This window comes from Scyliorhinus canicula, chromosome 2 (assembly GCF_902713615.1).
Source record: "Scyliorhinus canicula chromosome 2, sScyCan1.1, whole genome shotgun sequence".
NCBI classification, from domain to species: domain Eukaryota; kingdom Metazoa; phylum Chordata; class Chondrichthyes; order Carcharhiniformes; family Scyliorhinidae; genus Scyliorhinus; species Scyliorhinus canicula.
Window position 1 is genome coordinate 68,887,345 of NC_052147.1, and position 72,089 is coordinate 68,959,433.

General features: G+C 46.0%; 1 protein-coding gene across 2 annotated transcripts; it reads left to right on the top strand.

The window, feature by feature from the left end:
• Positions 1–43,349: 43,349 nt before the first annotated feature.
• lrfn5a (leucine rich repeat and fibronectin type III domain containing 5a) lies at positions 43,350–57,536 on the top strand. Of its 2 annotated transcripts, XM_038780367.1 has the most exons (4): positions 43,350–44,458; positions 44,619–44,692; positions 52,918–54,328; positions 55,074–57,536. In XM_038780367.1, the coding sequence occupies exons 3-4, from the start codon at positions 52,938–52,940 to the stop codon at positions 56,005–56,007; spliced, it is 2,325 nt and encodes a 774-aa protein (XP_038636295.1). In that variant the 5' UTR covers positions 43,350–44,458; positions 44,619–44,692; positions 52,918–52,937; the 3' UTR covers positions 56,008–57,536. The 2 variants fall into 2 exon arrangements, with proteins under 2 accessions (XP_038636295.1, XP_038636288.1); XM_038780360.1 differs by lacking the exon at positions 44,619–44,692 and having other exon boundaries at positions 43,352–44,458.
• The last annotated feature ends 14,553 nt before the right edge of the window (positions 57,537–72,089 follow it).

Here is a 72,089-nt window from a genome sequence, read left to right on the forward strand (position 1 = left end):
TCGCCAACACTAAGGGCATTCAAATGGTCATTGAATAAACATATGGATGTTAAGGGAATAGTGTAGATGGGCTTTAGAGTGGTTTCACAGGTCGGCGTAAATTGAGGAACGAAGGGCCTGTACTGCGCTATAATGTTCTATAGTTCTATGTTCTATGAACCAGCTTGAGATCGAGCCCTCCTAGCTGAACTATTGCATAATGAGTCAAACTCAGAAAATCAGTGATGAGGGAAATAATTTAATAGTTCAGGTCAATCACCTTTTGTTGGAACGGAAAAAAATAGATGCAGCATGTTGTGGGCAAATACAGAGACAGGGAAATGTTGGGGAATGAAATGGGGGTGTTGGGGAGAAGTTCTGTAGTGTGAAAGACAGGTGTGATCTTGGTGGTTTCTGGGGGCGCGATTCTCCACCCCCCACGCCGGGTGGGAGAATCGCGGTTGGGCCAGGCGAATCACGTCATGCCGCCCTGGCACCCCCCGCGATTCTCCCCCCCCCCAAAATGGCTTGTCGCATTTTGCGGCAACCAGCGATTCTCTGGCCCGGATGGCCTGCCGAACCTGACCGGTTCACACCGGCGTGAACCACACCTGGTCGCTGCCGGCGTGAACAGCGCGCAACCGCTGTGTGTGGGGCCTGTGGGGGGTGGAGGGAGGATCGAGCACCACGGGCGTGCTCAGGAGGTGTCTGGTCTGCGATCGGTGCCCACCGATCGTCGGGCCAGCGTCTCTAAAAGGCGCACTCTTTTCCCTCCGCCGCCCCGCAAGATCAAGCCACCATGTCTTGCGGGGCAGCGGAGGGGAAGACGGCAACCGCGCATGCGTGGCTGACGTCACTTAGGCGCCGCCGGCTGCGTCATTCCCGGCGCGCCGCTTTGACGCAAGCGTCAAGGCCCGGCGCGCAAAATTCACGCGCCGCCGCTCCTAGCCCCCTGGGGAGGGGAGAATAGGGGGCGAGGAGCAGCCTCCGATGCCAGAGTGAAACACTCCGGGTTTCACTCCGGCGTCGGCTGTTTATCTTCCTTTGGGAGAATTGCGCCCTGGGTGTTTACGGAATCACAGAATTGTTACGGTGCAGAAGGAGGCCATTTATCCCATAAAGTCTGCACTGACTCTCCAAACGAACATCATGACTTGGCGCCATTCACCGGCCCTTTTCCGACACCTCTGCAGATCGTTTCTATTCAATTGATCATCTAATGCCCTCTTGAATGCCTTGATTAAACCTGCCTCCACCGAACTTCCCGGCAGTGCTTTCCAGACCCAAATCTCACTGTGTGAAGAAGATTTTCTCGTATCACATCTGCTTCTTTTGCAAACACTTTAAATCTGTGCCCTCTCATTCTGGATCCTTTTACAAGTGGAAAGCCTCTTTCAGCCCCTTCATGATTTTGAACGCGTCTATCAAACCTCCTCCTCGCCTTCTCCCCAAGTGGAACAGTCCCAACTTCTCTTATCTATCCTCAAGAACTGAAGTTTCTCATCCCTAGAATCATTCTTCTGCACTGTCTCCAATGCATTCACATCCTTCATATGGTGTGGCACCCAGAACTGAACACAATGGGCGGGATTCTCCCCTACCCGGCGGGGCGGGGGGTCCCAGCGTAGGGGAGTGGCGCCAACCACTCCGGCGTCGGGCCTCCCCAAAGGTGCGGAATTCCCCGCACCTTTGGGGGCTAGGCCCGCGCCGGAGCGGTTGGCACCACGTTGACTGGCGCGAAAACCGTCACCAGCGGCCTTTCAGGCCCGGCGCCGGGGCTGGCCGAAAGGCCTTCGCCGGTTCGCGCATGTGCCCGTGGTGACGTCAGCGACAGCTGCCGCTAACATCACCACCAGTGCATGCGCGCTGGGGGATTCTCTTCTGCCTCCGCCATGCCTCACGCCCCCCCCCCCCCCCCCCCCCAGGACCCCGGGGGCCCGCTCGCACCGCTGATCCTGCCGCCACCAGAGGTGGTTCAAACCTCGGCGGCGGGAGAGGCCTCCCAGCGGCGGGACTTTGGCCAATCGCGGGCCGGAGAATCGCCGCAGGGGGCTCGCCACCCCGGGTGGCGGAGAATTTCTGCCACGGCGGGGGCGGGATCTTCGGCGGCCCCGGGCAAGTCTCCGACACTGCGGGGGGTCGGAGAATTTCGCCCAATATTACAGCTGAGGTCGAACTAATGTCTTGTATAAATTCAGCATAACCGCCTTGCTCTTGTATCCTATGCCCTTATTAGTAAAGCCTGGAGTATATGCTTTGTTTACTGCTCTCTCCACCTGCCCAAAAACCTTCAATGATTTATGTTCATACGCACCCAGGCCTCTCTGCTGCTGTATCCTCTTCAGATATTTACCCCTTATTTTAGAATGAGTGGAATTTTTTTTAAGTGTTGTTTCAGGCGGGAAAAGGGAAAGGTAGCTCGTCAGCTGCCTTGCCAGGTTTCCCCCTCTGTATTTTTAAACATAGAAACTAAAAGGAAATAGGTGGGTCCCACAACATCTTGCTGAAGAACCCGCTCCGCCAGAAACCTCGGTTCCTCGTGAAAAGAAATAAAAGCAGAAACTCCCTATAGACCATCCCCCAATGGACCCCCTCCCTTCACCACGGAATCACCTCCAATAACGTACATGGAAATCAGCCTCCCCCCCCCCCCCCCCCACCACCACCACCACCACCACCCCCCCCCCCCCCCCCCCCCCCGCCCCCCACCCCACCCTCCGGCAACACACGGAATCCGGAATCCTCCCCAAACAGACAGGGAATCTCTCTCTCTCACAGGGAACATGCCCCTCAACCCTGAACATCACCAATGGATATTCCGCACCACCCCCCAACCCCCAGCATTACCTGGGCACTGCCTCCTAGGCACTGCTAGGGTACAGCCTGTCATGACCCTCTCCCCACTGGGGGCTGTACTCAACTGTGCTCCCTTAGCAGCTCCTGTTTGTCAAGACCTTTATAAATGTCACATATATAATAATAATAAACATCACTTATTATTACAAGTAGGCTTCAATGAAGTTACTGTGAAAAGTCCACATTCCGGCACCTGTTTGGAGAGGCTGGTACCGGAATTGAACCCGCACTGCTGGCATTGTTCTGCATTATAAGCCAGCTGTTTAGCACTCTGTGCTAAACCAGCCCTATGCGGGATGGGCGGGGGGGAGTTTGCTACAGAGGGAGCTAATGTGGCCGAGAAGCCCGCTAACTGGGTGCCAATGGGGCTCATGATCTTTCATAGCAGAAACCCCATTAGATATTTTGTCAGCTGCTGTGGGAGGCCACACATCTTAGAGTAATAAATTGATGCACGATCAATTGGACGAGAGTTGAATACAACTGAGGCTTTACTACTCTAAGATGTGTAGCCTCCCACAGCAGCTGGCGAAATGGCTGCTGTACGGAGGACACACATATTTATACTCCACCTACTGGGCGGAGCCAGCAGGCAGGGACTACCGCTGTACCTGTAGTACAGGGTCTTACCGTACATCACCTAATATATGTGCAACAGTGGTTTACCACAATCAGTTGCAAGAGGCAGGGACAATCTCAACATGAAATCTTGGACACGTAAAAGTCATTTTGGGACTCCTGTTAGATTCTCCACCCACTCCAGCCTTCCTGTCTGCCAAAAACATAGGTGTAAAATCCCTGCCCCCTCCCCATTCATTGTCTCTCTTACTTCTATGGATGTTTTTATCATAAAGAAATTAATATACAAACATATGTTATTTAATATAGAGTTTAGCAACAATTCACTTTCTTTGTAGCAACTTTGGCCATTTCTGTTTGTTATTTTACGCAGAATTGCAGTTTGGATATGTTATTTAATCTCTCCTGCTTTACACCCAATCACAAATCTTGGGTGAGATTCTCCAGTCCGCCGCCGCGTTGTCCTGGGCGGCACACCCTCGCCGGCAGCGGGATTCTCCGTTCCCGCCACCTTCCAATGGGATTTCCCATTGTGGCCCTCCCCCCACGCAATCCACCAGGAAACCCATGGGTGTGTGTGCCCTGCCGGCAGAACGGAGTTTCTAACCAGCGGAGAATCCCGCCCAACTTCTCTTTGGTTCTCCCCCCACCCCATACCACTTATCTGCATCTTTACTTGCTCAAAAGATGCTACATCTCCAATCTTGTCCACTTCTGATGAAACGTCAGTGGATTGTTAACTCCGATTCTCTCTCCACAGTGACTGCCAGGCATGCTGAGTGCCTCTCTTTTTTGATTCCAGGTTTTGAGCATCTGCAGAATTTTGCACTTGCATAGTTAATAATCTAATAAAAAAGGAACATTTATCGACCACAACAGGATCGAATTCAATGTTTGGTTTAAAAAGGAGAAAATTAACACAATTACTAAAATTCTATATTTTGGTACAGTTAACTTTAACAGGATGAGACAGATAAGAGCAAACTGCTTGAAATTATTGATTGAACTATAGTGGGAAGTGTTCAAAAACAAATTTAGCTAAATGTAGGATCAGTATATACTCCTACGGGGAATAAACTCTACTTATCAAATAAAACAGCTATGGCCAACAAAAGGAGTGGAAGATGATTGTTACAGACAGGAGAGAGACAGGCAAACAGTACTTATTACCTCTCACCATCAGTCGGTAAGTAGAAGGTGTTTTGAATTATTTGAAAATATGCTGCAGTGGTGTGTTTTCCCAAACCCACAGTTTGGGTGATTCAATTTACTAGTAACCCACAGAAAACCTACGTTATGATTAATTCAGAAGGTTAGAATATTTCACATTCAAATCCCAGGAGAGTTTTGGTTTCCCCGCCACTGCGCAAACACACACAGATCAAAGTGCAGGATAGAAAAATGAGTTTTACAACTATGGATAGCAACATGATAAGAACCACATTTTAATAAGGTCACAGGGGGCTGGATTCTGTGATTCTGGGGCGATGTCCCCACGCTGGTGTGTGAACGGTGGTACTTTACGCCAGAAAAACTGGCGCAAAACGGCAAATGATTGCCCATTTTGCTGGGGCTAGCAGGGCGGCAGTGTCAAGCAGCAGCTCTTGCCGGGTCCTTGGCTGCACATGGGCAAGGTGGTGGCCACTCACGGACCCGGCCTGCGAAATAGTCCCCCCCCCTTTGGCCGGCTTGCATGCCCCGGACCACCCCGCCCCCAACCCCGAATAATGTCCCCCCCGGCTCGCGCATCGGCCCTCCCCCAAACTGTGGCGGTGCAGGACTAAGTCCACAGCTGCCAGGTTGAGTTCCTGAGGGTGAGACCACATACTACCCACGCCGTCGGGAACTCAGCCGGTCGGGGGCAGAGCATCAGGGGGTAGGCCTCAGGCAATGTCCTGAGGCCGTCGATACGTGGCATGGCATAGTCCTAGAGGACACCGCTTTGGAAGGGGCAGAGCATCACGAAAGCTGCGCCACCCCCGATTTGGAGGAACTTGGATTCTCCGGCCCTACGCTGAACGTGATTTCGGCGTCGGTGACCGGAGAATCCAACCCAGGGAGTCCACACCAAGTAAGAATAAAGAACTTTGGTTAATTTACAGTTACGTTATATACAATGCCCAATATATCCCGACCAGGGCTCTCCACGATTGGTGCCTTACCAGCCAACCTGCTATACCTGGCTGAAAGGAGTTTCCCAACCCCACAGTGGGGGAGCTCGCATGTCACAAGAACTAAGGCAATTTAATCATTCCCACCCCGTAAGACCCATGTGGAATATGACATTCCTTCCTCCCAAAGTATGAAGACACCCTCGATGGCCGACAAGGAGGAGAAAGTGCAGCAGGTGGAGAACGCGGACCCTCTTCAGCTCCAGTGAAACGTTGAGTCCCCAAAGCGCTTAATCAGGCGACATATACGTCGAAGGGGAATGTCGTCTTGGCAGGAACGCCGTCGACGAATCTGCATCGTAGACCTCAGACATCTGCGTTTCCATATCCACTTTTGAATGTCAGCGATGACACAGACTGGAGGCATCACAGCAAACTGTTCAGCAATGGATTTGGAGGATCCAAGATTTTTCTGATGAATCTCATGAAGGACCAACCGTCGCGAGTGAACATGATCCTAATTTCATTGCATCAGTTGCCTCAGGATCCGAACTTGGTGAGAGACTGGTTCCATTTGACGGTCGCCAATCTCAAAGAGCCAGCGAGCACCGTCGGTGAAGTTACGAATGAACACTGCATTGTCAAATGCAAAGTGTCGGAAAGGTCAACATCAAACTGCACAATGCCCTTGCAATTCCTGGTTATGATGTCCCTTTGCGCTGATGTTTGGGAGAAGTAAACTAAGTCAGGTATGAAGCCGACGCCCCATGAGCATCTCAGCAGGGGCCAACCCAGTTACTGCATGCGGCGTGGTCCTGTACGAGAACAAAAAACATGCCAGCCTGGTGTCCATCGAGTCCGAAGTCTGCTTCTTTAGCCCCCACTTAACCATATGTACGGCCCTCTTTGTCAAGCCATTTGATGTTGGATAGTATGGGGCAGTGCAGTCATGCTGAATCTTTTTTCCCTCATGAAAGCGACTAATTCTTCACTCGTGAAAGAGGCCCAGTTATCTGTTACGCACACCTCCGGGATTCCATGGGTCAAAAAATAAATGCGCAATCAGTCGCCTGGGAGGTAACTGTCGCCATCATGTGGACCTCCAGCCACTTGGAGTGGGTGTCCACCAGGATAAAGAACATTGAATCCTGGAATGGATCAGCGAAATCGGTGTGCACCTGAGCCCTAGGGCACTCCGTCCACTCCCAAGGGTGTAGGGTTGCTGCCACTGAAGCCTCTGGTGCTCTTGACAGATGGAGCACAGCTGAGCCAAAGTCTCTGATTCATGTCCAAACCTTGAAAGTAAAGCAGATTAATCCTCATTGCCAGTTTAATAAGGGCATGGAGGGGGGTGGGGGGGCTACACCGAGTAAGAATAAAGAACTATGGTTTAATTACAGTTACGTTAAATACAACTCACGGTAGATCCCTACCAGGTCTCTTGACGGTTGGTGCCTTAATGGCTGACCTTTTATACATAGCTGAATGGAGTTCCAGCGCCCCTCAGTGTGGGAGCTCATACTCCATGAGAAGCACAGGGAAGATAATCATTCCCAACCCATAGGTCCCGCAGGGGATATTACAAAAATGAAAGTGTGCTTAAGCAAATGTAAGGTGTAAAATACGGATGAGAACCAAGAGTAATACAGAAGGTTCAGAGGGGAGGTGAAAAAGCATATTAGAGTAGCAAAGAGAGATTATGAGACAGGCAGTCAACATGTAGGGGAACCCTAAAGTCATCTATAGACATATAAATAGTAAAAGGATGGCAAAAGGAAAAGGAGGAGTGAGGCTGATTAGGGACCAAAAAGGGAATTTACACATGAAGGCTGGGGGCATGTCGGAGGTATTAAATGAACACTCTCCATCCGTCTTTATCAAGGAGCTAGATGCTATCCAGGACATAGTGACAAATAAGGAAACTGTGTCCCTGGAATGGTTAAAAATTGATGCCGAGGAAATATTGAGTAGACTGTCAGTACTTAAATTTGACAAGGGACCAGGACTGGATGAGATGCTTCCAAGGATATTGAAGGAAGTGAGAATGGAAATTGCAGGGGTGCAGGCCATAATCTTCCAGTTGTCTCTCAGGAGAGGTGCTGGGGACTGGAGAATTGCACATGTTACACCATTCTTCAAAAGAAGTTGTAAGACTAGCTCCAGCAATTACAGACCAGTCGGTTTAAAATCAGCGGTGGACAAGCTTCTAAAAGCAATTATTCAGGATAGAATTAGTAGTAACATAGAAAAATGTGGATTGATTAGGGAGAGCCAGAATGGATTTCTGAAGAGGAAATTGTGTTGAACCAACTTGCTGGTGTTTTGATGAGGATTATGCTGTTGATGTGGATCCAAAAGTGGCTGAATAATAGGAAGCAGAGAGTGATGATCAATGGATACTTTGCAGGCTGGAGGAAGGTTCATTGTGGTGTTGCACGGGGCAGTATTGGCACCCTCCCTGATATATATTGATGATCTAGATCCTGGTGTGCAGTGGCCAATTTCAAAGTTTGCAGATTATACAAAACTTTGAAATATTGTAAACTGTGAACAGGACAATGTAGAACTTCAAAAGGACATAGAAAAGTTGTGGAGTGGGCAGATAAAGTTCAATGCAGTGAAGTGTGAGGTGATGCATTTTGGTAGGAAGAAAATGGGAAGATACTATAAAATCAGTGGTAAAGGAGCAGAGGGACCTGGGTATATACGTGCATAAATCATTGAAAGTGGTAGGCCAGGTGGACGGAGCAATTAATAAAGCATGGAGTACCCTGAGCTTTACTAGAGCCAGCAGTACACATAAAGAATAGGGGCATAGCATCCAAGAGTAAGGAGGGTATGCTGAACTTATATAAGATGCTAGTTAGACATCAACTAGAAACTTGTGTACTATTCTGGGCACCACACTATAGGAAGGATGTGAACGCACTGGGGAGGGTGCAGATGAGGTTTATAAGAAAGGTTCCATGGGTGAGAAACTTCAGTTATGAGGATAGATTGGAGAGATTGTGACTGTTCTTTTGAAAAGAAGAAGGCCAAGAGGAAATTTGATAGAGGTGTTCAAAATCAGAAGGGGGCTGGAAGGAACAGATAGGGAAAATCTGTTCACGCTCGTAAAAGAATCGAGAAGGAAGGGGCACAGATTTAAAGTGATTTGCAAAACAAGCAAATGTGATCTGAGAAAAAATGTTTTCCCACAAATGATTCAGGTCTGGAATGCACTGCTTGGAGGCAGGTTCAATCGAGGCATTCAAGTGGGTAGTAGATGATTATTTGAATAGAAACAGTGTGCAGATAAACAAGGGAAAAGGCACTAAGTCATGTTACTCGTTTGGAGAGGCGGTGCAGACACAATGGACCAAATGGCCTGCTTCTGTGCTGTAACAATTCTGTGATTCTGTGAATTACTTTGTGTCAGTTTGCGCAGAAGCAGATAATGGACCTGACATTACAGGGAAATTAACAATGAATGAAGCCTGGAACCCTCGAATGTTAACATAAACCAGGAAACAGTATTAGAACGACTATTGGTGTTAAAGACTGATATTTTCCTCCACGGGGTGTTAACATAAGTAACTGAGAAAATTGCAGCTGCCTTAGCCATAATTTTCCAAAATTTTCTCAATTCAGGAATTATGCATTCATCCATCTTTCACTCCGAACAGCTGGATGCGCCAATGCCAACTCTGAAGTTGGGCACCAGCCAACAACTCCTCATAAAACATGGAAAAATAATAGGTGGCACATTTACCAATCAGATGGAAAACCCAAGAATGCATTACTTCCCTTTATGAAGGGAGCACAATCCCATGGCAGATCAATAAACAGCCCGCTATCTTTACTAATTAACTCAATTCCCATATGTAACAAGATATGGTCTAACCAAATGAGACATTTTCCTCTTCTGTCATTTCCCACATGACTTTAGCTTTCTGATCAAGAATGACCTGCCCTGCCAAAGAGTAACGTGCAAAAAAATGCATAGCTGCATAGAAACCTTGGTGTATGTATCTTCAAGTTATCTGCTAGATAGCATTTATTCAGCATTAGTTGCCTACCCCTAATTGCCTTTGAGGGGCTAGTTAGGAGTCAACCACATTGCCGTGGATCTGGAGTCACATGTAGGCAGACCAGGTAAGGACAGCAGATTTCCTTTCCCTAAAGGATATTAGTGAAGCAGATGGGTTTTTACGACAATCGACAATGGTTTCATGGTCATCATTAGGCTTTTAATTCCAGATTTTCATTGACTTCAAATTGCATTATCTGCAGTGGTGGGATTCCATCCTGGGCCCCGATTGAAGTACGCTGGGTTTACTAGTCCAGTGACAATACCACAATGCCACCCCCTCCCCGCATGGTTTGAGCCAAATCTCATCAGGTGCTGTGCTGTGCTGCCTGCGCTGGCTTTGAAATGGGAACTCAGCTCGCTAGGTCTTTGAGATCAAGAACTCTCTGGCAAGCCAAAATAAGGATGGATTTGACACAGCCGTGCTCACTGAGTGCAAGCACTGCTTACTACCAATAAATAGAATGCTTGGATAACATAATTACAGGATCAGTACATGTTGAGACAAGAACATACCACATCATAGTGATTAAATTATTGTGCAAGAAATACGTAGAATCAAACAATCAAAGAGTTCAAAGGGAGGGCCAAGTTGGAACAGTTCTCAGGGGCAGTTGGAAATCTATACAGTAGGCGGCCAAAATTGATTACCTTGGAGTGTAGAGAAAGCACATTGTATATGTAAATAGTCATTACGCTACTGGTGCCTTTGTAATACATTTATATTCAATAATAAAGTGGTTGGCATAACATTGTGGGCCGAATGGCCTACACGGTGCTGAACTGTTCTATGTTAATACATTCTACCTTGAACTGCAATGACTCACCTATCAAAAGCCATAGATTCCTTATGAAAGACCATTCAGCCCATCTTAATTCATCAACCCTTTAATATCCTACCATTCTCCCAATGCTTTGGGAAAGTGGGCAGCATAATCAAAGATCCCTTCCACCCGGGTTATTCTCTCTTCCAACCTCTTCCATCGGGCAGGAGATACAAAAGTCTGAGAACACGCACCAACGGGTTCAAAACCAGCTTTGTTCCCGGCTGTTGTCAGACTTCTTAATTGTCTTCTCATGGATTGAACTGACCTCTCCATGCATCTGCTCTGCTGTGTGGCACTACACTCCGTAAGCTTCACCCGGTCTGTATCTATGTATTTGCATTGCATATTTATTGTATGTCCTATGTTTTTTCATGGATGGAACAATCTGTCTGGCCGGGATTCTGCAGTCAATGATGCCAGAATCACGTTCGGCAATCAGCCGGAGAATCAAAGTTCGCGCTGAAATCAGGTGCGACGCCGCTTTCGCGATGCTCCGCCCCCTTCAAAGCAGCAAATCGGCAGCCTCAGAACTTTGCTTGAGGCCCTCCTCTCGATGCTCCATCCCCGACTGGCTGAGTTCCCGACGGCGTGGGTCTCTTATGGTATTACTTGTCGGGAACTCGGTGTGGCAGCTGCGGACTCAGTCCAGCGCCACCACAGTCTGGGGAGGGCCGATCTGCGGGCAGGGGGTACTTTGGGAGGGGCTGGGGGCACTGTTGGGCGGTGGTCTGGGGGGTCACAGCCGGCCAAAGGGGGGCGCTATTTGTCAGGCCGGGTCTGCACTCGGCCGGCGCCATGTTGCAGATCGCGGCCGCTGCAGTCCGCCGCCCAGCAATTTTCTGGCCCTATCGGCAGCTAGAGCGGGCTCTCTATGCTGCCTGCATGCTAGCCCCCAGCCAAACAGAGGATTGGTGGCCATTTAGCGCTGCATGTTCGGTCATAAAACACCATCGTTCCCATGCCAGCCTCAGGACATAGCCTGAAAATCGGAGAATCCAGCTCAATACGTTTCACTGTACCTCGGTACACATGACAACAAATCAAATCCAATGCTGTATCCAAATGGTTTTTAAATGACTTCTGGTATTGTTACATATATTAATCATGTTTTACCTTCAGAAGGGTTTCCTGGTTGTTGTCCTAAAACTTCCTTTCACTAGTTTAAACCCATGTCCCCCTCGTCTGATAATGGAAATATAAATCAGGAGATATAAAATGGATTGCTGACTCGCTATCACTCATTGCACACTACTGCAAAAGTCAATATCAATGTGGGAAAGTGAGGTCATCTACTTTGGAACCGAGAAAGACAAAATGGAATATGTTTGTAATGGTGAGTCCAGGAGCTATGAAGGAACAAAGGGATTTAGGTGTCCATGTATACAAATCACTAAAGCTCATGCACAGGTACTACAAGTAATCAATACATCTAATGCATAGTTGGCATTCATTGCATTTTAAAAGTGTAAAAGAGATATTTCAGTTGTACAGGCCATTGGTTAGACTCTATCTGGAGTACTGTGTTCAGTTTCTGACACAAATGGCCGGATACTCCGATTCTGAGACTAAGTGCTGATGCCGGCATAGAAACGGTGGTGTTTTGCCACCAAAAAAATGTTGTAAAACGGCCTCCGATCCCCCATCTGTTGAGGAACTAACAGGCATGCAGCATAGAGCTCTCGGCTCCAGTTGCGGATCCGGCCGGAGAATTGCCGGGTCCCTGTCCGCGCATGCGCAGAGTGGCGACCTGCAGCGGCTCTGGCACGCAACATGGCGCCAGCCACGCACGGAACCGGCCTGCCAAATAGTGAGCCCCATTGGCCAGGTTCATCCCGGACCACCCCTCACCAGTGCCCCCAGCCCCCGTCAAAGCCCCCCCCCCTTCCCACCCGTGGATCGGCTCCCCCTCCCTGACTGTGGAGGTGCTGGACTTAGTCCGTAGCTGCCACGCTGATTTCCCGAAAATAAATACCACACGCGACCGTCGCCATCGGGAACGCAGCCTATCGGGGGTGGAGCATCAGGGGAGTGCCTCAGGTAACATCCTGAGGCCGTCCCGATGGTGTGTGGTGTATTCCTGGAGTACACCATTTTGGATGGGGCGGAGCATCGCAAAAGCGATGCCGGCCCCGATTTCAGCGCCATCATGGATTCTCCAGCCGATGGCCGAACGTGATTTTGCTGTCGGAGACCAGGAATCCCGCCCAAAGCCTCTTGAAGGATATATTGCCCTTGAAAGGGCCGTAACACAGATTTGCCAAAACTACATCAGAGATTAAAGCATTAAATCATGTGACCAAATTATATACTCTTGGATTGCATTGCTGAGTCTAGAATGCTGAGGGGTGATCTAATCAAAGTGTTTCAATGATAAAAGGTTTCGATAGGCTTTAAAAAAAGGAATTATTTCCTATTGTGGGGGAATCCAGAACAAGAGGGCATGATCTTTTTTTTTAAATTTAGAGTGCTCAATTCATTTTTTCCAATTAAGGTGCAATTTAGCGTGGCCAATCCACCTAACCTGCACTTCTTTGGGCTGTTGGGGTGAAACCCACGCAAACACGGGGAGAATGTGCAAACTCCACATGGACAGTGACCCAGAGTCGGGATTGAACCTGGGACCTCAGCGCTGTGAGGCGACAATGCTAACCACTGCACCACCGTGCTGCCCAGAGGGCATTCTCTTAAATTATTGCAAATCCACACATGCGTATAATCAACAAGCAATTTTTCAAACAAATAGCGTTGAAAATGCAAAATTTGTTCCGTCAAATGTCATGATTACCGAGTCAACTGGAATTTTCAAAACCAAGATAAATTCTTGTCAGTTAAAGGTATCAAGGAGTATGAAACAATAGTAAGTAAACAGAGCTGAGCTGTAGGGCGGCATGTGGCGCAGTGGATAGCACTGGGGCTGAGGATGCGCGTTCATATCCCGGCCCTGGGTCACTGTCCATGTGGAGTTTGCACATTCTCCCCCTGTCTGCGTGGGTTTCACCCCCACAACCCAAAGGTGTGCAGGTTAGGTGGATTGGCCATGCTATATTGCCCCTTAATTGGAAAAAAAATAATTGGGTACTTTAAATCTATTAAAAAAAACAGAGCTGAGCTACATTCCAACATGATCTAATTAAATGGTGTAACAGGTTTAAGAGACTGAATGACCTCCTCCTGTTCCTACATTCACAGTCTTCAGCCAATTGCTTAACCCTTCTCAAGGTTTACCCCAAAAGCCCAATGCTTTCGGAAAACAAATAGCTCTTTAATTAAGATAGAAGATTGTGAGAAGACATTTGTCAGTCATAATGCGAGATACACCATTAGGTTGTCGAGGAACACGTTTCAGAGATGCAGTCAGAAGTGGCCCCCTGTCAGAAATGAACTTACATCAGAACAGGGCCACCTCAGTTTGAAGATTAATTTTTAACACAGGAGCAGTAAAACACTTCCTGAGATATTGACCTTTCAGGTTGCAGCCGGGACAAGCACTCGAAGAGATGAAAGCAAAGAGAAATAAAAATCCAGAGGAGGCCTGATCTTCGGAGAAAGTGCGTTAGCTTGAACCCACTTTGGAGTTATTGCATTTAAAAAAGATGTGTACTGACCTTGCGCTTTGTTATTCATGAAGGCGAGAGTCATAAAGAAAGGTGTACGGTTGCTGGGTTACGGGGATAGGGTAGATACGTGGGCTGGAGTAGGGTGATCTTTGCTCGACACAACATCGAGGGCCAAGGGGCCTGTTCTATGCTGTACTGTTCTATGTTCTAAAGCTGATTTTTTTTCAATTTGTTGATAATGGGCGGGATTCTCTGTGTGAGTCCGCCTCACTACTGCTGCCAACAAAGATGGAGAATTTGGCACTCAGCTAAATCTCCATTCCTTGCAGTGGGAATGGAGAATTCCGCCAGCGTGAAGGAGCGTTGAATCAAAATCAATGTTGCGCATGCTAGGGGTGGAAAAAAATGACTGTTACATTATTGCATTATTGGGTGGATTCCGGATGAAAGGAATGTTCCTTCATTTGGAGGTAAAATGCAGAGGCAAACGAGAAGATATTTTGCTCAGAAAAGAAAATTTGAGGAATGAGATGTGTTCTGGTGTCCATTGCAGCGACCATCAAGGAGTTTTGAGTTTAGGTCATTATAATAAGACAGTAAAGGATCCTTTGGTAAAATCATAATAAGATAAAATCTGTGAACTGTATTAACAAAAATACATGGCCAGATGTCCATTTCTCCAGATGGTCTCATTAAGTTTGGCTGAACTCGAATATTCGTGAATGGTTAGCTAAGTAGGGGGTTCTGTTTTCACAAGCAGAAATGGAGTGTTTGTTTTGACTGATTGAACTCTTTATGAAGTTATGAGTTTTACTTTATTTGAACTGTTTATTTCAGTGCCTGTATGTTTATTTGGATAAATTAGGTGTGAAGTGAGGTAAAACCTCTGTTATTGATACTACAATAGCTCTTTTTGATTGGTGCTTTTAGAGGATTGTAAAAACAGCTTTTCAAAGCATTTTTTAATTGGTGTATTTGAATATATTTCATGACTTGCCACTGTTATCATATGGCTCATTGGTTCGACATTTGGTTTGCGAGAGATAAGTGAGAATAAGATGGAGGGTCAGTGAGCAGGAGAATCGGGGAGGAAAACAGCGAACCAGATGGCTGATGGACGGAAATAAGCAACATGGAGGAAGGAAGGAGTGAGCGAGGAGGGTCAGGAAGCAGGCTAGGTGGTGAGTGGGAGGTCTGAGGGGGAGAGAAGGTGAACATGAGGGAGGTGATAAGCAGGAGGGTTGGTGAATGGGAGAGACGGCCAGTGAGTACAAGATGGCAAGAAGGAGCGAAGGCAAGTGGGCGGAAGATAAGCGGAAAGAATAAGTTGTTAAGTGTTAGTCAGAAGGTTTTGGGGCCAGTTAGATTCAAGGCAGCCAGTTGGTGTTGACTGTAAAAATTACAAGTCAGCAATGCATCCCATCCGACTTCCGGTTGCGGTGATGCAGAGCTAAGCCGCACGTTTGGAAGCTCCCGCTATTTTCGGTCTTTTGGTCTCTTTTAAGGGCCCGTAGCGGTATTGCTTGGACTTTTCCCTGTGTGGGAACACTTCCTCTAAGATTCTCCGCCAGTGCATGGTCTGGACCAGGAGCGGAGCGGTCAAAAAATCGGCTTTGGAGCAGAGAAAGGTGCGAGGCAGGAAAGGCAAGATGGCGGCGGGCGGGGAATCAGCAGCGTGGCAGCAGTGGGCACGGGAGCAGCAGGAGCTGCTTCAGCGTTCCTTCAGGGAGCTGAAGGCAGCGATCCTGGAACCGCTTAAGGCCTCCCTGGATAAGCTCATGGCGACCCAGACGGCTCAGGGTGCGGAGATCCGAGAGCTTCGGCAAAAGGCCTTGGACAGCGAGGACGAACTCCTGGGCCTGGCAGTGAAGGTGGAGTCGCACGAGGCGCTCCACAAGGAGTGGTCAGCGAGGATGGAGGAGATGGAGAACCATGCCCGTCGGATGAACCTGTGGATTCTAGGCCTCCCAGAGGGGCTGGAAGGTTCGGATTTGGGGGCCTATGTGACTATGATGCTGAACTCGCTAATGGGCACGGGGTCGTTCCAGGGACCCTTGGAGCTGGAGGGTGCCCAACGGGTGCTGCTGAGGGAACCCAAGCCAAACGAGGCGCCTCGGGCGGTGCTGGTCCGTTTTCACCGCTTCGTCAACCGTGAGTGTGTGCTGAGATGGGCGAAGGAGGAGAAAAATGAAATGAAATGAAAATCGCTTATTGTCACGAGTAGGCTTCAATGAAGTTACTGTTAAAAGCCCCTAGTCGCCACATTCCGGTGTCTGTCCGGGGAGGCTGGTACGGGAATCGAACCGTGCTGCTGGCCTGCTTGGTCTGCTTTAAAAGCCAGCGATTTAGCCGAGTGAGCTAAACCAAGAGGAGTAGTAAGTGGGAGAATGCGGAGATCAGGATCTACCAGGACTGGAGTGCAGAGGTGGCAAAGAGAAGGGCTGGTTTTAATCGGACGAAGGCAGTGCTCCACAAGAAGGGGGTCAAGTTTGGCCTGTTGCAGCCGGCACGCCTCTTGGTCACTTATAAAGACCGCCAGCTCTACTTTGACTTTCCAGAGGAGGCCTGGGCTTTCGTTCAGGCAGAGACGCTGAACTTGAACTGAGGACTGGGGAACGGTGTACACAGCCCGGAGGCTTTGTCGTCCTTGGTATCCTTTCGCTTTTACCGGTTCTATTTGATTATGTCTTTTTGCTGTTCTGCTTTGTCGCTTTTTTGGGACTGTTATCTGTTTACTTGGGCGTTTTTTTTTTTCTTTCACTGGTTGAGAGTTTGAGAGTGGTTCGCGGTCCTGTTGGGTCATGTGCCCATCTTTTCCCGCGTGTTGGATCGGGGGGGCGGGGCTCGGGATGGAAACGCGGGCTTCTCTCCCGTGCTAGAGGAGCAGTGGGCGGGGCCGGCACTGGGGGGGGGGGGGGGGGGGGCGCGCGGTGGTTGTGTTGCACTGGGGAGGGTCATTGGGATGGCGGGTGCAGCCGGGGTCTGCAGGAGTTGGCTGACTTATGGAAGTACAATGGAAGGGGGTACGCAGCTAGGGGGGGCCCTAGCTTGGGGGGGGGGGGGGGGGGGTGGTACCGGGTTGCTGCTGGAATGGCCGAGAAGGAGCTGGAGCATGTAGAGGGGGTCAGGATGGGGGTCTGTCGCCGTGGGGAACGGGCTCAGCGGGGGGCGCGGGCAGGTGGCAGACTGAGGAGGGGTAATGGCTAGTCGACGGGGGAGGGGAGCAGGTAGCCCCCTTATCCGGCTGATAACCTGGAATGTGAGGGGACTGAATGGCCAGTCAAACGGGCCCGCGTGTTTGCGCACCTGAAGGGGCTGAAGGCGGATGTGGCCATGCTTCAGGAGACGCACCTTAAGGTGGCGGCTCAGGTTAGATTGAGGAGGGCATGGGTAGGCCAAGTGTTTCATTCGGGGCTGGATGCAAAAAATCGGGGGGGGGGGGGGGGGGTGGCGATCCTGGTTGGGAAGAGGGTAACGTTTAAGGTGTCGAATGTGGTGGCAGACAGCGGCGGGAGGTATGTGATGGTAAGCGGCAAGCTGCAGGGGGAGCGGGTGGTGCTGGTCAATGTATACGCCCCGAATTGGGACGATGCGGGTTTCATGCGGCGCATGTTGGGCCGGATTCCAGATTTGGAGGCGGGGGGCCTGATAATGGGGGGGGTTCAACATGGTGCTGGATCCGCCACTGGATCGATCCAGATCCAGGACGGGTAGGAGGCCTGTGGCAGCTAAGGTGTTGAGGGGGTTTATGGACCAGATGGGAGGGGTGGATCCATGGAGGTTTGCGAGGCCGAGGGCCAGGGAATTTTAATACTTCTCCAATGTGCATAAGGCCTATTCCCGGATTGATTTTTTCATTATGAGTAGGGCGCTGATTGCGAGGGTGGAGGATGCTGAGTATTCGGCGATAGCCATTTCTGACCATGCCCCACACTGGGTGGACCTCGAGCTGGGGGAGGAGAGAGACCAGCGCCCGCTTTGGCGCTTGGAGGTGGGGCTGCTGACGGACGAGGAGGTGAGCGGCCGGGTTCGAGGATGTATCGAGAAGTACCGGGAGACCAATGACAATGGGGAGGCCCGAGTGGGGACGGTCTGGGAGGCGCTGAAGGCTGTGCTTAGGGGGCAGTTGATCTCCATTCGAGCCCACAGGGAGAGGAGAGAGCAGAGAGAGAGGGAGAGACTGGTGGGGGAGATGGTGAGGGTGGACAGGAGATACGCGGAGGCTCCGGAGGAAGGAATGTTGTGGGAGCGGCGTAGTCTCCAGGCTGAGTTCGACTTGCTAACCACCAGAAAGGCGTAAGCTCAGTGGAGGAAGGCACAGGGAGCGGTGTATGAATATGGGGAGAAGGCGAGCAGGATGCTGGCACACCAGCTCCGTAAGCGGGATGCGGCCAGGGAGATTGGTGGAGTTAAGGATAGGGGAGGAAATGTGGTGCGCAGGGGGGTAGACATTAATGGAGTCTTCAGGGACTTTTATGAGGAACTGTATCGGTCCGAACCCCCAGCGGAGGAGGGGGGGATGGGGCGCTTTTTGGACCGGCTGAGGTTCCCGAGGGTGGAGGAGGGACAGGTGGAGGGACTGGGGGCACCGGTTGAGCTGGAGGAGCTGGTCAAAGGGATAAGGAGAATGCAGTCGGGGAAGGCGCCGGGGCCGGATGGGTTCCCGGTCGAATTCTATAAGATGTATGCAGACCTGTTGGGCCCCTTGTTGGTTAGGACCTTCAACGAGGCAAGGCAAGAGGGGGCTCTGCCTCCGACGATGTCTCGGGCGCTGATTTCCTTGATCCTTAAGCGGGACAAGGATCCCCTGCAGTGTGGGTCATACTGGCCGATCTCACTCTTAAATGTAGACGCCAAGCTGTTGGCGAAGCTTTTAGCCACGAGGATAGAGGACTGTGTGCCGCAGGTTATCCACGAGGATCAAACGGGGTTCGTGAAGGGGAGGCAGCTGAACACTAACATACGGAGGCTCTTGAATGTTATAATGATGCCGGCAGTAGAAGGGGAGACGGAGATAGTGGTGGCGTTGGACGCGGATAAGGCCTGTGATAGGGTTGAGTGGGGGTACTTGTGGGAGGTGCTGGAAAGGTTCGGGTTTGGGGAGGGGTTTGTCAGGTGGGTGAGGCTGTTATATGAGGCCCCGATGGCGAGCGTGGCCATGAATAGGAGGAGGTCGGAGTATTTTTGATTATACCGAGGGACGAGGCAGGGGTGTCCCTTGTCCCCCCTGCTTTTTGCGCTGGCAATTGAACCCCTGGCCATGGCGCTGAGGGAGTCGAGGAACTGGAGGGGGCTGGTGTGGGGTGGGGAGGAGCACCGAGTGCCGCTCTATGCGGATGACCTATTGTTGTATGTGGCGGACCGGTGGGGGGAATGCCGGAGGTGATGAGGATTCTCCGGGAATTTGGGGATTTCTCGGGGTACAAGCTCAACTTGGGGAAGAGCGAGCTGTTCATTGTACACCCGGGGAACCAGGAGGGGGGGGAATTGGTAGGCTCCCACTAAAGATGGCAGAGAGGGTCTTCAGGTTCTTGGGGGTCCAGGTGGCCAGGAGCTGGGGGGCCTTGCAAAACCTTAATCTCACAAGGCTGGTGGAGCAAATGGAGGAGGAGTTTAAGAGATGGGACATGTTGCCGCTGTCGCTGGCGGGTAGGGTGCAATAAGTCAAGGTGACGGTGCTCCCGAGATTTCTGTTCCTGTTCCAGTGCCTTCCCATCCTTATCCCGAAGGCCTTTTTCAGGTGGGTTAACAGGAGCATTACGGAGTTTGTGTGGGCGCACGGGACCCCGAGGGTGAGAAGGGTGTTCTTGGAGCGGGGCAGGGATGGGGGGGGGCTGGCGCTGCCCAACCTCTGTGGGTATTATTGGGCTGCCAACGCAGCGATGGTGCGTAAGTGGGTAATGGACGGGGAGGGAGCAGCATGGGAGGATGGAGATGGCATCCTGTGTGGGCACGAGCCTGGAGGCGCTGGTAACGGCGCCGCTGCCGCTCCCTCCAACGAGGTATACCACGAGCCCGGTGGTGGCGGCTGCCCTCAAAATTTGGGGGCAATGGAGATGGCACGGGGGGAGGTGGGGGCCTTGATGAGGTCCCCGATACGGGGGAACGACCGGTTTGTCCCGGGGACAACTGATGGCAGGTTCCTGAGTTGGCACAGGGTGGGTGTTAGGAGGTTGAGGGACCTGTTTGCAGACGGGAAGTTTGCGAGCCTGGGTGAGCTGGAAGGGAGGTTCGGGCTCCCCCCGGGGAACACCTTTAGGTACATGCAGGTAAGGGCGTTTGTCAGGCGGCAGGTGGCGGAGTTCCCTCTGCTGCCGCCGCGTGGGGTCCAGGACAGGGTGCTCTCGGGGGTGTGGGTTGGAGAGGGGAGGATCTCGGCAACGTACCAAGTACCCGGGCAGCACGGTAGCATTGTGGATAGCACAATCGCTTCACAGCTCCAGGGTCCCAGGTTCGATTCCGGCTTGGGTCACTGTCTGTGCGGAGTCTGCACATCTTCCCCGTGTGTGCGTGGGTTTCCTCCGGGTGCTCCGGTTTCCTCCCACAGTCCAAAGATGTGCAGTTTAGGTGGATTGGTCATGATAAATTGCCCTTAGTGTCCAAAATTGCCCTTAGTGTTAGGTGGGGTTACTGAGTTATGGGGATAGGGTGGAGGTGTTGACCTTGGGTAGGGGGTAGGTGCTCTTTCCAAGAGCCGGTGCAGACTCGATGGGCCGAATGGCCTCCTTCTGCACTGTAAATTCTATGTAAGTAAGTGATGCAGGAGGTAGACGAGGCCTTGGTGGAGGAGCTGAAGGGTAAATGGGAGGAGGAGCTAGGTGAGGAGATTAAGAAGGGGACGTGGGCGGACGCCCTAGGAAGGGTGAACTCCTCCTCTTCTTGTGCGAGGCTTAGCCTCATACAGTTTAAGGTGCTGCATAGGGCTCACATGACCGGGACAAGGATGAGCTGGTTCTTTGCGAGCGAGGACAGGTGTATTAGGTGCTCAGGGAGCCCAGCAAACCATGCCCATATGTTCTGGACTGAAGACTGACATTCAGCTTTCCGGTTGGACAGATCAGTTTTCACTCCAGATCATGACCATCTTTAAAGAAAACAAATTAGTGGGTGTGGTTTACGGCATCAATGTGGCAGAACGGGGCCTGATAGAGCCGGCAACCAGCTTCAAAGAGATCGGGGCGCCATCTTTAAAGAGTGCCCCAATCAGAACTGCAGGTTTACTCTCTCCCAGCTCCCGGAAAATCATTTTTAAAAATAAATTTAGCGTACCCAATTATTTTTTCCAATTAAGGGGCAATTTAGTGTGGCCAATCCACCTATCCTGCACATCTTTTGGGTTGTGGGGGTGAAACCCATGCAGACACGGGGAGAACGTGCAAACTCCACACGGACAATGACCCAGGGCCGGGATTCGAACCTGTGTCCTCAGCGCCGTGGGCAACAATGCTAACCACTGTGCCACCGAGCTGCCCCCCCCCCCCCCCCCCCACCCCCCGGAAAATCATCAAGCCACCCACCAAACCCAGACAATGATTGAAGCCACCCACCCACACCCCCTCCCTTGGCCCGGACAATCATTGGGGGTTCCTCTCCCACCACCGCAAAACTATCGCCAGGATCTCCATCCCCCAGAGACCGTTCCCCCTCATGCCGTCCTCACTTCATGTTCTCTCCCTCAGCCCACCAGACATAACTGCAAACCCTCCCCCCAACCAATGGGACTACTACAAGGCCTTGGCTCTGTCCCCTTGTAATGCCCTGGCTCAGGTTGGCACTACTATCTGGCACAGGCTAGCAGTGCCACCCCAGGTGGCAGTGCACGGGGGCTGTGCATGCATGTCCCTTTCTCCTATGGGGGCTATCCTTAGCTTTGCACCTCAGAAGGTTCCCTTTAACTGAAAGCCATATATTAAAAAGCTGTTCCAAATCTTGCCGACATGACGCCATGCCGGCGAGGTATGGATATTTAGTGGGAGGGATCATGTGGCGGTTGGGGGGGGGGGGGGGGGGGGGGAGGATGATGGTATTCAAATTTATCAAAATCTATTTAAATGAGGTTCGCGCCCTTTGTGGCCGTGAATCTAGTGACACCATAGGCGAATGGCGGGGAAAATGAGGATACGCGATCTCTCCGGAGAGAATGACATTTCCTGATTCTCTCTGGAATTTCTGACAGCATAGCCGTTCTCTCTGAATGGTCCCGATTGGTGCTAAATGATTGATAGCTGTAAATGACTTAGGGCAGCACGGTAGCACAGTGCTTAGCACAATTGCTTCACAGCTCCAGAGTCCCAGGTTCGATTCCGGCTTGGGTCACTGTCTGTGCGGAGTCTGCACATCCTCCCCGTGTGTGCGTGGGTTTCCTTCGGGTGCTCCAGTTTCCCCCCACAGTCCAAAGATGTGCAGGTTAGGTGGATTGGCCATGATAAATTGCCCTTAGTGTTGGGTGGGGTTACTGGGTTATGGGGATAGGGTGGAGGTGTTGGCCTTGGGTAGGGTGCTTTTTCCAGGAGCCGGTGCAGACTCGATGGGCCGAATGGCCTCCGTCTGCACTGTAAATTCTATGATCTATGATTCTATGATCTAATTGAATGAGAGAGAGAATGAAAGTAACTAGCATAAATGTTATAAAGATTATTATTTGTTGCCAAAAACGGGCAAATAAACTACCACAACCCACATCAGTCAGAATGTAAGGGTGCAGTGTAAAGGGAAAGTAGAGAGGTTATGCTCACTGTGTATTGATCCTGAATTAGATCACACCTGGCATACTTTGTGAATTTCCTAAACTGTTTCTCTTTTATTCATTATTTTTATGTTTTATGTATCATAATATGGTTTTTGAAGAAATAAATTGCAATTAATCCATGGGCGCGATGCCAGAGGTCCGAGCCCTCACCCCCTATGAGGAACGGGCCCTGGAGATCGTGGGGTTCCCTGAGGAGAGAGCAATCACCAACAGCGCGGTTGCCTGCACCATAGAGGTGAGGATCCATTGTTCCTCCATCCAGATGACCTGTCTCAAATGTGTTGTTGATGTCCCAGAAAAATATTCTTCCCTCTCACTGACCGCAGGATCACCATCTGATGAGGTCAAGCCATCTGGAATCGTGCACCTCGGCCCCCCCCCCCAGCCACCAAAGAGACTACCTCAGAGGTGAGCTCCGAGGAGAACACTGAAGATGCATCACAGATTTCACCTGCACATTCCACCCGCGCAGACACATACACACCTCAGTGGGCGATATTAGTATACAGGCTTCGGGGACAGTATTTGGTGAGCAACACACAGCTGCTGATGCACATCAGCTGGAGGCATGAACATCCAAAGGAGACAGAAGATGGAGGTCTACTGGATCCCAGCCAGATGTCGAGCCTCTGGACAAGGTCTTTCCAGAGCTAATGCAGATGATAGGACATAGCCGTGATATTCAGGAGGGGGTTGTCAGCGACATTCCAGCGACTCCAAAGCCGATTGGAGAAGTCCCAAAGGCTTCAGACACATGAGAGGTGCTGGCAATTCATGGCAACCAGAAGCACTACTAGCGTGGAAACCGCAGTGGAAAACCTGGAGAATTACGTCCCCTTCTTGAATGGAGGAGTTCAAGGCATTGCTCAGTCCATGACAACCATGGCTGAGGGTTTGGATGTCATGTTCCATTCGATGAAGGACATATGTCCCAGACAGAGGTGGACATTGCTGAGGCATTTCAAAGCGTGGCCGATTCACTGAGGACCATCACTGAGGGTGTTGACACCATGGTGGAAACAATGGGGAGGCTCCAGGACCGGCAGGGCCAGATGACTCAGAGGCTTCAGGAGCTCATTCCAGCTGCTCCTCTGCCACATGGAGTCATTCAGGGGCCTATTGGCATCCTCAGGAGGAGGAAGCACTGGAGCCCAACCCACGGCTTTCCACCATGGCAGTCTCCGTTCTTTTGAAACCCCCACTCCTGACACCGGCACATCTCAAGGGCATAGGCAGAACACGACCATGGCAACATCTGTGACACCTGTAAGTGGGCCGGGGCACTCTGACTCCAGGTCCTCCAGAGAACATCCGCCAAAGGTAATGAAGGCGACAGGGCACAGAAAGCATCAGTCTGCCTCCACCTCTGATGTGCACAGTGGGGACACATCTAGGCATAGCACTAGACCACGGAAGGTCAAGAAGAGTCAGGAGCACTGCATGGGCACTGGTGTGGTCACTATTCGTAGCTGGGGGCAATGGATATCTGTCACAATAAAATGTTCACCATTAAAACATTTCACACTTGATACATGTGAAGACTGTCACTTTAATCTTCACAGTGGGCCTGCCTGAACACCCAACCCATGTTCCCTCCCCACCCACCTCCTCTCTCTCCCTCCAACATCCCACCCGACACAGTGGTCCAAGATCAAAAGCCCCCAGTGCAGTCTCCATGATGAGGATGGGTGTGAGGGTGATCGCAGCAGAAAGAATGGAGTCAGACTTAATCAGGTCCTGAGGAGCACCACAGCTTTCCTCACAGCAAGTTGTCATCACTCTCCTGTCTTGTCTAATGACCCACTGACAGTGCCAACACAGGCCAATCACCCTGGAATAATGTTACATTGACCCTTGGAGGGGGGAACATGTGTGGCCAGGGAGGGGCTGGTGTGATTGGCAGGGGGGGGGGGGGGGGGGGGGGGAGGAAGAGGATAGGGTGGCAGCATGGGTTACGGGTATATGGGAAATTGGGGGAGGCTTTGAGCTGATGGACACAACCTTGGCCTAGGGGAATCTGGAGAGGATAAGCGCCTCCCTCGTCCTCCTGGCATGTTGGAATCTCGCCGCAGCCTCTTTTCTATCCCCCGGTTCCTCCTCTGATTTGTCCTCCAGCCCCTCCTGATTTGCCTCCTCCTCACAAGATGATGATGCTGCATGTCTCTCCACGTTCTCCAGCATATTGTTCCGAAGCTGTGGCAGTTTGTGGAGGGCACAGCTAGACCATCACAAAGTGTGAGATCCTCTAGATGGTGTACCGTAATAATGTAATAATCTTTAGTGTCACAAGTGGGCTTACAATGCAGTAAAGTTACTGCGAAAAGCCCCTAGTCGCCACATTCCGGCACCTGTTCGGGTGCAGGAGGGAGAATTCAGAATGCCCAAATTACCTAACAGCACGTCTTTCGGGACTTATGGGAGGATACCGGAGCACCCAGAGGAAACCCACACAGACATAAGGAGAAAGTGCAGACTCAGCACAGGCAGTGACCCAAGCCGGGAATCGAACCTGGGACCCTGACACTGTGAAGCATCAATGCTAACCACTGTGCTACTGTGCCACCTGTAGAGTCCCACCAGAGCACTCCAGGCAGGGAAACACATTTTTAGTTGCCCGATGCACTGCTCAGTGACAGCACAGGTGGCAACATGGGTCTCATTATATCGGGTGTCCGTCTTGGTCTTAGGCATCCGTACCGGCGTCATTGACCATGACCTCAGCGGGTGTCCCTTACCGCCAAAAGCCAACCTACTATCCTGCGGTGATCCTCAAGGACACCATGGATCCCTGAGTGCCCCAGGATGTAGCTGCCTTGCATACTCCCAAGGTAGTGGGCACACATGTGCATGATCCTCAGGCAGTGGTCACACATGATCTGAACATTCAGGGAGTGAAACCCCTTCCTGTTCATTTAGGGTACTCCCTGATGCCCCATGGCTCGTGGGCAACATGCATGCCATCGATCGCCCCCTGAACCTGGGGAATCCCGGCTATGGCAGCGAAACCTAAAACCCGGGTATCTTAGTGGGCCTGGTCCAGTATGAAGTTGATGTCATCTGATGCCTGGGCATACAGAGCATCCATCACCTTCCAATTGCACCTATGGGCTGAATATTCGGAAATGCCACACAGATCCATGCTCAAGTCCTGGAATGACCCGATAGCATAGATATTTAGGGTTACAGTGACCATCATGGCCATCAGGAATGGATATCCTTCTCCTTCTCCACGGAGTTGACATGTCCGCAATGACGTAGCACAGGTGTCACACTGTCTCCCTATTGAGACGTAATCTTCTGCAACATTTTCAGTACGTCAGGTGATGGAAGGACCAATGAATCCTGAACATCTTGGCCTGTCACTGACCTCCCCTTCTGACCCAATCCTCAGGCTGATGGACAGCCGTGTGCTCAGGGTGTGAGCGGCCCCTGCACATGTGGTGCTGTCTCCAGTCTGCGTTAACGTTGCTGCCATCTTCAGCGCCTGCCCACCTCGGCTGCGACAAGCACAGCAAGACCAGCCTCCGCGGGATCTACACCAGCAAACAGCCTTTTTCTGGAAGAAATTGGAGAAGGAAAGAAACCGACAATCAGTTAGGGCTTCCATCCCGGACACTCAAATCCCCCAGGCCTCCCCCAGCCTTGCAATGACTGATCCACCTTCCCTCTCAATGCCGTCCAGTGAGCCAGTTGTACTGACAAACCTCACTCTGCACACTCACTCCCAGCCTATCAAGAACCCCTTGACCCCAGACCTCTACCAACATTAGTGAGGCCGTGCTCAGCTGCCCTCTGCTCACTCAGACACTTACCCTTTGCCCGAGAGAGGATCTAGAGTGATGAAGCCCTGCTCTTTAGTGTTTGATTGTTGGTAGCCACCACTGTGGTACTGATGCTCCTCGAGTACAGGCAAACTGTTCAGGCATCAAAGGTTGCTGGACATCCAGTCCATTTATCATCCTCTGAGACATATCACCTGTTTCTTTGGGGAGGCACTTAAGAGTTTAGAAAGTGCTGTCACAACTAACGAGGCTAATCCCCCCTTTGAAATAGTCTTCAGCTGTGAAGCTGGAGGCTGTTCACAGTCAAAAGGGGTGAAATCGACTTTCATGAGAGAAGCTGCAGAATGGATCAGTCCTGGAAGAGTTTGGTAGGACAGACAAGTTGCAGCTGTGGTTGCCCCTGTTATGGGTTCCACAATTTTTAACATGGCAAGTCCCCCCAGCCACCCAAGCAACCCAACCCTCCTGAAGGCTCCCCTTACTCCCCCTTGTTCTCCCCGAGCACTGGGCCAGCAGATCTGATGCCCTTGAGCTGCAAGCCGGTAAATGGAAAGTGCTACTCACCTCCTCACTTCTCCGCAGTAGCCATTGTGCCAGATTAACGTTTTTGAAAATGAATACTGAACGACGCCAACGTGACGACTCACCGGGGAGACAGGTGATTCCTGAGAGGCCGCTGCATTCAACCTCAATCTTGTCAATGAGATTGAAATGAATGCAAATTAGGCTTAATGAGCTTCTCACCATTTTTGGGTGAGATCCAGAACTCGCCATCGGGAGCGGGTCATGTGAATCTCAAAATGGTTCAAGCCCAGAGCGAATCTCAATTTTGGCCTTTCCCGTGATTCAGCCGATGCGCATGGACCCAACGCGGTGGCTTAATCACGGCACATAAGTAATTTTTTAATTCTACTTGTGGCCCAATTCGAATTTCTCAATGTCCAATTGTCTCTCACTATTTTTCCAGTGAATACCATGGATTTAAAGCATATTTCATTGTTTTCCAAGAGTATACATTCCCTTGAGGAATATAAACTCCAATGAGAACATCGGCCCAACTGCAATTAGAGAAGTTTGTGATTTATACTTAGATTAAATAATCGTGTTTTCAAAAGACTAGTAAGCCAAAAGTTTTTATAAATCACCAAATGATGAACAAGAAATTGATAAAGAGAAGTAAAACAAAATACATGAGTAGATTTGAAAGAAATTTAAAAATGGATTGTAAGAGCTTCTACAAGTACAGTACGAGTTTAGCGAAAGAGAAGATGGGTCCCTTTGAGGCAGAGGAATTTATAATGGTGGATAAGGAAATGTCAGGGACGTTAAACGAACATTTTGGCCGGAGTTCTCCGGCCATTGTTGGCGGATGGATTCTCTGGTCCCACCAGCAGCCCACCCACGGGTTTCCCATCGCTGTGGGGTGTCTTCAATGGGAAATCCCATTGACAGGGGCAGGAACAGAAAATCCCGCCACTTGTGAATGGTGCGTCGCTTCCCACTGCTGTGAGAAACATAGCTCAGGACCAGAGAATCTTTTGTATCTTGACTTCACAATAGAAGACACCAACAACATACCAAAAGTAATTTGGGCCCATGGGTCTAATGACAGTGAAGAATTGATAACATTTAAAATTATCAAAGAAAACCTACTGGCTAAATTAATGGGATTAAAATCTAATAAATTCCCTGGACCTGATGCCAAGGTTTTTTAAAAAGGTGGTTGTAAAGATGGTGATGCATTGGTTTTGATCTTCCAGAATTTGCTCTGTTCTCCTATGGATTGCAAATTAGAAAATGTAACCTCGTTGTTGAAAATGGAGAGAGAGAGGAAACAGCCAGCAGTAGGCCAGTTAGCCCAATATATTGAAAATGCGAGACCCTACAAAAAGAAACTGATATCAGGGCACTTGGAAAGTCACAGCATGATTCAGCAGCAGAAAAGAAAATACATTTGATAAATCTATTAGAGCCTTCTGAGGGTGTGGCTGACAGGATAGATCAGGTGGATGCAGGTGTTGGGATTTTCCGAAGGCATTTGATAAGCTCCCATACTTATAAGACTGTGATAACAACATGATTGGAACAATATATTGGCATGAATTGGCTGGCTTAGCTCACAGGGCTAATCGCTGGCTTTTAAAGCAGACCAAGCAGGCCAGCAGCACGGTTCGATTCCTGTACCAGCCTCCCTGGACAGGTGCCGGAATGTAGCGATTAGGGGCTTTTCACAGTAACTTCATTGAAGCCTACCCGTGACAATAAGCGAATTTCATTTGTTAATGAACAGAAAGTAGAAGTAAGCAGATTATTTTCTTGTTGACAGATTGCAATGAATGGAGTGCAACAAAGATCAATGTTTGGGCTTCAGCTATTTCCAGATTAAAATGATAATAAACCCGCATAAAACACTCACTAATTCAACCCAGGCTTGACTGTTGTGTCCAATTTTGGCCACCACACTTTCGGAAGAATGTGAAGACTTTGGAGAGAGTATATAATAGAAATTTAATAGAATCATTCCAATGAGCAGAGTTATGTGGAAAGATTGGAGAAGCTGGGATTATTCTTCTCAGAACGGAGAAGGCCAAGAGGAGATTTGACAGATCTGTTTAAAATCATGGAGGGTTTAGAGTGAGTAAATAAAGAGAACCCGTTTCCAATTGGGGAAGAGTAAATAACCAGAAGGGACTGGCTGAAGATTGAAGGTGATTGGCAAATGAATCGATGGCGAAATTTGATAAACTTTTTATGCTATGAACGGTTAAGATTAGGAATGTGCTGCCTGGTTGAGTGGTTGAAGAAAATTCAGCAGCAGCTATCAAAAAGGAATTTGATAACTACTTGAAAAAGAAAAAAAAATGCGGGGATGTGAGGAAAGAGCCAAAGATGAGATTAACTGGATTTCTGTTTGAAAGACCTGTCACACACTCAATGAGTTTAATGACATCCTTCTGTGTTGTAATATTCTATGGTTCTGTGGTTCTAGGCAGAGTGAAAGCAGTCCCTGGCATATAGTTGTTAAAATATGCTGATTCCTATCAACGCGCATCTAATCTTCAATTAATAGCATGCAAACATCATGCATATTAAAAATGAGCCAATGATCCTCCCGATGAACAATCCAGTAGAAACACTAGGCAGAATCTTCTGTCCTCCCCCATGGTGTTTATTGGTGTTGGGGGGGGGATCATTTCATCAGGTGCGAGGGTGATGGATAGGAGACTCCACCTTGATTAAGTATGCGGCAGGTGGCCCCGAACGGCCAAACTGTAAGAAAAATATTTCCAATTATGGGGCATTTTAGTGTGGCCAATCTACCTACCTTGCACATATTTGAGCTGTGGGATGAGACCCACGCAGACATGGGGAGAATGTGAAAACTCCAGTCGGACAGTGACCCGGGGCTGGGATCGAACCCGGTTCCTCGGCGCCATGAGGCAGCAGTGCTAACCACTGCGCCGCTATGAACAGCCAAACTAATCTGTTTTTTTTCACCTGAAGAAATCGGAGAGGTTTGATTTTTGAAGGTTGTGATATCTTCCAGCATCTCAGATGTTGAAATGAAGATTTGGGCATGGTGTTACTGACAATATGCAAACTGAGAGAGTTGATTGAGGGGGACATCTGTGGGAGATTGCAAATAATGTGGGTGCCATCGATTGTACATGGATCTTGGGAAACCCAACAACCCCGTAAACGTCAGCGCTCCTATTTCACTATGCTGTCAAAGTTGATGAATTCCCCAGCTCTCCTGTAAAGTTGATTCGTCACAACACCAATGCATGTCCACACTGTGCTGTGACCGACACGACAGAGATCAACTTTGGCTACCTAAAATGAGCCCACGTCATGAAATTCATAGTTACAGACACAGCAGTGTTGGAGATGCAATTTGTCATGAAGCTTTTTGATAGAATTGCGCTATGGCTTTGATAGAGTACTTGGATTTACAAAAAGCATTCAATAAGGCATCACATCAAAGGCCAATGCACAAAATAAGAGCTCATGGTGTAGGTGGTAACAGATTAGCATGGATAGCGGGTTGGTTAGCTGCAATGAAAAAGAGTATGGAAAATGGAATTATTTTCGGATTGGCAAGCTGTTATTCATGGAGTGCCACAGGGATCAATGTTACAGGGTGACCAACTGCTCCTCATTTCATGAGAGAATCCTGTATCTTAGTCCATTGTCCAGTGTCCTGGGGTGCATGGTGCTGGCACACTGCCCGCATTCGGATCTGTAAATTCTGGTGATGTGCAAGGCCTCCTCTTTTCATGTTTGCGCACTCTCACAGCTTTGACAGGACCCTCCACATTGCTCTCACTGCTCTGGCAGCCCACCTCTCCCACCCATACAGACTGCAATGGCAGACTGTCCCTTAATTTTCTCCATGAGAGTTGTTCACCCTGCAGTGCTGAAGCCTCAACTATTTACAATCTATATCAATGACCTACTGGAGGGACTGAATGTATGCTTGCTAAATTTGCTGATGACAGAAAGCAATATTTAGAAAGTTCTCTAACGGACTCAGAAAGCTTTGTTATCAAGATCGCACATAGAATCATCAAGGGATGCAGATAGGTTAAGTGAGTGGACAGAAAATTGGCAGAGGGAGGGTGGCATTTTCCAAGGATTCAGCAAAGGCCAGTGGCGGGCGGGAAAAGCAGTATTGAGCTCGCGGACAGCGATGCTGTTTTTTTCCGCTGCATAGCATGGCACTTAGTGCCAAAGAGTGTCATCCATGGTTTCCACACTATCACTAGCGGGTGGCCTCTGATTTGCCCACTCTGTTATCCCTCAGTGCTACAATGATCGGGGCACCACATTTAAAGGCCACCCCAGCGCACACCAGCCACACATCATAGGCTGCCAAAAAGTGACAACGGGCAAGAAATCCACCCCTGGGTTTTTCAACCTCTCCCTAACGAGATGCAGTGCAGACCCATGATGACCTCTACCCGTGCTCAGGAAGAAAACCAACTGGCAAGGTCACTAATCCAGCATGGGTGGCGTTGGCAATGGTCATGAGGAAGAGGGTAGCCATTCAGCAAAGGATGAATGGCTTCCTTTATTCTGTCAGGGTAAATCATTCTCAACTCACAGCATTACAGACCTATCACACATCCACAGGGATCACACTCACTTCCAGCTCAAGGGACCGCATCACTCACTCTCCCACACACATCTTCATCTCCCCTGCGAGTCGTGTCCTCATCACCTCGCTAGTCCCACTCACCATACACATGCCAGGTATCTTTACCATCTGCCCTGGCATGCATCCTGCTTACACTCTCTCCATCTGTTTTCATGCAAGAGAAGCTGGCACACAACAAAAGAGAGAGATCCCAGGCAAGCGGAGGGGTGCCAGGACTCAAGGTCCCCACAGATCCATCCAGCCTCCGTTAATACCTTCTTTTTACCTACGAGCAATAAGAATGATAGTGAGATCATCAGGTCCCATGTTTTATACATTCTCCTCACTGCAGTGTCAAAGAGAGATGTGACAGTTAACTTCTGTCTCCTAGGGACTATTCTTTGCCCATTTCATCATCTAAAGTTGATGGGGAGCACAGTAGCATGGTGGTTAGCATCAATGCTTCACAGCTCCAGGGTCCCAGGTTCGATTCCCGGCTGGGTCACTGTCTGTGTGGAGTCTGCACATCCTCCCCGTGTGTGCGTGGGTTTCCTCCGGGTGCTCCGGTTTCCTCCCACAGTCCAAAGATGTGCGGGTTAGGTGGATTGGCCATGCTAAATTGCCCGTAGTGTCCCATAAAGTAAGGTTAAGGGGGGGTTGTTGGGTTACAGGTATAGGGTGGATACGTGGGTTTGAGTAGGGTGATCATTGCTCGGCACAACATCGAGGGCCGAAGGGCCTGTTCTGTGCTGTACTGTTCTATGTTCTAAAGTTGCCCCTCAAAGGCCACTGACTCATACCTGGCCACCGCACTGATTCCCAATCCTTACTTCACATTCTGTTTTGGCAACGCCACATGCCATCCTTGCCCCACACCACATGACCAAGTAGCCACAGCTTTGGCACCTCCACTGCATCCTGAGCTCTCATCTCAGGTGCAGGGATTGTCCAGACCTTCAGTCCAAGGCCTTGAAAAACTGAAATGAAAATGAAATGATTCTTATATGATCTGCTCTTTCTTTGTATCCTATTGTTTGGGATAGGTGGAATAATATTCTATGGATTTTATTCTCCTTAAATGTTGCCTGTTTCACCTTTGCTCCATCTTGCAACGCTGCACATGCCTCAACATGCAAATGGAATATTCTGTTGTGCCCCTTGGGAATGCTATATGTGCATTGGGAAGCTGTCACGGTGGAAATCTAACTTGAGTGTGAACCTGTCAGGAGCATAAATAGATCCCTTTCTGTCAAGCAGTACATCAAATAAAAACCCATATAAGTCATACCGAGAAGAAGAAATTACCAATGGAATTCTTTAGACTCAGAAACTCCTCACTTCTACCTTTCTCAGCAGCTTGTTCCTCACTTACTCTCAGAACTTTTCAAACTTAAAATGAGCATTGTTGCTCATGAACCTATTTTGAAGTATGCCAATTCTCAGCAGTGTGATCAGTCAAGAGCTAAATCATACATTTTAATGTTTCAAAATGTGCCTAAATGGCTTCTTTCCAATTTTCATGCCACAGAAATGGTCTTTTTCTATTTGTATGAAATGGTGAAGAAGTTAAACGCAATTGGATTCATATTTAGATCCGTTCTTGGGCTACACCCATAATGGAACATTGATTGTAATTTCAATTTGTCTGTTTTCAATGAGCCGTGAAATATACACCTCTCAGCAACAGGCTGACTTAGGGCAGCACGGTAGCACAGTTACTTCACAGCTCCAGTATCCCAGGTTCGATTCCTGGCTTGGATAACTGTCTGTGCGGAGTCTGAACGTTATCCTCATGTCTGTGTGGGTTTCCTCCGGGTGCTACGGTTTCCTCCCACAGTCCAAAGATGTTAGTTGCTAACACTAAATTGCCCTGAGTGTTCAACAAGGTTAGGTGGGGTTACTGGGTTGTTGGGATAGGGTGGAGGTGTGGGTTTACATGGATTGGTCTTTCCGTTGCGGACTCGATGGGCCAAATGGCCTCCTTCTGCACTGTAAATTCTATGTCTATGACGGAATTCTCCCAAGCCCCGACTGATGAGTTCAATGCAGGCATTTGGGTGGGGGGGGGGGGGGGGGGGGGGGGGAGAGAGAGAGAGAGAGGGGGGGGGGGGGGTTGCTGGCCTGCCATGGCAGATCGAGAAACCTGCTAGAGGCCGACATGAACCTTATTTGCATCATATTAATTGAATGCAGACGAAGTTCCAAACCACCCATGCCTGAGTCTCCATGGTGCCAGTGCGAAAATGTTTTGAACAACGGGGCACATCTGAAAAATGCCTGGGGCTGGCTCTGGATTTCAGGATGGAGGCAACCAGTAACTCTGGAACATTTTGGCCAGCAGCCCTGATCTTCCCCCCCTTCCCCTTTCAGGTCCCCTTCTGTTTTATCGACCTCACCCCTTAATCACCTTAACTTGTCCAGGTCCCTGGGAAGCCTCCCATGCCTCCCCCGATTGGCAAGACCCCCTCCAGGCCTGAACCCTGGCAGTGACAATTTGGCACCCTGGTCCTGGGACTCTGGCAGTGCCCTTGGCACCTTTGCAGTACCTACCAGGTGTTCTGACAGTGCCAAGATGCCCAGGTGCCGGGGGGGGGGGGGGGGGGGGGGGTGGCCAGGGCTCTGCCCTGGCCTGTCTCCAATCTCCCGGGGATCACTAATGGTCTGGAAGATACCCCGAGATGCCGTTACGCCTGATCCACATTTGTGTGGACCAGTACTAAATGGTGCCGTGGTGAGATCTCACAGGTCCAGCCGCTGATTCCCAGCACTGGGTAAATCCGGTGTCCGGGTATGTAAATAAACCATTATACTCATTTAAAAATGCAGATCTGGATCTTGCCCTCACTGGGCGAGATGCAGATTGTGCCAGGCGAAGCAAGCCAGGTGACATGCAATTGGCCCGGTGTAGAGTCTGATTTAGGGCTCTCATGCAATTCACCCGTTGCACCTGGATCCACGCCGGGCGCAATGTGGTCGCTGAACCGCACCCTAGGTCGACTGACAGCTGATTGCATTAAATTATAGCTAATAGTTTTAGAGTCATAGAGATCTACAGCATAGAAAAGGCCCTTCGGCCAATCGTGTCTGGACTGGTCAAAAACGACTCTAATCCCATTTTCTAAATTCGGGATCTGCATTTAAAGACAGCATTGCATCATTGACATAGACACTGTTTGGGATATGGAACTGAAAATGATTGAGGTGTCAGATTTCTGACCCTGGATTGAACCAGGAGGTTCAAATTGGAATATTTAATTCAGTGCAAAATAATATACAGAAAGTGAAATAAAGCAATGGAAAGCAGTGGGGTGCAGAGGTCTGGTGATGCCCGGGGCAAATCTTGATTGTATGCCCCAAAGACTCAAGTATAAGGCCTAATATACTGAGAAATATTATGAGAAAGGAAAACATTTTGAATATATAAACACAGACGAAACATGAAATAAACGCTTTATTCGATTTTAATATAAATCAATCAAATTTATTAAGTTATTTTCCCCAAATGATACCTGCTGTCACAAAACACCTGAACTACTTCACTTTTTACATCAGCTGTGAGAAATTATTTTTCAATGCTTATTAAAGCCGGGTTGGTCAGTCGCTCCTGTGATATAGAAGACCTCAGATATGTTTTTATTAATTTCAGTTTTGAAAATGACCTTTCACAGCTTGCGACTGAAAATGCGATTGTAAGCAGTAATCTGTATGAAACACACAGCGTCGGAAAGACATCCCTCCCATACTGCAGTAAAGACTCCAGAGCATCTTTAGGATCAGGGGAAACTCTATTCCCTCCAGCTCGAAGGAGCATCACAAAATCAATAATTTCATCACATAACTGAATTGCAACCACATCATTGTCATAATAATTTGCAAAGTCTGAACATTCCTTTTTTAATTTCTCTCTTTCTTGTTCATCTTCAATCACTACTGAATTCAAGTTCAGAAGAAAAGAAAATCGGTCACTGAGTCTTTGAAGACAGACACTGCGGTCTTCAATTTCAGTTTTTAATCTGTTCACAACCTCTACCATTACTCTATTCATTTCTTCTTGTGCCGTCAGTCCACTATCTCTTGCTGATTCTCCAGGCATTATTCTTCTTCTCCTTGTTCGTGCAATTGGTATTCCCCAATTTTCACAATATTCATTGGCTAAATCTATTGCATTGTGGATAATTTTGTCATTCTTCAAATTCAAGATATGAATAAGTCCTCTCAGATCACAAGAAGCTTCATGGAACCCCATTTTCGGATCCTGCAAACGTTTTGAGACTTTCTCCACTGATGATAAAACTGAGTACCAAAAATTTAATAAAGCTATAAACGGGAACTGTTGAATAGAGTTCAGTAGCGATCCTGCATCAGATTTAGTTTCCCTTGAAAATTCTCCTTCCAGCAGGTGTTGAAGGCTTGCAATAACGTTGTCACACTCTTCGTGGATTACTTGCACAGCATCATGGGTGGAACTCCATCTTGTGTCACACTGTCTTTTCACAGTCCGAGTGACAAATGATTTTAACACTTCCCAACGAGAAGTAGATGAAGAAAAAAAGTAAAGAGTTTTTCTAGAATGCCAAAAAATGTAACAACAACAGGTTGCACCTCACTTGCATGGACACATGCCAAATTGAGGCTGTGGTTCTCGCAGTTCACAAACACAGCTTTTGGGTTAACTTCAAGAATTTTTTGTTGAACACCTCCTCTCACTTCAGCCATAACTGCTGCGTTATTATATGCTTGACCATGACAGTCATTCATGGAAATTTTGTCTTCTTCCAATTTTTCCTGAATTTTATTTACCAGGCTGACTGCATCTTTCTTGTTGACTTGAAAAAATCCAAGAAATGTCTCCTTTATTTCTACTTTTCTGTTTTCATCAATATGAACGTAACGCAGAATTTCAGAAACCTGATCTTCATGGGCAATATCTGGAGTTGAATCCAGCATTATGCAAAAATATTTTGCGTCCTTAATTTCGGAAATTATATTTTTCTTGACAGTTTCACCAAGAAGATTGATTATTTTGTTTTGAATTCTGTTGGACAAGTAGGTGACACTTTTTGGTTTCTCTTTCCCTCTCTGCAAGTGTTTTGCTAAGATGTCATCATATTTGGCCAAAAGTCTGATTGTTGCTAGAAAGTTTCCTGTATTTTCACTGACTGTCTCCCCTGGCTCTGATAACCCAGATATTCCTTCTCCTCGATGTCCACGATAGGCCAGATTCTGTTTTGCCAGAAAGGATATAACCTCGACAATCCATTCAGTTATAGCTTTCCATCTTTTCTTTTCAGCAGACATTTGCTGTTGAAGTTCAGCATCTATCGTAGTTGAATAATGGAGTTGAACTACGAGGTTCAGGTATTCCCTCATGTGAGCTCTATGAGAAGGGCTTTTCTCATGGTCAGGTATTCTTGGATTTAATTTTCTCCAAGTGGAGAAACCGTCTTCCTTTCCAAAGTTTGACACAGACGACAAATGCTCCTTTGAAAACAAAGAGCAAACAAAACAGTAGCATGCTTTCCGATATGGAGAGTATAACAACCATTTTCTCTCCACAATTTCTCCATTTGTGGAAACTTTATCAAACCACTGTTTGGAAAATGATCTCCCATCCTTCTCAGCAAATGGACCACTTTTATTCTGATATTTTTCAGGGCCATGTTGTAATATTGTCATCTTCAAATTATCTGGAATCGGTTTGTTCAAACAGCCAAAATCGCTTCTTTGCAAAAATATGCTAAAATCTTCTTTATTTTCTTTACATGGATCATCATCCTGACAACGAGACTGAGGAGAGAGAGTATTATGTTCTGACCGAGCTGAATCCGTATCAGAAAAATCCTTCTCTGCACCCACATCATCTTTTACTTCTCCAGGTTCTCCTACTTCTTCTTTACTTCTTTTTATCCATGCACCTAATGCCCCTCTTTGATGGGACTCTTCTTCGACTCTGGCCCTCTTTTTTTTCCTGTTCTGTGCTCCACTCGGTTACACAAAATACTCGTAACATTTCATTTTCTATCTCAAAAACCGTAAGACGCATGAGAAAATGGGAAGAAAATGGTAAACAATCGGTCAGTTGCAGACGGACAAACCATATTTAATTTCTTTGTTCCTTCGTATCAAATTATTTCACACTGATTCTCCACTGATAATTTTGTGCAATTTATATCATAGACTTGCAAATTAGTGGTATCTGTATTCGAATATTAGCATGTTAAGGAATAATTGTCTCCTATTCCGAGATTAAATGCCATAGCAGCCCTCTGATCATCCAGGCTTCACTCTTACTACATCCCACGTAAATATTTCATTAAATATCACCAAAAAACCTATAAAAAACGTAGTTGCACCCGTTCTAGAGCTATTCATTGACCTGAGTAGGTAAAAGAACTAATCTAGATGCACAAAAAGCTGAAGAAAAGACGAGTTATGACTCGAGGAAACGCAGGAACGAACAGCCACGTCTGCTTGTTGCTTTTGATGGTTGCACCACGTACATCATGCGCATGCGTGTGGGGGGATGGGCAGAAGCACTATTTTCTCTAGACAGAAAGGGTACACCATGTTAAAGGAATAAAGGGCTAACAACTGCCTCTGCAGTGCGGTGAGCCTCCAAAAATTGATTTATCACCACTGAAATTTTAAAATTACTATCTTATTTCCTTCTCTGATTGAATGCCCCCATCCAATGGATGCCCGGGGCCAACGCACCGTCCCCGTCCCCCCCCCCCCCCCCCCCCCCCCCCCCTGCACGCCACTGATGGAAAGAATGATGAGATTTAGAGAGCAAGAGAAAAAGAACAGAAAAATCTAGCATTGCCGTTGGAGAACTGGTTAACCCAGATGCCTCCAAATATTGTTCCAAACACGGGGCTCGATTTATACACAGAGTATGAAATGTGCACCATTGGTGTGGGTGGTCTCCATTTTGAAAAACACTGTAATTAATATTAAATTAATGTGCCACCGTTTCTTGAATAAGCTAATTGCCAAAGATACCTTTAACTGAAAAACTGATTAACTTTTTGCATTGGATGGAGAAGACAATCAAATTCATTCTGAGCCACTTTGTCGATGGCATCATCATAAGGATCCCACTTTGGACCAGAGATGTGACACCTTTAGTTTCCACACATTATCGACCCACAACTTCTCTCTATCCAACCGTTGTCATGGACACACACAAAAGCTCCTGCAGGGGACTTGATTTTCAGCATGGTTTTGCATTTGAAAATTACCATGAGCTTTAATTTCATTCTGTCAGCTATGCAGGCTGGTATCACCATGAATCCTGTCTTCTCCTGCCCTGTGGATTTCACTAGAACAGTTCTCAAACCTTCCACACACAGTTCAGCTGCTGGGAAAATTGAAATTCATGGGTGTTTCATCCAATTTGCTGATGTGGCATGATAGCTACTCATGTTTTTGTTGCTGTCTGATAATAAACCGCTAGAAACTTGTAATTTTGGCATCAAAGTTTTTTGATAGCTTCTGAATGACCTTGGATTTCTGTAGCAACAATAGAGATTTTCATTTCATTAAGTGGCTCCGTCAATTCGTTATTGCTCTGAATTATTTGCTGGACTCAGGATTTGACTTGGCCCACTTAAATGAGTACATATGCATTGCATTTTTCATAGAATCATAAATCCCTACAGTGCAGAATCGGCCATTAGGCCCATTTAGTTTGCATGATCCACTGAAAGAGCACCCTACCTACCCCAATCCCCCACCCCATCCCCATAACCCCATCTAGGGGCAATTTAGCATGGCCAACCCACCTGATCTGCACATTTTGGGCTCTGGGAAGAAACCAAAGCACCTGGAGGAAACCCACGCAGACACGAGAAGAATGTGCAGACGCCACAGTCACCAGAGGTCTGAATCGAACCCGCATCCCTGGTGTTGTGAGGCAACAGTGCTAACCACTGTGGCACCGTGCCGCCCAATTTAGATGTTGATGTAACTATTCAGATGATTTTAAGGACCCAGTCCAATATATGCCTCTAAAGATCTGGTCACTGTTCTTATGGTGCATTGGACAAAGTCTTCAGGATGGATTCCTCCTTCTGCCGTTTTCGCATCAGCTTTTCACGAACACCTAATTTCCTGACTGAAGCACTGCAGCACAGTCACTGCACAAGTTAACAAATGCTACGATGCTTAGATTGAAACAAGCTTCATCCTTCATTCATTTTCTTTGAAGACATATTTGTCTTCATTGTTATCCAATTGGGGCCTGCTTTGTGTGATCGTGTTTTCAAACTCCATGGATCCTCGCAACACAGCTCGTATCGCCTGCTTTACCCCTTTCATCCTGTTATAAGGTATCGGTAAGTACAAATGCAGGCACAGAGTGAACAATTGAAGATGTCTACTCATACCAGTTGTGGCTGAAAAAGGGGGCTTAACTATACACTGAGCATACACAAAAACACTATTTTGTGATCTTACATGCCAGGTCGACTTATATGCCACAATCTTTAGTGAAAGAAAATTATTTAAATATTTTAATTTTTTAAACTGTCCAACAAAATTAAAATTTAAAGAAGTAACAGTCTGCACTTGTAAATGTTTATTTTCAGTGTTAGAGGAGTTGCTTGGAAGAAATTAAGGTTTAGCACATCATTAGGGGGGCAGCATGGTAGCATGGTGGTTAGCATCAAAAAGTAAGGTTAAGGGGGGGGTTGTTGGGTTACGGGTATAGGGTGGATACGTGGGCTTGAGTAGGGTGATCATTGCTCAGCACAACATTGAGGGCCGAAGGGCCTGTTCTGTACTGTTCTAATTCTAATTCTAATTAACAATTCACTTAAACTTGAATTCACTTAAACATTTGCTGGTATGTTTCGTGGGTATTTAATGGGCAAATATAGCCTATAGCCCATACAAGCACGTCATGTATTTAAGTGAAACTTCTATAGCAGCAGGGAAAATTTCCATGCCCAACCTTTTAAAAATGGTTGCCATAGTATTAATGGCTGTGGGCGTCACTGGCTGCGCCAACATTTATTGCCCATCCCTGACAAAATATAAGAGTCAACCACATTGCTGTGGGTCTGACAGATTTCCTGCCCTACCGGACACATTAGTCATAGCACAGAAAAAAGTATTTCAGCCAACCATTTTTCATAGCTTTAACCTGAGACTGAAGGACATTAAGCTTTAACCTGAGACTGAAGGACATTAGCTACTGCAGGAATTGAACCCATGCCTACTGGAATACTTACATTATAGACCAGCAGTCCAGCCAAGTGAGCTAAACCAGTCCATTAGCCAACACGTACCAGCAAGTGTGGCAAGGGAAACATAATTAAACTTTCAAAGCTGATGAAAAGACTATCAACCACAAACTGTGTTTCTCTTTCCACACGTGCTGTCTGACCTGTTTTCATTTCAGATTTCCACTCTCTGCAGTATTTCCCAGTCGCAGCAGTGACAAATGATATGCTGGAAGAAAGTGAATATTTATTGATTAATTTAAAAATCGTTCTGCAGGAGCAGTTAATGTGTTAACAAAATACCGTTCACCACCAGTAATGTGTTACTTTAAGGTGTAAGGTGTAACGAGAAGTGACAGAAATGAATAACGGTCGCAATATTCACAGAGGCAAAATGCATCACTCAAATGAAGAAATACTCATTCACGAGGAAAACAATGCAAATTATACTCTATTTCCCTATGTGCGGTAAAAGTGCGACTGCTTAATTGTCACTGTGGATACGGTTCTTGTAATATTTACTGATATCATCCATTGAATGGTTTACTATTATTCAAAACCCAAGTAATAATTTGCCTCAATCACCAATGTTTCTGAAAATTACATTGCATTATTGGTCGAAGACAAAGTATCGTGGTTTTCATGCAACATGGAACTCCCAAAGTGTTTTAATATGATGCAACAGCTCCCCCTTCTTACCAGCTAAAGAATGCAGTTTTCAGCATCTTGTGCATTCAAAGGCTGGTGAGTGAAGGAAGCCCTGATCCGGGGTTTGGGCTGCCGAACCTGAGATTATTTGTTTTATTTTCCATTTTTAAAAATATCTTTAGCTCCTAACACTTACCATGTTTCAGAAATATAAATATAGTAACAATGGCAGGGTGTGCAACACTTACGTTTTCTATTTTTTTAAAAATAATTTTTTGCAAATGAACATTAATAAAAATGAAAATCAAGAGATTGAAAATGTATGATTTTGGTAATGATCATTTGAATATTTTTGCATTAAAAAGCATTCCGGTTATATTACTCTCCTATTATCACGATATCAATTTGACAATTACCCTACTTTATGCAAAAGAATTATGCAAAATACATATGTCTTAATGATATAAACATGAGTTATCAGCAAAAATAAAAGATTGAGTACGTAGAAGCGTATAGTTTTAATCTGAACGTCGACTTCTTTCTGTCCTGAAAATCTAGGCCCGCAATCTGACTTCACAAGGTACAGTGCAGAAAATAAATGGAACATTTTAAAGTAATTAATTCAGTTAAATATGCATGTAAGATGCTAACATAAAGTGCATGCCAAACCTTCGCAGCAACATGAATTCATACCATAAGTGTTTTGTTACACTGTAATGTAATAACTAGTTCTTCTAAAGAGGTAATGGCAATTTGCAGACCTAGTAGATTAAACATTTATACGGTAGTGCAGATCGGTTAGCTATTTAGAAAAAAACAAAGTAAACGAAGAAGCAATGAGACTTCTTGCAGAATCAGCGAAGAACTGTAAACCTGTTTCAATGCATGTTGAAGCATTGGGCAAATAGATCAACTCCTCAGATGTGTCATGTCATTCCCGGGTACTAAGCATGATTTTATTTGCATGAGAGCAGTTGGTCAGGTTGGTCACTGCTGAAACAATCCCGTAACAATACAATCTGAGACACAGTCCAGAGTAAATAGCCGTCGAAACATCCATACCAATGTAAAATCATTACAGCCAAGATTGATATTTCAGCGCGATTTTCAAGAAATAAAACAATACTGAGCTAAAATTAGAATAACCTAATGTCCGTCTGTCCATTTCTGTTCACTGAAACAAATTAGCCTTTCAGGTCATTCTAATTAATCTCCAAATGACAGAGACAAGGGATTTTAAAATTAGGCCACGTCAGGAAGTACTGCTTTCTCAATCAGAAAGCACACACTGCACTCATGAAGGGCCAAGGGAAAGAAAAGCAAGTTATGGTGACACAGAGATCCTTTTTTTTCAGGAAGGAAGCATTATGATGTGGCCAGCTCTAGACTTCGAGGCCGACTCCTCCTTGTTCTCTGTTGCAGTTGAAGGTTGTTCAAGTGGCCTCACACAAAGAATGTTATGGATGTGGAAAGCAGCCTATGATCACTTCTATCTTCTTTCAGAATGTTATTCCTTTTAATCATATCTGGACCCAAGTATTTTCAATAGGAAAGCAGGAGTGTCCATTCAGCCTAGCCCCTCAAATGTGTTTAGACTGTCAAATCGTTCGAGGAAAATAGAAAACACTGAAGCGAGTAGAAAAGATGCTCCAAAAGATCTCGCTCCCTCAAGTTAATGAAAGGAGCGGCGGCCTGTTTGCACCCCCCCCCCCCCCCCCCCCCCCCCCCGCGCGAAGGCGGTGTTCCTCTGTCACTCAGGGTGACAATTCGCTCAGCAGAATTCCTTTTTTCTCTCAAAAGGGAGACATGGCAATTTGAATACGTGCCGTTTTTTTTAATTGTAGGACATTCCCCACTGTGACTTTGGTCTTGGCTGATCGTCCCCGGACAACAATGTTTTGTTTTGCCTTTTTTTTTTGCTCCACGGAATCTGAAAAGCAACTGAGCTTGACAGCACTTCTTAAACAAGTTTCCCTGACTGACACGCAGCAGACAGAAGCAGCCTGAACGATCCCTCTGTTCTCTCCGCCTCCTGACCATTTAGGGGCTGTGCTCGCTGCTCAAGAAGGAACCCACCCTTGCAGCGAACTTGATGGGGTGCCACCATCAAGTGGTGCAAAGCCCTGTCTCTGCTGCCTCTTTGATAGCACAGGAGGAGTGTGACATGGTGTACGTGCATCCGAGGCGTGTATTTAGGGGTTGTTTTTTTGTTGTTGTTGGTGTGTTTGTCTGTTTGCACGCAATTAGAATTACATTAGATTTGACGCTCTGTTGGTCAGCGGTCCTGACAAAGCGAGACTGGCCCGGGAGCTTCCATTGAAGTCCATCCGTACGTGAGACAGGAGGGCGAGATAATGTGGCACTCGATCACTCTGAGGATTAACTCAGCGTGGAGGCTGCGCTGGGGGAAGTACGAGGTGCAACGGTGCAATTCTGCCTGCTGAGATCTGATCTGACTTTCCCATCTCAGCCACTTTGGTCGCTCTCACTGCACAGACGTTTGCTCAGCTCATAGAGCAGTTTTTTTTTTCTCTTCCCCCCCCTCTCTCTCTCGCTTGATGCAGAGCGAAAGCTGCTCTCGGCTCCTACTCTTATCGAAAGCGGGAGAGCCACTTCGGCGCTGAATGGACGGAGGGAACACATCTCCGCTGTTCGGGGCGCCCCGGGAAATGTGGGGCTTGAAGTTTAACTGCGAGGATTTGCGCAAACCTCTGCTCTGAAGGTGTTTCTCTGCGCACGGATGGCATTTTGCTCGGGTCTGTTGATTCGGTGGTTTTAAGAAATGGCCCCGTTTTGGAGCAAGGAAGAGCACACCGTGCAGATTCTGTAGGTTTTAACAGCGACTCGAGCAGATGAGAGAGAGAGAGATGATGATGAGTGAGAAGACACACTTACCCTGATCCTGAGCTAACTGGGCAGGGCTGATGTTCGACCTTAAAGGTAACGCTTTGATTTCGGCATTTTGGCCACATCGGTTGAGACGTTTAATTTTATTCCCCCTCATTCGGGGTTCATTGAGCAGTGAATCGTGCTTGTGTGTGTTTGTGTTGCTGTGTTTCAGTGTTCAGTGTCTAATGGCCATCGTGCCTATCTGTTCAAGGTGTCCATGCTGCAATCGCAAGGGAAGATCCACCGTAACGATTGATTAACTTGATTACTGGTACTGTTTGCAAGGTCAGTTGCAGCCTTTCGGGTGCTAGCCCGGGGGTGGGGGAGTTATTGGGACGGAATGCGGCGCAGAGTGTTTTCCGGGCACATCTATGACTGTTAAAGGACTGAAACTGAGCACGCTGAAATCGACGAGCTGAATTCCGCAGGCTGCGATAGGGAAATGTCATTGAGACGCTCCGCTCGACAGATCAGCTTTTACTGACTCTTTGCACTGAAGAATTTGCAAACATGTCCCCCCACCCCTAGAAAAAGCAAGCAGCGATGGACCGCTGCTTGTATCGATACATCACCCCCCCCCCCACACACACACACACACACACACACAGTCCGTGTAAATCGACCCAATTTATAAATACTTCATTATGTCTCACCCCCCACCCCCCCACTAACACACACACACCTCCAGTTGCTGTCAGCAAGTGGCCTGCAGAGACTGAACGTAATCAGTGAATTAAGTAAATTAACTATGCCATAGAGAGGGGGGTGAATCTTATTTTCAAGGCTGAAAAACAGACCAAGTCTGCAGTGCAATTATATGACAATACCCGAAGGTAAGAGTCCCCTGGACATCTCGCTGGTAGAACGAGGTTTAAAAAACCCCAGCTGTCGTTTGCCGTACTGCAATTCTGCTGAGGTCCGGTGTTATTTGGGACATGCGTCTGCTGCACTGATATTACAAAGAGAGACCCGGGGAACACACTTATGTGCAGCCTAGGGTCCCAGTCACTTCATTTTTAAAAAAGACGAGAGAGAGGATTGACATTTCAGTTCAAAATATGGTCCAAGTTTCTCTTATCAGAAAAGCCTCATGTTTATGACTGCACCTCTCCCCCACCTTAAGCGATTTTCCCGATAATGATGTTATCCTCTGTCACGCGGGTCCCCTGTGAATTAATAGTTATTCACATATCAGCAAGGAGTAAATCCTTATAGTCAGAAGTATTAGATGGCCACATTGTGTCAAGGCTATTCATTTTGCTTACCAAACCCTCCTGATTTCTGATATATCCCCCTCCCCCAATACATTGCCTAATTGCTGATTGCTTAGAAGAGTGGGGTGATGACCAAGATGCTTGAGGCTTTTGAGGCACGGTATTGTGTGTTAATTTACCTCTTCTTCTGTGCCCCAGTTTATGATCTTTACGAATATGGTCCAGCAATGCTTGCAGAGGTTAACAAGATCAATTGCTCTAGACTTGCCTCATAAATGATAAATGTCACATTGTAACAACTGAATTATTCAAAGCTCTAATGCTTATTTGGCACTGATGACCAACATTGTGTAGATACAATCCTTTTAAGAAAATAGCTATTTTCTCGCGAAAGATCTGAGGTGATAAGATAAAATATTTTCAGCCCAACGAAACAGACCAAAAACGGCTCATTTAATTTTGAACAGTTGGTTAAGGACTCATCTGCCTTTGATGTCAATACTTAATTGCAGCATTTCAGCATCTTGTATCATTGACATTAACAATTCATGGCAAAACTGCAGCTTGGACTTTGCTGCCTGGTGGTGCTAGAATTGAAGTTATGCCTCCTCTTCGGCAATAGAAAAAGGCAGTGACATCCACGTCAGCTGAATAATTCAGGAGGCTAGAATGAGACAAGACTATTACTGCAGGAAACTTCAAAGGTGACAGTTTATCTATTCAATTGGACATCAGTGCTCAGATCGGCAAAACGTTTGTGGCTTACTCGTGTAAATTAATCCAAAAGGCACAAACAGCAGTATCGTTTGAAAGTGCAACAAAACTAATCTTGATATTATTCAACCCAATGTGTCGGATCGCCTCGTCGTGGCCACAGATTCACTAGTTAACGAATAGGCATCAGTCTGGACTAACCAGTGTCCTTTACAGTTGTGACCTTTTGAATTTTATTAGTCCGTTTGTTACATGTTATGTCCAAGGACAATGCAATATGAATCATTCTGGCCTTTCTGTGGCTAATGCTATTTAAAACTAGGTCTAACATTGAGCAAAATGACAGCCTGGTCTAGATTATCAAATTGCCAGCATAAGTGCTAAATGAATGGAATGCTTCAGCTGCACCCGTCTAGTTACTGCAGCATAAAACATTATTGGAGGGAAAATAGAATTAAATCTCAACAAAAATGTGAACTTGAGCATGCAATATTTGCAGACCTTACCCTTTAGTGTCACACATATATATTCTGTCGCTGCACAAACAGCTAATGCAAACAACTGCTTATCAAACATTTTGCAACCTGCATTCACAAATGGAGAGGGAGTGCTACAACAAATCTATGTGTTCTGGCTGCAGCTTTACCAGCTGGTTTTTCTGAATTTACCATAGCATGAATGATTCTAAGACAATAGGTCATTGCACTTGAAGGCATTTGTTGTGCTGACCTTCTGATGTCTGCATGCCATTCCAACAATTTTTCCCAGTCCGTTTGAGTTCCATTCTCCCTTCTACAGTACAATATCATGGGACATTGCTCCAAATCAGTGTCAAGCCAGAACTTGAAGGAACCTGATCGTAATTAAAATGCTGAATGAGAAACAAGCCTACTTAGCAGTTATGGTTGGGGCGAGCTTTTATATATAGCTGTGCAGTCAATTGGCAACTGAATGCAGGTCACTGGAATTCTGGAAGACTGGTGCAGTGTTATCATAACGTCTTAGTGATGTAAATATCCTGTTACTATAAGTCTCAAATGCTCAACATTATCAATAGCTGTGAACCCCTTGGTGCCTGGATTCCGAAAGACACATTGACTATAGCTGAAAGCTAATTCACATTCTTTCATTTTTGTTCTATCGCCAGTTACTAATCCTTTGAAATGTTTCTGCATTTTAACCTCACTTACTTGTTTTCAAACAATTTGTTGCTTTACAAATCCACTTTTCCTTCTCTTTCTCCTTCCTTCCTACTTCTCCTTCCCATCTGTCTCTCTCCGATCTTGTTTTCTATTTCTATTCTCTCATTGTTTATATTTTTTGCTACTTTCAATCCATTCGGATTTTGCAGGTTTCCAACTGTCTTTTGTTGTTCCTCCTCCTCTTTCCAGATATCATTATTGTGTAAATTCTTTTTCTGCCCATTTGTATTTTCTTCATTTTCCTTTTCTCACTACTGTCATTCAGTCAGTCGATACCTCTTTTGTCCCGAGGCTGATTCAGGGACAATTCTTTAAATAATCTCTGGAATGTTCCAAAAGGCTATGAATGTTAACCCTGCGTGGGAGCTTACCTTAATACATGTTGACATTTACCGAGGTTCAAATACGTTTAAATGCATGTATGGTTAAATTACCCAAGGCATTTCTAAAATACATATAAAATATCTGGCACAAGATTTTTTTTTTAACACCATTAAATGGAAAATATAATCGTTTTCACTGAACTACCAGCTGTTTTGGTTGGTTATAGCCTCAATTTCAATTCAACAAATGAGAAAAGACAGGCTGAATTGAAACCTGATTTAATATCCCACAAGCCTTGGCCCTTGGCATGCAAAGTACTACATAGGAAATAATTGTCAATGCAATCTATCTATGTGACCTACCCAAAATCCTATTCAAAGAGGTGGAGGGGAGACAATGAGCAAGATCCAGTATGCTGGTGGCATAAGGCATTTCTAATCATAAAGTACGTGAAATACGTAGCCTTGAAAATTTTAACAAAATAAGCTGGACTCTAACAATGGAGCAGAAATCTATTGCTGCCATCAGAGCAGAGCTCAGATTTTCTTTTGTGGAGTTTTCACCTTGTAAAGTTACCTTGCTAAATAATGGTAACTCGTAAATCATAGAAACATTCACATGCAAATTATTTTTAAGTAATTAGCCATTGCTGCTCTGTCTTCGAACTTTTAAAATAACGAAAGTCTGTGCAATTGTATCCCCCAAAATAAAACCTCAGTCAAAATTAGGGATTTGGATACATTTAAAAGATCACCAAAAATGTTGATCTCTAGTTACAGACATTAGAAATCGTATTCAGTCAAGGAAACCCCCCCAGAAACTACAGTATATTTATTTAAACAAATGCCAGACATTGGTAACCGAGATCTTAGAAGAATGGAGCACTGCTAAATTTTGACCAGCAAAACTGCCAATTGGTCATGTACATAGACAGAAGAGAGAAGAACTCATAAATTATCAGACTTCATGCCTGTCACCAGTTACTTTTCGGATAAAAAAACTCTGAATCTAAATGATCCAAATTGGGTATCTTGTTCCATTTCAGATTGATGCAGTCAGAAAACAATATTTTGTAAAGTGTTTTCTTGGATCAAAAGCCCAAAAAACACCAGAGAACCTTGAATTGGATCATTGCAGATTCCTTTTCATGGACGTCTGAATTTGACTGCCTGGATAATTCAGGTTGGGAAATCACTGTCCATTTAAATGCTGTGAATGTCTATTTTCATATTTCCAATTGGAAAAGACTAGAGGCTCAATATTTCAGATAAGGATTCTGTTTAGCATATCAGTGTGAGAATCTCTTAAGTAGAACCATTATGGGTTGGAAGGAACCTTTCATATAGTGGCAACATATTTGATGTGAGTGATATTTTCCTCCCCTGACCCAATGTTTCTCAGGTAATTTGATTCAGCATAACAATCCACCATTTTGCAATTACATTCTCATAGGACATTTCTACATTCGTAAAATATAGTGAACAGGAAACCTGATAAATAAATCTAGTTTACTCAATAATTTCATTTTATAAATATGGACTTGCAGCCCCAATGGATGTAGCAAATCCAACATACATGACATTGTCGAATCGTACAAAACATATCTGTGATTAATGCTTAGAATTACCCGGATTGTAATGCATACCACAGCAATATGTCAATGGCATTGCTAGCCAGTAACTGGTGCAGTTGTAGATGATCATGAATTTAATTGATCAAAACCTGAATCTGATTGATCTTCCATTTAAGTTAGTAATTGTCTTTTATATTATAATGACCTACTTTAAAAGTGTGAGCTTGATTTAAACAATAATAAATGTGCGACATGACAATAGGACAGACAGCTTAATACAAAGATTAGAACGACAGATAAATTGATAAGAATTGTTTGGAACAGCATTGAGACTTTCTGACAATTGTTTTCCTCGGTTTTATCTTTCTGCAAGTTCAGTAATTTAATTCATTGTAGTTCAAAAATAACATTGAAAATCCTATTATTTTTGCGTGTGTACTGTATGACCAGTCATATCACAGCAGGATTTGAAAGAGCATTGTAAATTGACAGCCTTAATACTGCTGGTTGTAACTATGCCAGTGGATTTTAAAAAAACAGGCTATGAACATTTTTAACACTGCACCATTAATAGAATTACCATTTTACATTCCAACCCTAGTGAGTTGCCCCCGACGTTGCTACTAAGCAGTCACACAGTGGCATTTTGACTCTACTGTAGCTGCTTCAAAAATGTTTGAAATAATCACATTACTAGTTGGAATGCTGGAGAAGGTATTTGATCATAATGAATATTAATATAGTATTGTGTCGTTGTCTTACCTACACTTCTGTCATTTAGATTGACTGCCATTATAATTCTTCTGCAGCTATGAATGAGACTATTTGTTAAACTGGAGACTTTTAATTACACTATCTGAAGCTCTTAATGACATATTAAGGCCTAAAATTACATTAAACCTAGCCATCCATTTTCCATTTAACATTTTCTACCTCAGAGCAATAATTAGAAATTAGCGGCAAAATCAGTAACAGCTCCTTTCTGAAATGCAGAATTCTGCGAAATGGAGGACACAGGTAAAAATGATTTACAGTCTTTTGTGATATTGTTTGTGAGAGGTAACAATGAACATTCCATTTTCTGGTACGCGCTGAATATATTTATTTTAAGATAATCAGCAGATAATCTTTGTGAACTGACGATACTATTTTTCATTTGCTGCATAATTTACAATTTATATATTATTAATCATCTTGCATATAACATAATCTTACCGGCCGCAGTCCTTGCTTCCTGGGTCAAGTTTTTCGTTCTTACTCTTATGTTAACATCTTACATTGAACTGCCTATCCATCATTTATAATGGCAATTTTTATAACAGTCATAATGAGAAACATTCCACCTAAACAAATGATTTTTACATCGTGCTTTGTTGAGGGACTAATTAAATTGTGAAAGATAATTGTAAAGACAAAATGTCTGACTTTATTTCAGTAATCTCAAACAGTTGGATGGAGATTTTATCCTGATCTGTCCATTTTGAGCATGTGCAGGTTGTGGAATGTCCCAAAGGCATTATTGATACAAACAGAAAGAATTTTCAAATTATTCTCTAAAGGGTTAATCTGTTTCTCTGCTTTTGAGATTTGAAAACAACTGAGAATTTAATTTCTCAAACATTTATTTTGAGCAACTTTCATCCAAAATATTAACAGCTTTTCTATCATGACATTCTCAACCAGGCTGTGAATTAATAGAGTTGCAAACAGCTCTGGTTTCCCTTTACTCCATTTTAATTCTTACAAAAAAATTGTTTATTGGGAACATATTTTCTTTTCCAGTCAAAAAAAATCTTTATCTTCTGAACCATTTTACAGCTGGAGTGATTTTTATAAATTAACGACTAGGAAACTGCGTAAACAATGCATGTTTGAATATTTCATGAGATCATTTATGTTTCTTTATGGAAATTTATGTTTGTTTAAGGTTATATGAATCATCAAACTCACCAGTGAACTAGATGCTTTGCGGCAAAACACAAAAACAGGAACTGCTTGAAAATAGCGAGGGAGCAGTTGGTTGAAATGACTGACGTGCAAGAGAGGTTGATGATGAATTAAGAGTGGAGGCGAGGCTGCAGTGATAGGGAAGGGAGGGGGAATTCGGGCCTCATGTTCCAAAAGGAGTTAAGGATTTCTTGGGTGCTGCCTTCGTGACCCTGGCCCCAGTATTTTTGAATACCAGCAACCCTAAGTTCTGCCTCTTTCAACCCTAAATTCTCTTCAGATCACTTCCCGGCTCAAGTTGAATCCACAACTTCCATCCCTTCTCAGAGCTTGGAAATCCTCAAAATTCTAAAGACTTTATTGTTGGGGCCATCCATTCAAGGGTTAACCCTTAAAGATCCTTGTTCCTGGGATTTTGTTCTCTGAGACACTCAGATGTTTATTCCTGGGATTTCAGAAGCTGGAACTTGCTGAAGTTATCCCAGTATCCTCTCGACAGTGTATACCCAGACCTTTTGGCAGGGCCCCAGGTCTCATGGCTGAATGTTGATAAATCCCTGAAGAAGTTGTACAGACTCAAAACTTCAGCTCTCTGCTTCTCTCTCCACAGATGCTGCCAGACCAGCTGAGCTTTTCCAGCATTTTCTGTTTTCATTACCCTGATAACAATCTTATTCTCACAAAACCTCCAACACACTATGAGCGATGCTATGGGAGATTTGCTCGTGTGCACTTAATATTTTGCTTACCATTCAGATTCCTATCATTATCGCATTTTTAAATTGCATTTGAGAGATAAAAATTGTGATAAGGAACAAATTATTTTTCAGTGGAATGCATCAATTTTCCAATGTACTGTTAGTTTTTATAAGCAACTTAAATTGTGTTGACTTCACAGAACCCAAATGTGTCCTTAAGGGCTCTCAGTTGCGATATGTTTTTCAGAAAGTATGCTTAATAACTGAAAAGATTTCTCTGTTGTATGGAATCTGAATGTGCAGATTTAATCAATATTGCATTATGTTATGAACAATGCACTGTACTTTTTTAACTTTTCACATTATCATCCCACTTTGAGACACTTATTTGACCAAATTCCCTTTACATCTTGCAGTACTAATTGACTGCCAGATGGTGTGGTTGATCTACTTCGAGGTTCCTGTTAAAAATTGATACTGATCCCACAATTAGAGGGTGTACAAAAGCAGGAAAGGGTGCTTTGCTTTCTAATTTTCCTTCATGCATAAATAATTTTTATCAGCATCCCTCAACCAAATCTGCAGACCCACCATTTAGAGTATTCCAGAAGGAAACCTATCTCTGGTTTGTCCATTACCCAGTGGAATGGTACATCAACCATCATACTGCTCAATATTTTTAAAAATCAATGCAATGCACTGAGAGTTATTCAGAACAGTCCCTTTAATTGTCTTTGCTTTTGAAAATGCTTTAGAACAAGTGGACTAAAGTGTTCATAATGAGTGAATGGTTATTGTTTCCTCCATTTATCTTCTCAACATTCTGTTTCCATTCCAGGCTAGTTAACCTGATTTACAATGGAAAAACTTCTTTTTTATCTGCTGTTAATTGGTATGACAGTGAAGGCCCAGGTCTGTCCCAAGCGTTGTGTCTGTCAGAATCTGTCTCCAAACCTTGCAACTCTTTGTGCCAAAAAAGGACTTCTCTTTGTCCCATCGAACATTGACAGAAGGACAGTCGAGCTGCGTTTAGGGGATAATTTCATTACAATCATTAAAAGAAGAGACTTTGCTAACATGACCAGCCTGGTTGACCTTACATTGTCAAGGAATACAATAAATTATGTTGCACCACAAGCATTTGCAGACCTGCGCAATCTGAGGGCCTTACATTTGAACAGCAACAGACTAACCCAGATAACAAATGACATATTTAGTGGGCTTTCAAACCTTCACCATTTAGTAGTCAATAACAATCAACTCCTTGACATTTCCTCTGAAGCTTTTAATGATATTTTATTGTCCCTTGAAGAGTTGGATGTATCCTACAATAATTTAAAATCTATTCCCTGGGAGGCAGTTCAGAAGATGGTCAACTTGCATACATTCAGCATGGACCATAACATGATTGAACAAATTGACGAGGGAACTTTCTCTCACCTTCACAAGTTGACTCGATTGGATATGACATCCAATAAATTGCGGAAGCTACCACCTGATCCTTTATTCACTAGAGCTCAGGTACTAGCCTACTCAGGACTCTTGAACCCACCAAGTTTTACATTAAGTTTTGGAGGGAATCCCTTGCATTGCAACTGTGAGTTACTCTGGCTGCGCCGTCTCTCAAGAGAGGATGATTTGGAGACCTGTGCCTCACCTCCACATCTAACAGGCCGATACTTTTGGTCAATTCCGGAAGAAGAATTTATCTGTGATCAACCACTGATTACTCGCTATACACACGAGCTCAGAGTTTTAGAAGGTCAACGTGCTACGCTGAAGTGCAAGGCCATTGGGGACCCAGCCCCTTCCATCCACTGGACCTCGCCTGAAGGCAAGCTCATTTCAAATTCATCGCGGACAGCTTTGTATAATAATGGAACCTTAGACATCCTCATAACTACTGTCAAAGATACAGGCACGTTCACCTGCATTGCTTCAAATGCTGCTGGAGAAACCACTGCAGTGGTGGAACTTCATATAATCAAACTTCCGCATTTAGTCAACAGCACAAACAACATTCACGAATCCGATCCTGGCTCATCAGACATTTCTACTTCTACTAAATCTGGTTCAAACACTAGCAATAGTGTTAGTGACACCAAGGCCAAACCAGAAAAGAGGGTGGCAGTTGCTGAAACATCATCGTCTTCTGCACTTATTAAATTTAATTTGCAACATAATATCCCTGGCATTCGTATGTTCCAGATTCAGTATAATGGTTCTTATGATGACTCGCTTGTTTACAGGTAAGCTCTTTCACTTGTTATTTGCACACTAGTTTAGTACTTAATCAGTTGGCCATATATTGATTTTGTTTGTGCGTTTTTTTATTATGATGCATTAACAACGGTGAAACCACTGTCACATTACAGCTCCATGTGAGTTTTGGACGGATATGGTCAATTATTAATGCCTTTCCTTTCCTTTGCATGGTAATAAACAAGCAAGTGTAAAGCTCTTATAATGCCATACTGATCCTTAATCCTGTGCTGTAATCTTACCTTATTCTGTGCATGCTGGCACATCACAGTTCATGTTTGCCTGCGAAAGGTTGGATATTGTGCGATAACACTTAAAAAAAGCTGCAAAGAACACTTCAAATTAAGACATCCAAAATCAATCAGACAATGACTTCCTCAGTAATTGATCCATTTGCTTTGTAGTTTGCTTTCATTAGATTTAAAGGTCATTTTTATTTTTGCCCTGGGTAATTATTTTAAAATTTCCCTTTCAGGTTCAAATGCTTTAAACAAAAGTCAGCATTCCGGTAATGTGATTTGTAAGTCTGACAATGAGTTTTTATTTGGGTTTTTACAGTTTGGAAGATGCAGCTATGCCCACAGCTAAGTGTAGTTATTTCTCCCCAAGGCACTTCCAAATGTGTGTGGCTGTAAACTTTCAATTATAGTAACAAAAATGGAGTTCTTTTTGCTGATTAACGAGAATGAATGTTTAAAGGTCCACTAATGAAGTCCATATATTGTCTCTCAGAATGATTCCTTCCACAAGCAAAAGTTTCCTTGTCACTAACCTGGCTGCAGGAACACAGTATGACTTATGTGTCTTAGCAATCTACGATGATGGCATCACCTCCCTCACAGCTACCAGGGTTGTTGGCTGCATACAATTTACCACGGACCAGGATTACGTTCGCTGCCATTTTATGCCATCTCAGTTTCTGGGAGGAACGATGATAATTATAATCGGTGGAATTATCGTGGCCTCTGTGTTGGTCTTCATTATCATACTCATGATTCGATACAAGGTATGCAACAGTAATGACCCACACAAGATAACAAAGGTCAGCAATGTCTACTCGCAGACAAATGGAGCTCATTTACAAATGTGCAGCGGAATATTAGCCCACTCAAATTCTAAAGTCATCATGGGGCAAGAAGAGAACACACAGTATCATAAAGATCCCAAACCACAGCTGTCAGATTCTGACGTGAGCCAGGACTGTGCTACCACTACCTCCATCGTGCCACCTGACTGGACTACAGGTGTTACTGCGTCTCTAAAGCTGAAAAGAAAGGCTGGGCCAAAGTCAAATGTCGAAAGACCAATGGAAGCTTTCACCAATGTTGAGTCACCCAAAAAGAAAAGGGAAAATACTGCAATTTTACAGAAGACCCCTTGTGCTCCAGTTTCTCTGAAAGAGACTCCCACTTTTAGACGAGCACAATCGAAGTCCATTAAATATCTTACTCTGCCAACAGAAACGAGCAGAGCTAAGCGGAGATATTCACTCAATGGAGATTTATCAGAGTATCATTGCTATACTCACTCACAAAAGATTAGCAGCCTGTGGTCAAAAAGGAGCATGTCAATGAATGGGATGTTGTTACAGTTAGAAAACTCTGATGCTGATAGTGGGAAAGCCACCTTTTCAAGTTCTGAGTGGATAATGGAAAGCACCGTGTGACATTTTAACTATGTTAGTGAAGGAACACTGCCTTGTAACAGTTTGGGAATTCTATGCTTGTCTTTCCGTTTGATGGCATTTCCAGCAAGGTGGTAATGGAACTGGCTCATGCACGCAACTCTTCGATAGAAACAACAGGCAGCACCGAAAGACATGAAGGTAAAGCACGATTTAGCACCGGTGCCTTATCCTGCTTTAGGATTGGCTTTCTGGTTCTGGAGTATGGGGATAAATGAGTGAAAATTTTTCACAGAAGCCTTTGACCAAGGAAATATGGTTTCCTGCATCTTAAAGAAACAAAAAAGCCTATTTATGGACTACTTAATAAATTGATATTTTTTAATAATTGAGCTGTAATTTTCTTTTCAGTGACAATGGTAAATGCCTTTTGTTTTCAGGCAAATGCTGTACAGATAAAACAACTTTGTGTTGTTATGTTGTGTACAATAAAGAATTAAATAAGTATATTCGGCCAGTGTTAGTACAATGAATAGCTGTTATATGTGCAATTAGGCAGAGCCTGAAAATTGTGGTTGCCCAGCCAGGACTGGTAGAGGTATTCCATACTGCCAGCTAAGTAATCTAAAATGATTGAACTTCCATAATAAGGGTGCCAGTCCTGTATCAGAAAAAGTAATGGTTGTGGTAATGTAATCTTCGCATTTAAATCAAGTACTCATAGTCTGACTACCACTCAAAGGAGCCATTAAATGAAAATATTGCCAATCAAAGGAGCTGAATTAAGGCCTGCTACTGAAGTGCTTTCAACTGGTTCAAATGTTATTTTTGTGAAATTATCCTGACACAAAAATACATAAGGAAAGTGGTATAAACTAGAATGTGGAAAGGACCTGAGAAGCAGATTTATTTAATTTAATACCAGGCCAAGCATTAAAATAGAAAGACAATATAACAAAGCACATTGCTATAGTGTGATATTTGAAGAACCCAACTGCTAAAAATCATTATTTACCTGGTAGAAATGAGCGAATAGACAGCATTTCAGATTAATGGGCTGGTATGGTCTGAGCTGAAACACAGCCAAACTCGATCACAGTTTTGAGCCATTTAACTACTGGGATAAATTCAATAGTATTATTGGAAACTCTGTGCCAAGATTTCCCTCAAGCGTGGGATTGTACTCTTGTCAGAGAACATGATTACCAATTTTTCAAGAAATCCAAAATCTAAAGCAAGCTGATGAAATCCTGGCTGTGCCCCTAGGCCACATCTAACCAACCCAGTTAACGAAGGTTTCAACTTTGTGTTGTGCTCACTCCTATTATCTGGTAAACATTTTTAGACTCCTTTTAACATATGCAATTTGTAAAAACAGTAAAGCACACATTACATCATGGCTTGACCTAACCTGATGGAAACACTTAAGAGAGTCAGTCCATCCAAGGATTTTACAAGGAGTGTTTTTTTGAAATCTAGCAACAGAGTAACAATGAATCTGGTTTTATTTTATCAGGAAGGCTTACCCAGACCTGTCAAATTCACTCATTTCAATAAAAAAAAGTATAACCTGTTTCTATGTGTTTCGCTCTTTGAAAATAAAGTTTAGATATTTAAATGAGTTTGTAATCTGTCTGAATTTTTGCGTTTCTAAGCTCTTCAGAACATAGAGACGAAGCTGTACAGTGAAATCCTACTTGTAGAACTCGTGTGTATTGAAACTAGCTATATCTGATGATCCCACCAGTCCGACAAATGAATTAATGATTCAAACAGGATGCCTACGAGACCAGCAATCTATAAAGGCCGTCTGTCTCATAGTCGTTTTAGAAAATGCTTTAATTGAGTTCAGCAGTATTTGGGTTTATTCTATTTTTCCTTTGAGTAGTTAATATAGCTTGAGTAGCTTGAGGTATAAATGCTTTCTGCTCAATGACAAAAAGAACACTTGAATGTGGATCATTCTGAGGTAAAATCTCAGAAATGTGCCATCATTACATTGAGTGCATGCAATAATGCGTCCTTCTATTTTATTTTGAAATTGAAGTCCACCCAGGTTTGAAGGAAGAGAATTCAACTCACCTAACGTTTGACATCCTTTCCAAAATAGTTCACTTACTATAATGCTCACATCTTTTTGTTGTTGAGATTCAGATGGCAAGCTGAATGTTAACAAGAAAAATCAGAATATTAGCTTTTCTTTCCTTTTGCATTTTTCAGAAGAGTTCCAGGTTCCCAGCTGAACAAGCTGTTCTATATGCTGACTGAAAATCAGTTTGAAAATACAAAACTTGCCCTTTCACATGCACCTAGCTTAAGTTTAACCTTTATTCTTCACTACTGCATCCAAGCATCTCGCTATATTGTAAACTATTTATCAAAACTGTGGACAAATTCCTATCTTATTATTTGAAAACTCACAATTTTGATTTTGTATTTTCAAAATTTTTCTTTTGATACTAAGAAATGAGTTTGCAGAACTAAAAGCAAATTTCATGTTAGCTTCGATAAGGCAGAATGTTTGATCAGATAAATTGCCAAAGAAATAGGCAACATCTGCCGCACAAAGAATTGATCAACAAGTTATTTTGCTCATGCAAATGCTTTGTGTGATAGAAGCTGTGAAACTAGTCTGCAAAGCACTTGAGCTGATATATAATTTTCCAATTAATATTGTTATATTATGAGAGCATTATGTTTGGCACTGCTTAGTCATTGCTTACATCAAGCACCCTCAGTGTAGGTTTTCTGATGCTAAATGCAGATAATATTTTGGTCTTAATAGCATTCCTTAACCCACAGAAAGCCCTTACCGCCCATTTCTATTGCATCAATGTGATGTATCTTTTTTTCCATATCAGGTATACTAATCTTTGAGTCAGGCTTCCTCCTTCATGCCAATTTGTGAGTAGTTGTGCATTGTAATCTCATGTCAGTTAAGAGCTGGATCAAAACTTGCCTTGTGCACAATTTTTACAGCCAGAGGGAATAGGTATTCATTCCAGAAGTCTGAACTGGATCTGAACCATGAACGATGAAAAGATAGAATATGAATGCACTAGCTGTACCACTGAGTGTGCTATTAAAAATCGCAAGTCAATTGTTTGTCAAGGAGAATAACTGTGGACCATTTGGCCCAAATTAGGACTGGCAGAACAAACGATTTAGGTAGGTTTTTTTTAAATGCTTCTCGTGAAATCTGTGTTTTATCCAACCCAACTGTAATAAACTGTCCTTATAGAGTTGCGTTTTATGATTGACATCCTAACTGTGGGCAGCACGGCGGCACAGTGGTTAGCACAGTTGCTTCACAGTTCCAGGGTCCCAGGTTCAATTCTGGCTTGGGTCACTGTCTGTGCGGAGTCTGTACGTTCTCCCCGTGACTGCGTGGGTTTCCTCCAGGTGCTCCAGTTTTCTCCCACAGTCCAACGATGTGCAGGTTCGGTGGATTTGCCATGATAAATTACCCTTCGTGTCCAAAAAAGGTTAGAACAAAGAACAAAGAAAATTACAGCACAGGAACAGGCCCTTCGGCCCTCCCAGCCTGCGCCGATCCAAATCCTTTATCTAAACCTGCCTCCTATTTACCAAGGTCTACTTCCCTCTGTTCCCGCCCGTTCATATACCTGTCTAGATGCCTCTTAAATGATGCTATCGTGCCCGCCTCTACCACCTCCGCTGGTAAAGCGTTCCAGGCACCCACCACCCTCTGCGTAAAAAACTTTCCACGCACATCTCCCTTAAACTTTCCCCCTCTCACCTTGAAATCGTGACCCCTTGTAACTGTCACCCCCACTCTTGGAAAAAGCTTGTTGCTATCCACCCTGTCCATACCTCTCATAATTTTGTATACCTCAATCAGGTCCCCCCTCAACCTCCGTCTTTCCAATGAAAACAATCCTAATCTACTCAACCTTTCTTCATAGCTAGCACCCTCCATACCAGGCAATATCCTGGTGAACCTCCTCTGCACCCTCTCCAAAGCATCCTCATCCTTCTGGTAATGTGGCGACCAGAACTGCACGCAGTATTCCATATGTGGCCTATCCAAAGTCCTATACAACTGTAACATGACCTGCCTACTCTTGTACTCAATACCCCATCCGATGAAGGCAAGCATGCTGTATGCCTTCTTGACCACTCTTATCAACCTGTGTTGCCACCTTCAGGGTACAATGGACCTGAACTCCTAGATCTCTCTGTACATCAATTTTCCCCAGGACTCTTCCATTGACTATATAGTCCGCTCTTGAATTTGATCTTCCAAAATGCATCACCTCGCATTTGCCTGGATTGAACTCCATCTGCCATTTCTCTGCCCAACTCTCTAATCTATCTATATTTTGTTGTATTCTCTGACAGTCCTCCTCGCTATCTGAAACTCCACCAATCTTAGTATCATCTGCAAACTTGCTAATCAGACCACCTATACCTTCCTCCAGGTCATTTATGTAGATCACAAACAACAGTGGTCCGAGCACGGATCCCTGTGGAACACCACTAGTCACCCTTCTCCATTTTGAGACACTCCCTTCCACCACTACTCTCTGTCTCCTGTTGTCCAGCCAGTTCTTTATCCATCTAGCTAGTACACCCTGAACCACATGCGACTTCACTTTTGCCATCAACCTGCCATGGGAAACCTTATCAAACGCCTTACTAAAGTCCATGTATATGACATCTACAGTCCTTCCCTCATCAATTAACTTTGTCACTTCCTCAAAGAATTCTATTAGGTTTGTAAGACATGACCTTCCTTGCACAAAACCATGCTGCCTATCACTGATAAGTCTATTTTCTTCCAGATGTGAATAGATCCTATCCCTCAGTATCTTCTCCAACAGTTTGCCTACCATTGACGTCAAGCTCACAGGTCTGTAATTCCCTGGATTTTCCCTGCGACCCTTCTTAAACAAAGGGACAACATTAGCAATTCTCCAGTCCTCCGGGACCTCACCCGTGCTCAAGGATGCTGCAAAGATATATGTTAAGGCCCCAGCTATTTCTACCCTTGCTTCCCTCATTAACCTGGGATAGATCCCATCCGGTCCTGGGGACTTGTCCACCTTGATGTCTTTTAGAATACCCAAAACTTCCCCTTTCCGTATGACAACTTTTTATTTTTTTTATTTTTTAAATTTAGATTACCCAATTATTTTTTCTATTAAGGGGCAATTTAGAGTGGCCAATCCATCTACTCTGCACATTTTTGGGTTGTGGGGGCAAAACCCATGCAGACACGGGGAGAATGTGCAAACTCCACACGGACAGTGACCCAGAGCCGGGATCGAACCTGGGACCTCAGCGCCGTGAGGCGGTTGTGCTAACCACTAGGCCACCGTGCTGCCCTTCCGTATGACAACTTGACCTAGAGTATTTAAACATCCATCCCTAGCCTCAACATCCGTCTTGTCCCTCTCCTTTGTGAATACCGATGCAAAGTACTCATTAAGAATCTCACCCATTTCCTCCGAGTCCACTCATAAATTCCCTCTCTTGTCTTTGAGTGGGCCAATCCTTTCCCTAGTTACCCTCTTGTTACGAGATAGGGTGGTGGTGTGGGGATTGGGTGGGTGTGTGGGCTTAGTATGGTGCTCTTTCCAAGGTCTGGTGCAGACTCAATGGGCCGAATAGCCTCCTTCTGCACTGTAAATTCTATTCTATGATTCTATGATTATCTTAACTCAGTTCAGGTCGCATTACAGTAAGTTCTATTATTCAACATTAGTTGAGAAATCTAGAATGCGAACCGGCAGGGCGGGCAACTCCGGTGCGAAGGAGTGGAGTGTACCACTCCGGCGCTGGGCCGCCCCGAAGTGCGGAATCCTCTGCACCTTCAGGGGCTGGGCCGGTGCCGGAGTGATTTGCGCCGCGGCGGCTGGCGCGGGAAGGCCTCCGCCGGCCGGCTCGAATTGGCGTATGCTCAGGAGCGCCAGCGTTTGCTGGCGTCATCCAAGTGCATGCGTAGGGGGGTTCATCGCTTCGGCCATCGCGGACTGTTACAGTGGCCGACGCGGAGGAATAGAGTGCCCCCACGGCACAGGCCCGCCCGCGGATCGATGGGCTCCGATCATGGGCCAGGCCACCTTGGGGCAGCCCCCGGGGCCAAATCCCCCTGCACCACCCCGGGAACCCCAGAGGTTGCCCATGGAGCCAGGTCCCGCCGGTAAGGACCTGTTGTAATTTACGCCGGCGGGACAGGCCGAAAACGGGCGACCACTCGGCCATCACAGGCCAGTGAATCGCCAGGGCGCTGCGGCCAACGGCCTCCGACCAGCGTGCCGCGATTCCCGCCCCCGCCAAATTCCCGGCACTGGAGAATTTGGCAGCCGGCTGGGGTGGGATTCATGCCGCCCCCCGGCGATTCTCCGACCCATCATAGAATGGTTACAGTGCAGAAAGAGGCCATTTGGCCCATTTTGTGAGTGTGAGCCCTCTGAAGGAGCAATTTACCGAGTGGCGCTTCTCTACCTTCTCCTTGTAGCCCTGCATTTTGTTTTCTTTTCAAATCCTCGATTGACCCTGCCTCCACCACACGCTCAGACAGTGCATCCAGACACGAACCACCCGCTTCGCGAAAGCTTTACCTCATGTCACAATTGCTTCTTTTGCCAATTACTTAAAATCTGATGCCCTCTGCTTCTTGTTCCTTTCACGAATAGGTACAGTCTCTCCCCATCTACTCTGCTCAGATTTCTCATGATGTCCAATATCAAATCTCCCCTCAACATTCGCTTTTGCAAGGAAAACACTCACAAGTTCTCCAATCTTTCTACATTCCTGAAATTTGTTCAACCTGGATCCATTCTCGTAAATCTTTGCTGCGCTCTCTCTCTCTCTCCAATGCCCCCACATGCTAACTAAACTGTGATGCATTTTGAAATGTCCTACAGAACAGCAGCTCAGTATTGGAAAGAACACCGGTGTCATTTTCAGCACGGTAGCATGGTGGTTAGCTGCTCCAGGGTCCCAGGTTTGATTCCCGGCTGGGTCACTGTCTGTGCGGAGTCTGCACGTCCTCCCCGTGTGTGCGTGGGTTTCCTCCGGGTGCTACGGTTTCCTCCCACAGTACAAAGATGTGCGGGTTAGGTGGATTGGCCATGCTAAATTGCCCGTAGTGTCCTAAAAAGTAAGGTTAAGGGGGGGGGGGGGGGGGGGTTGTTGGGTTACGGGTATAGGGTGGATGCGTGGGTTGGAGTGGGGTGATCATTGCTCGGCACAACATCGAGGGCCGAAGGGCCTGTTCTGTGCTGTACTGTTCTATGTTCTATGTTCTACATCAAAACAGTTTAGGTGAGCTCCCTATTGCATCTGTACATATTTATAACTGACCACATTGTATTGGCGTTTTCACTGGATGCCAAGTTTAATTTTCCAGACTGTCACCTTCATACGCAGACATGCAGGGCGGGATTCTCTCAGTCCACGCCGGGCCGGAGTATTGCCGGGCCGGGCGCGAATTGCGTGACACCGCCCCGAGGCCGGTCCGCTGATTCGCTCGCGAATGGAGAATCGGCGCCGCTGACATTGGCGCGCAGTTGGTCGGGGGCCGCTTTGCGCGGTCCCACTCCCCAGCGATTCTACGCCCGGGATGGGCCGAGTGGCCACAAAATAATCTGAGTCCCGCCGGCGTCGTCCATGCGTGGTCTTACCCGGCAGGACCTTTCGGTGGCGGCCTGGTCGGGGGGGTAGGGGGGTCCGACCCTGGGGGAGAGGGCCTCCACTGTGGCCTGGCCCGTGATTGGGGCCTACCGTTCGGCAGGCCGGCCTCTCGGACTGGCCACCTCTTTTGATCTGCGCCGGCCCCTGTAGCCCTACACCATGTTGCGTTGGGGGTGGTGCGGAGAAGGAAGCCACCGCGCATGCACGCAATCGCGCCGGTCGCAGCGCGCATGCGCAGACTCACGGCGCTCATTTGAGGCCAGTATCGGCAGCTGGAGCGGCTTGGGTCGCTCCAGTGCCGTGCTGGCCTCCTGAAGGGCCCAGAATCGCTGTTCCTGGGGTCTGTTGACGCCGTCAGGTTTTACGACGGCGTCAACACTTAGCCTCAGGATCAGAGAATCCAGCCCGCAATGTTTCACTTTCTTTTCACATTTGTAGGTTTAACAAACAAGACATGACTGAAACATTGTAATGCCTAAATTTGTTATGGCCGAAAGGAAGCAAAAGGGTCAGCTCGCACAAGTGCTCCTGTGGATTTGGGTGGCAAGTTGAATTGGTACCTGTCCCTGCTTAGTATAAAATAAATGGGTTGCCAATGTTACTCATGCTGTTTGTTGGCAGTTCAATGAATGAGAATCATCAATTAAAAACAGCCTCGAAAAGGGGGTACATTGTGGTTGTAATCAGTTTCATTCTGAGCAATAGATAAATCATTACTGAGGTAAGGGGGCTGATTTAGCTCAGGGCTAAAGAGCTGGCTTTCAAAGCAGATCAAGGCAGGCCAGCAGCATGGTTCAATTCCTGTACAAGCCCCTCCCCGCCCCGAACAGGCGCCGGAATGTGGCGACTAGGGGCTTTTCACAGTAACTTCATTTGAAGCCTACTTGTGACAATAAGCACATTTCGGACATTGCAAGGATGTCCTGTTTGTCATACACTGATTTGGGTTGAATTGGACAAGGAGACCAGCTGGGAGGGGGAGTTTTTCTATGTGGCAGCAAGATGATACCCTAGCCAATGTCCCAGCAACAGTAGGCAGAAGGGCCAGAGTATGGCAGCACCAGGGGAATTGCTCCAAAGTCCTTGCAATAATACAGGAAGAGATTTAGGGCGCAATTATCCCAAAGGGAGACAAAGTGCCGACGCCGGAGTGAAAACCGGAGTGTTTCACTCCGACGTCAGAGGCCGCTCCTCGCCCCCTATTCTCCCACCCCCAGGGGGCTAGGAGCAGCGCCGTGTCAATTACGCGCGTCAATTACCCCTGCGTCAAAGCGGCGCCACGTAAATGACACGGCCGCTGGCGCTTAAATGACATCACCCGCGTATGCACGGTTGCCATCGTCCTCCCCGCGGGCGCCCCGCAAGACATGTCGGAGTGATCTTGCGGGGCGGCGGAGGGAAAAGAGTACATCTTTTAGAGGCGCCGGCCCGACGATCGGTGGGCACCGATCGTGGGCCAGACCCCTCCTGAGCAGCCCCCTGGTGCTCGATCCTCCCTCCCCCCCCCCCCCCCCTCCACAGGCCCCACACGCAGCGTTCGTGCGCTGTTCATGCCGGCAGCGACCAGGTGTGGTTGGCGCCGGCGTGAACCGGTCAGTTTGGGCAGGCCGCTCGGCCCATCCGGGCCGGAGAATCGCCGCTCGACTGTAGAACCGGTGAGCGGCGATTCTCCGAGCGGCCTGTCGTAAAACGCGACACGCCGTTTGGGGGGGGGGGGGGGGGGGGGGGTGGTTGGGAGAATCGCATGCGGGTGCCAGGGCAGCATGGCGTGAATCACCTGGCACTCCCGCGATTCTCCCACCCGGCGTGGGTGTCGGAGAATCGCGCCCTTAATGTTCTCATAATAGCTGCTGAGGTAAGACCCAGAACTCATGTTGTTCATTACGGGCAGCACGGTAGCATTGTGGATAGCACAATTGCTTCACAGCTCCAGGGTCCCAGGTTCGATTCCGGCTTGGATCACTGTCTGTGTGGAGTCTGCACATCCTCCCCGTGTGTGCGTGGGTTTCCTCCGGGGGCTCCAGTTTCCTCCCACAGTCCAAAGATGTGCATGTTAGGTGGATTGGCCATGATAAATTGCCCTTAGTGTCCAAAATTGCCCTTAGTGTTGGGTGGGGTTACTGGGTTATGGGGATAAGGTGGAGGTGTAGGGTGCTCTTTCCAAGAGCCGGTGCAAACTTGATGGGCCGAATGGCCTCCTTCTGCACTGTAAATTCTATGATTACTCCCTATTTAACCCTGCATTAACTATGGTCTCAGCACTCACAAAACCTACCTTTCTTGCTTCCCACCACTCTTCTCCAATCACTTTTCACTCCACCTCCTTCTGCTGCTATAGACACACTCTGTATCTCTGCACCACATCTCACTTATTTCACCTCACACATGTGCTATCTTTTGATACACCAGAAATATTATTCCATCCTGATGTTAACATCGTTAAAAGATTACAACATACTAACGTCTCCCTTCTTTCTTGCAGGAGAAGCTGGCACACAACAGACGCGAGCAGACGGCCACAAGGGGAGCTCTGCTTCTGGTAGAGAACATCACAAACATTGTGGGCAGATTGGGTATCAGGAGTGGGGGCTCTGGAGGCTCGAGAAAATGACCCATTAGGTTTCTTTGACGAATGCTCTCTTTTTCTATCTCTGAAACATCACCTTTAAGCGATGCATGAAAAACGGTTGACGATTTAAGTAGCCCCTCTCTTCACTGACCCTTACCATTAACTATTAACCCTTGTCTTTCTCGTCCCTTTCAGAGCCCGAGATGGTAATGTTCACAGTGGGAATAGAGAAAGAGGTGGGCGGCTGCCAGAAGATTTAGTGTCGCATAACCTTCCCAAACACACATCAGATCAAAGTTTGGCACTGCATGTAGTCTAGAGAGTCGAGAGATATACACTGAGAGATTCAATGAACACACCTGTGCAGGGTCAATGATAGGACACATGTCAGCAGAGGCTATCCTCACTCTCCAGGCCTGCAGAAAGGGATAGAGCTGATTATCTTGAGGATCCAGGATAAAGAAGAGAAATGATGGCTCTACATCATGAGCATTTAAAGTGTGTTTGCTTGCCTGAAGCATTGTGGAGCTCAACTCTACATCCACACGCTATGCTGTCCGTGCAGTCAACTATGCAGTGAGTAATCAGATTTATTAACATGGAAATGGGACCAGCAATTAATGAGTTTTTGATGGTAGTTCTGATGGCTCCAGTGGAAGCCTGGACATTTGCCCCTTTGGCTCTGGGGTTCTGAATGTCTTTTGGATCCTGAAACTATCAGCAGAGGATTTGAGGCCACCAAATCATTCATGAAGGCTATTTTCAGACAGAACAATAGGAGTGCTGAGGCACAGAGTATGAGAAACGTACTGGTTTGATTGGAAAAGCACTTTCTGTACTCTCACAAGAGCACATCAAGCCTTCTCCCCTGCCAGATTCTCATCTTTGGTGGTGTACCTGACTACCCTGGCTGTCGCCAAGATCCTGAGAGGCAGGGCTGGAGCACACAGAGTATGGGGGCAGCGAGGGGGTGACCTTGAGGCAGCACCCAATCAGGAAAGGGGGCTAATGATGGAGGGCTCCCCATTTCCTGAGCAGGGTTACCTGTAAGGCTTTTCCCATCCCTGAACCCCTCCCACTAGCCTCAAAAATGAGGCTGGGTTGAAAATCGGCTCTTAATTGTCCAGTAATTGGGCACTCGAACGTGCCTGCTGCCTGTAAATTGTGAACAGGTGAGGAACGGAGGAGGGTAGCAGGAACACCAACTGGGGAACTTTATAGGACTGCCACAAGCAACTGCTGCAAGCTCCTGGTCTCTCTGCAGCCTCAGCTTCCTGATTCCCTTCTTGCTCTTCCTCATATTCTCCCCGTGACTTCGAAGCCTGTGGTTGGTGAAGGCAAAGTTGTGACACATGAAAAATAATGACAGTAGCTCCAGGCTCTGAATGCATGCTTCCAGAGAAGCTCAGTGATCTGTTGTATGAGAGCTCTGTTTCTCGTCTGGCTCTCCTTTAATGCATGTTGTCTATCTATGCTCAGGTCCGGGAGTGGAACCATGAGACAACTATTCAGGTAATCGTTCTCAACCACAAGCAGTCAGTCTCTAACCTAATGGCCTGGCTAGAAGTAAGGGTATGAAGGCAGATAGAGGATGAGGTCCTATCATCAGGAAATTGGGCAGGTTTGCAGGATTCTCTTTTACCTTTGGTCACAGATGAGTTAGACATTTAGTAAATGGAATCCCTTCCTGTTTGCCTCCAGCACCCTGTCTCCCGCTTCTTGGGACCTGCGCAACCTTCTGCTTGCTGCCTTGTTGCTGCTGTCTCTCCTCCTCATGTTGTAAGTCAAATGACGCAGGGTATCCATGTTCCAACAATCATCCTTTGAAAGGGCACAAGCAATTGCTTCCGAGTTCAGCTTAGAAATTGTAACAGCCAGAAATAAAGTCAATAATCATCAAAACGTTCTCCAGCAGCTTATCAAGTCCAAACAGTCCTTGGTCAAGGAGCTTAGGAGAGGCCTTGGCTGAGTAGATAGGAACTTTTATCACTGGCGAAAGGGTCAAGAAATTGAGGACACAGATTTTAGGAGATTGGCAAAAGAACCAAAGACAAGAGGAGGGAAACCTTTTTACAAAGTGAGTGGAAATGACCTGGAATGCACTGTCTGAGATTATGGTGGTGACAGAATCAATAAAGGCTTTCAAATATGAATGAGAAAAGTGCATGAAGGATAACACATTTCAGGGCTCGGAGGAAAAGACAGGAGAATGGGATGAGCTGAGTTGCTTTTGTACAGGACCAGTATGGGCTGAATGGGCCGAACAACTTCTTTTTTGGGCCGCACACTGCCTCCTTGCAGGAATTTGCAACTGCTGAATCTTTACATAGAATTTACAGTGCAGAAGGAGGCCATTCGGCCCATTGAGTCTGCACCGGCTCTTGGAAAGAGCACCCTACCCCCTATCCAAGGTCAACACCTCCACCCTATCCCCATTACCCAGTAACCCCACCCAACACTAAGGGCAATTTTGGATACTAAGGGCAATTTATCATGGCCAATCCACCTAACCCGCACATCTTTGGACTGTGGGAGGAAACCGGAGCACCCGGAGGAAACCCACGCACACACGGGGACGATGTGCAGACTCCGCACAGACAGTGACCCAAGCCGGAATCGAACCTGGGACCCTGGAGCTGTGAAGCGATTGTGCTATCCACAAGGCTACCGTGCTGCCCCCTGCTTCACTTCTGCATCCCCATTCTTCTGTTGAGCTTTTCTTTCCATTATTTTTATAGCTGTCAAATAAGGAGGTTGTATGTAATCATTGCAAGCTACCTCAAGTTTCATCTGCCTCTTCCAAGGAATGAATTTCTGGACTCATTTCCAGCTATTCCAACACTAACGTTCAACTAAACCTATCTCCAGGACACTGGCTATATCCTTGGGTGAATACCAACGAGTAACTTGAAAGGTGCTTTTGTATTCACAACACAGAAATATATATTTTTTTTAAATTTAGATTACCCAATTATTTTTTCAAATTAAGGGGCAATTTAGCGTGGCCAATCCACCTACTCTGCACATTTTTGGGTTGTGGGGGCGAAACCCACGCAGACACGGGGAGAATGTGCAAACTCCACACGGACAGTGACCCAGAGCCGGAATCAAACCTGGGACCTCAGCGCCGTGAGGCGGTTGTGCTAACCACTAGGCCACAACACAGAAATATTTAACTGCGCAGCAAGATGTGCAGGCTAGGTGGATTGAACACACTTAACTTCTGCTTAATTGGAATAAAAAATTAAAAAACTTATTAAAAGTAACAATCTGACAAATAAAGGGGAATTATGTCTTCCAATCACAGCACTGTCAGTGCTTGTATGAATGAAGATAGATACAACTGGTTTAGCTCACTCAGCTAAATCGCTGGCTTTTAAAGCAGACCAAGCAGGCCAGCAGCACATACCAGCCTCCCTGGACAGGTGCCGGAATGTGGCGACTAGGGGCTTTTCACAGTAACTTCATTGAAACCTACTCGTGACAATAAGCGATTTTCATTTTCATTTCATTTCAACTCTTGCGACAGCATTTCATGACCAACTGTAAATGAGGCACTGTAAATTCTATGATTCTATGGTTTTACTTTTCTTTTAAACTGGTCCCACCTCAAATTCATGGCTCGTGCCCCATGTGGCCGGTGAAAAACTGAACAACTGCTAAAATCCACCCAAATCCATGAATATTAAAAAATCACCATGGCCAAGATCTCAATGAACCTACAGTAGTGTCAGTGTCATCCTCAATAAGAGTGGGCTGCTCCATGACCTGGTCCCTCGCCAGACATGATGAAAATGGCCGCGGGCGGGAACAAAAGAATGAATTCCTGTTCTATCACCATTTGTTCCTGATTGGGACCATGAAAATCCAGCCCCAAGAGTTTTTATAAAATCACAGGTCAATGCTTCTCGGCACAAAGCACACCACCATTAGGAATTCAATTTACTTGTACTTGATCAGATTTATGGAACACAACAAGGGAAACTCAAAAGCATTTTAAATGCTGGCTACACAAATTGAAATGCAAGAAAGAATGCATCATCAAACAATTATTTAGTAGGAATCATTACTGGGTTGTGCATTTCAATATGTTCACTGAATGATCAAAAAGGCCATGTCAACATGTCAATATTCCTCTCAGCACTGGCAAATAAGTTCAGCATCAAGATTTGAGATTTCTATTGTATCACATTGGCTTTCGTTCCATGGTTGATTTTGTAAAAGAGACAAAGAACTGCAGATGATTTTTAAATTACTCAAAATTAAATTTCCATGAAATAATGTTAGTTCATCTTAAGAGTTAAATTAGTGTGTGTGTAAATATATATATATATATATATATATTCTAAGATGTGCAGGTCAGGTGGGTTGGCCATGCTAAATTGACCCTTAATGTCCAAAGGTTGGGTGAGGTTGCAGGGATGGGGAGGGCGGGCAGTGGGGTGGGTCTCAGAAAGCTGCTCTTTCAGAGGGTCGGTGCGGACCCGATGGGCAGAATAGCCTCCATCTGCACCTTAGGGATTTTGTGATATATTGAAAGACATATACAGAATATATATCAGAAATGTATACCTGATCTACCACCAGTATTATTGCATTATTCATGTAAACAGAAAAATTATAATTTCAGAAAAATCAGAATTCAGAACATTATGAGAAAGATTTGATAAATCATTGATTGGGATTTATAAAAACGTTGTCTACAGGCACTGCTGATTGGTGAAAAACCACTTTTACTGCCAAGGTAGGTAGAAAAAAAATAACTGTCTTAATCATTAGCTACAGTTGCTTAAATGTGGCTCAGACTAAGATGGTTAAGTTTCCAAGTAGGTATGATTCTAGTCCATGCTTTGAAGAGGTATGAAATTTATCTAATTGTTACCGTGGAGTCCACATTACATATCGACTGGTTAGCTCTTTTCATCTTCATTAATATTGATCATATATACAATAGCTCCAAGGACCTGGGTTCAATACTGGCCTGGGTGACTGTGTGGAGTTTGCACGTTCTCCCCATGTCTGCATGTGTTTCCTCTGGGTGCGCTGGTTTCCTCCCACAGACCAAAGCTATGCAGGTTTGGTGAATTGGCTACGCTTAATTGCCCTTTAGTATCCAAGGTTAGGTGGGGTTACAGGGATAGGGTGGGGAAATGAGCCTAGGCAGGGTGCTCTTTCAGAGGCTTGGTGCAGACTCAATGGGCCGAATTGCCTCCTGCACTGCGGGGATTCTACGTTCTAAGTGCGATATAGTATGGTTCAGCTGACATTGGAGTAACAGAGGTAGAATAGATGAAGTAAATTGAAGGATAACGTAAGTATGAAGTGGCTAAAAGGAAAAAAAGTATAACATGAAATTTACTGAGTTGTTACGAACACCAGGCCAAGCTGATCAACCAATGCTCCACCTTGACTTGGATACACAATTAAGATCAAGAAAAATAATTATTACTAATTGCTAGTATTTCTCCATTAAATAAATACTTTGTCTGGCCCTGCCTGTTTTTCTCACAGCACAGGTGGAATCTGAACAAAAAATGGCAACGTGCCAGTTCTGGTGAGAAAAACAGTGTGAATCCGCTAAAGGCGTTTGAGGAAATCTCAGGGAATTTGGAACATCTCAAGCAAAAGTTTTTTTTCTTCACGTGAATCACAGTGTGCTCTTGGTGCCCTCCAGCTGATTCACTTGCCCCGGGAGACCGAATCGCTACAATCACGAGGGAACTTCATTTAAACACCTCCCCAGCACTGCCCAGTGCTTGTTCCAGATCAAACCGAGGGGATGAAGGCAAAAAGCGTACCCCAAAATTCTTGGAGTGAGCCCTCACCAAAGTCCTGGATGGAGTGGAGGGTGTACGTGTCAGCTGTGATGCCTGTTTTATGGTGAAGTCCAAGA

Bases quoted from the DNA above. Each gene is read 5' to 3' on its own strand.
- lrfn5a (XM_038780367.1), top strand. From the start codon at position 52,938: ATGGAAAAACTTCTTTTTTATCTGCTGTTAATTGGTATGACAGTGAAG. The intron at 54,329-55,073 runs GTAAGCTCTTTC...ATTGTCTCTCAG, and splicing joins GATGACTCGCTTGTTTACAG to AATGATTCCTTCCACAAGCA.